Source organism: Crassostrea angulata, chromosome 8 (assembly GCF_025612915.1).
Source record: "Crassostrea angulata isolate pt1a10 chromosome 8, ASM2561291v2, whole genome shotgun sequence".
In the NCBI taxonomy this organism is placed as follows: Eukaryota; Metazoa; Mollusca; class Bivalvia; order Ostreida; family Ostreidae; genus Magallana; species Magallana angulata.
Window position 1 is genome coordinate 4,456,073 of NC_069118.1, and position 72,089 is coordinate 4,528,161.

Consider the following 72,089-nt stretch of genomic DNA (forward strand, 5'->3'; position numbering starts at 1 on the left):
CAGGAAAAAGCATGGCGTATGAGATTAAAACATTTACCTTTTTCAATCGACATTATTCTTTGATGAACATTGGCTCTCCTTACATTCTCTAAAATTAAAGGAAAAAATATTATCATATATGCATTATTATAATTATTATTATATGTATTAGTGTTCATCATACAGAATTGCCATAAATGTGCACTACACACATGTACACTGCGTTCTTACTATGTTTTCGAAGCCATTCCTCGTGCTGGTGCCACAAATAAGAAGGACAAAGTTCTTCCTCCTGTGTGTATATACTCCCAATTTGTTCATTTTCTTCTCTTGTTTGTTGAATACATACCCATCGCTTGAGAATATCAGTGATAACACTGCTGTCACTTTGTTTTAAACAGTCGCCTACTATAATTACTAGGGAATCCTTTTCGTCGGGATCGAAATCAAAACCTAACACTTCTATCAATAAATGATAGTTGGAGGCGTGTACAAGCTTATGAATGACGGTTTCGTTGTTGTTATCTCTTAGAACAATATTTGCATCATTTGACAAGAGCTCATTAACGATGGTGAGATATTCACTTGTTGCATTCGAAGTCAAGTCTGACCTGCAAAGAAATTCAACTGCTTTGTGCAGGGGAGTCTTTCCATATGCATCTTTGGAGTTTACAAAAGCACCGTTTTTTATCAACAATTTTAACAGAACATTCGATGTACAATAATGAAGGGGTGTACACCGATTGCTATCCGCCGCGTTCACTATAGCATTTGCTTTAAGCAAAATAGATGCTGCGTTTAAATTGCCCAATTTGGATGCCAAATGTAAAGGGGTTTTTCCTTCTTTGTCTTTTGAATTCACAGTAGCATTGTGTTCGATCAGAATTTTAATGACAAAAATATGCCCATTTTCTAGGGAGACATGCAAAGGGGTTCGACCTTTTTCATCCGGCACGTTGATATCTGATCCATTCTTTATTAAGGTCAATAGAACACTTCTACCAAAACTTGCGGCAAGAAATGCAGGTGTATGAAGTAGACTATTGCGTTCGTTGACGTTTCCTCCACTTTTTAACAACATATTTGTAGCTGCAAGGCTACCAATTTCTGCAGCTAAATGCAATGGTGTTCTACCACTAGAATCTGGAAAATTAGCGTTTGCCCCATGCGACAAAAGGAAGTCTGCTACATCAAGTTGCTGGCTCTTGATTGTCTCATGCAAAGGGGAACTCTTTTGAAGATCGCATTGATTAACATCAATACTAACCATGGCAGTAAGTAAATCATTTGCAATACTAGCATTACCATATATTCCACAGAAGTGAAGAGGTGTTTTTCCGTCCACATCTGCTTTGTAAGTATAATGACTTTGTTGTAGTATTATATTTACAATTTCGTTACTATCTGATTTACAGCATAATGGAGTACCGTTCTCCCAAAACTGTCGACTATGTTTACATCTGCCCCTGCGTCAAGCAAACACTCCACTACTGAATAATACTTGTTCTCTGCAGCTATGCTTAACGGAGATTTGTTCATGAAATCGCATGCGTTTACATTAACCTTGGCCTTAATCAGTAATCTAACAATTTCTGTATGTCCATTACAGGATGCAGCATACAAGAGAGATATTCCTTTGTTGTCTTTGGAATCCAATTGTTCATTCTGCTGTATGTAAGGTAAAAGTTCGCCTACCAAACCTCTCCTCGCAAAATTCATTGCAGGGGTACAGGAAATATCTGTATAGTTAAACAGATTATAGTAAAAAAAAAATAATTGTGTTTCAATGTTTATTTTAAAATGTGAAACTGGTTGCATTGTTTACATTACCTAATTAAACCTAAAATTCTCACCCCAAATAACCTTTAAAATAAATAAGGTTCGCAGTTTGTTTTAAATATTTTTTTCATATATTTGAGGTAGATTTCCGGTAATATATCACTGTATCACACCTTTTTTATTCAGTTTAGAAAAAATAGAGAGATAAAAATGCAATGTGTTTGATTTTATAGAATCTGATGTAAACTTACAAAAAGTAATTTGGTTGAGTTGCTCAATTACAATGGGGTATATCAGAAAACTTGAAATATGTATGATAATATATGATAAAAAATTACCTTCTGTCCTTTCAAAAGCATCAACGATTTTTAAGATATCTTCATGATTTTTCGCTAGCATTCTTGGTGTAATTCCTTTTGCATTGCATCTATCAATGTTATTTGAAGTTTTCCAGAATATTTCCACAATATCAGTGTGCCCATTTCTGATTGCCAAATGGAGAGGTAAATCGTTTTCACTATCTTGAAGGTTAGTGTCTGCAAAGGCTTTCACCAAAATTTGAGTTACATTTTTCAGACCATTTTCTGAAGCAATACAAAGAGGTGTTTTTGCAGTATTGTTTTTCTTATTGACAAGGGCACCTCTGCTTAACAAATTTTCCACGATTTCGCTATTGTGATATTCATTCGCCATTCCTAGCAATGCTGTATGCAGGGGCGTGTTGCCACGTTTATCGACGCTATGAACATCGGCTCCGTACATCAGTAAGTCATGAACTATTTCATCATATCCCTTCCTGCATGCAACATGTAAAGGAGTTTCTTTGTTGTCCCCAGTAGAATTCACTAATGCTCCAAATTTTAATAAAGTAGTTAGAGCATAACGGTGTCCATATTTAGCCGCTACGTACAAAGGGGAATGATTATTTTTATCACCGAGTTCAACATTGCTTCCTTTATTTAAAAGAGTTGATACTATTTTCCAATGTCCATTGCGAACAGCTAAAATAAGTGGTGTGTCAAGATTTTTATCAATGGCATCTATCTCAGCGCCACAAAGTAATAGCTTCTCGGTAATACGAAGAAAATTTCCTTCTGATGCTATATGTAAGGGAGATTGAAGCTTTTTATTTCGTAAATTAGGATTTCTTCCTTCTTCAAGTAACCGAAGAACTATCTTTGGATTTCCTATTTCCCAAGCCCGAAAAAAAGGGTCAATGATTGATTCTTCCTCCATGGCGTCTACTGATAAAACACGATCTTTAGATGTTTTTACTACATTTTCTTGTTGTTCTGACGATAATATGTCTTCTTTTGGTGCTATTGTTTAAGAAAAGTTATTGAAAATTAATTGACGCCCTAAGAGATTAGTTAATTCAAACTAATTGAGTAAATTTATGCTAAAGATCATATTCTAATATTTTTACTTAAAGTACTTAATTTGAAGAGCATGCCGTCGCGATATTCAAGAATAGCTTTAATCTTTAAGTCTTCAACGTTTCTGAATACTGATGTGTCCTTGCCTCCTATCATTGCCGTAACGACTTTTGAAAATGTCCCTGAAGCCAAAGCCTCCGAAACTTTTGACGACGGGTTGATGTGAAATACCAGACCTTTTAAATCAAGAAAGCAATCTAATTTGGTTATGCCATATATACCTGTAGCAATTCATTTAAAACCAATGTACATATTACATCATTTGAAGATATACTAGTAAATTTCTATGAATTATAATTTTTACCTTGGCCAAATCCTGAGTCATTGACAAAAGTCGTATCCAGAAAAACAGATAATCGCAAAAGCGAAGTTGACACACTGCTGAAAAGCAACTTCGTGGTGTTGTAGATTGCTCCTCCTTCTTCAACGTAGCTCAGATAGGAAAATTTCCCAGTACATTTGAAAATGAAGTATATTGCATTGTCATATTCCGTCCAATTTTGCAATTCAAGTTGAGCTGTTTTCATTTCCTCAGATAGAAGTCGATTTGCAGAGGAGCTGAATGGAATTGGGGATGCAGCCATGCTTAAATCTTCATCCCATTTGACTTGGAGATTAATTTGTTCGTTAACTGCAATTGGTTTTACAAAATACATACATAAACTTCAGAATTCTATTACTGTTTACAGTATTAATCGAGTGAAAATAACAAGGGGTGAACATAGCCTTGCATACAGCAGAGATATATATTTTGTTAGGGAAGCATTCAATTTGTTCTTTGTAATGTATTGTTTTGTGTTTCTGTCCAATTCTCTGTCTTTTAGTCTCTGGTTAACTTACCATCGGTTGAACATTTGTTTTGAATAAGGTGTTTCATCAAATTATTGACGTATATGTCTATATCGCACAGGGTTGAAGCATTTTTCCACGAAATATGCCGAATGATGAACATATCTTGGCATGTTTTGCCTGGAATTAAAATTACATGTGAATCGATTTTGCGTAAGTTTTTGTTACAATTTACAACTGATAGATGGATGGATGGATGAATGGATGGATGGATAGATAGATAGATAGATAGAAAGATAGATAGATAGATAGATAGATAGATAGATAGATAGATAGATAGATAGATAGATAGATAGATATAAAAAGCTTTACCATATGAAAAATTCTCAGGGTAATAAATATATCCTCTAACTTGTATTAACGAGATACTGTAGTTCTGCAATGTAGCTTCGACATCTAGAACTTGAAATAGTTCATTGAATAGTATTTTGAGACAGTCCTTCATTGGATATCCATATGCTTTGTTAAAGCTTACAACCAGGCAACCTTTTTCAAAACTGTCAACCACAATGTCGTTTTCCTTTAGCACAGGATTAGAATTGAGATTAGCGAGGTTGGTTTTCATCGCGTTTTCCGTGATTTTTTTCCATTCTGGTGTATCGTTGGATCTTAAAACCATTCTCAGACTTACTGAAAAAAATTATCATCGGTCGACTGGCATTAGAAATTGGCTTCTTAATATAATGTACCAAATAGGTATTATCAGTTCCCCCATAAAACTCAGTAAATATGATATAATTGTCGACAAGATACATGTAGAATGATAGAAAACGGTTTCTTTATTACATGGTGTGTGTGTGTGTGTGTGTGTGTGTGTGTGTGTGTGTGTGTGTGTGTGTGTGTGTGTAAATTATAATATAAATGTTATACTAATTTACCTTCTCCGGTTGATTGAAGCTCTAATTGTTCTGACTGACGGCGATCATCGAGTTGAATTATCATTTTGTTTTTATTTCCAATTTGTTCAATGAAAAAAGGTGCATCCATTTGTTTTCCAAATTTTATGCTCATTGTATTTCGATTTCCTATTTGCGCTGTCAAAATCTCATTTGGAGTTTCTGTCAAATAAATGAATGACTTTGTTAAGGAGGTTTATTGATATTTTAAAATATTTTTAAGTTATATGTATGCTGAATGTCTACAATAAACGAACATAAATAATTGTCACTCTTTGAGAAAAAAATACTATTTTTGATATTTAAACAAAATTAAAAACAACATAAAAAAACCAACATGAATATTCAATATTCAAATAAATTGCAATTCGTTTTTCATAACTTAAGAACAAATGATACAATCATAGTATTTTCTTTGGAATACAATTCAATTTAATACAATTAAATCCAATTTAGTTTTTTTATTAAAATGATTAATACCTACCTTGAAAGGACTGTGAATTATTTTCTATATTTCACCAATAATAAAAAAACAACAGTTTTCAAAGAAAATTTATGACTTTTTTCTCCTAGGGTTAATTTTATTGAGAAGCAAAATTGAAAAATCTAGTTTTGCCAAACTAACTGAAAATATGACTGGAATGTGAGATACAAGTATACCATTAAAGTACTCAGGAGAGAGGCTTGGCTAATGCTCTTGTTATTTGCATCCTTAATGGTATAACTGTTATACAAATTATGAATAAAACAAGTTCATATTGATAATATAACTGATAGTCGCCATTTTCAATTATCATTTCGTACGGTAACATGGTTCCAAGACTAATTCAAAGACTAATTAACTAGTCAGTTGTGTATAAATTTATTTGACAGACGTATCTTTTTTACATCGAATCAGTCTGCTTAGCAGGGTATAAGTTATCGGAAAACATTCTGATTATCTCTTATATAGTGAAACTTAGGTAAAGGTATAATAAAAAAGAATTAAACAATTTCCTTGCGTATGGGCAATTACTTTATCTCAAAATAATTTACAACTCATCACACTTTCTTTTAAGACTTTTTCTTCCTATTGCTCTAGATTCAATAGAATATATTTGAAACCAAAACTAGAATTTCAATATTTATTCATGTTGGCTGTCTAAATTTCAAAAACAGCACATATTCTGTAAAGTTGAGCTAATCTTCAGTAGTTAAACTTAATTTCATCGAAAGGAGAAACGAGGAAAAGTATTGACTTTGATAAATTTTTTGAAGTACATCCACACGGGGCACAGCTTTATCAGCACTATACATATCAGTTAAAATATATTGTAAAATTATTTAATACCTAATTTAATTAATTTAAAAACATTCTTTAAAACGAACAGGGATATTCTTGTAATGGGAACTCTGCAGTGCCGGAGGTAAAAAAAAAAAAAAAAACAACTATCATTTGTCCTAAAAATACCATTTTGGTTTGATATTTTGTTAAAATGCTTGATTAATCAATTAAGCGTGTTTCTGTTTGTTTGTTTTTTAATTTACCATCTGGTCTAAGTGGCTGAATACTATCTAAGTACGTTTGTCCAATTTGAGGAAATCTTTCAGCCATTCTCACTCCTATTTCCCAAAATTTTTCACATAACTGTTTCATCACATCTGAAGTCATTGTTTCATGGTGGTTATCAACAATATGAGTTTTCCAGATTCGATTTAGTGAAATAATATCGTCATAAAAAGGCTGCATCTCAGTGATTCTCAATTGGAAGTTTTCATGTGTTTCGTGTATGTTTTTATGTCCAGTGCACATATTTCCTTGAATCAAAACTTCACACAACACAGGTATGCTTAAAACAAAACTATTTCGTTTCACTATTTCTTCCTGACAGTGTTCATTGAGTAGTCCAAAGGTTTCACTCTTCTTAATATTCTCTATATCATGATGCCACTGTTCCAAAATATTCCCTAGAAATCTTGCACAGTGAATTTTGAGATGGGTCTTCAAAGTCTCAAAATTATGCATCAATGTGTACATATCACTTTTATTTTTATTCATGATTTTCATCCATTCAAACTCTTTGGTAATGTCATTTGAATGTCTAAAATAAGAAAAAAAAATAAATATATTTTTATCATTAAAGTTGTTATTAAAAGAAAAAGTAGAAAATATATAAGCACTCTGACTGAGATTTATTGTTATTTGATCACTGCTGTTACCTCTAGCTACGCATTTTGTTTATGTTATATAATTATCATTTGAAAAAATATTTACTTTCAGACAAAATATAATGGGAAAACGCTAACTACAATTCTATCTTTCCTTATATACCATCCTTTATTTTCTTTTATGTGCATAAACTCATAAACAGTGACCAAATATTGCTCGTCGACTGGAAAAGTCGTTTCACATTATGAAACCCTATGAACCATCCTTGTGCAGAATGTAAAAATTAAAATCAAACAAATTTCAGAAAACTACCCCTTATTTAACAGAAAATTTAAGCTCAGTTTCACATTACGTAACCTGCAATATTTAAAGATTTCCCGAAACACCATACGTTAAACGTTATCAAATGATGTGCACTTATTTGACTCAGGCACGTAGCATCAGCCCCCCCCCCCCCCCCCACCCACTTTTCTCCCAGCAACAATTTTTTTTAAAAATTTACATATAAGTAATTGAATTATCATGGAGTATGCTACGTGCCTGTGACTCGAAACTAGTACGTAGTATTTTGTGATGTTAAGGTGGAAGGCTACATCGTCAAAACATGTCTGACATCCGTTCGAAACGCCATTTTGTTCCGGATTGATAATATTTTGTCGTGGTACAAAATAGCTATACACCGTTAAATTGAACTCTTCAACGAGGGAGATGATACAGAAACAGTCACCAAAATGCTTATAAGTATGTCAATTTTCTTCCTGTTTAAAGCTTTCAACTAACATTGATTATCAGCTGTTTTGTACGGAAAACGTGGAATTTAAATAATTTACTGTTTCACCGCTATTGGCAATACGTTTTAGTCATGTCATCTGCAACAGACGATCATATATTTGTGACGGATTATCGATATAGGTAAGCAGATATCATATTTTCACTTAAACTATATATATATATATATATATATATATATATATATATATATATATATATATATATATATATATATATATATATATATATATATATGTGTGTACGATGAATATAAAACGAAAGTACCGAAGTACGATCTCTTGAATTAATCCCAATTTCCCAAATGTAAAACATTTGCAGTAAACTACTTGCATGGAAACTTAGACATTAAACTAATGTATTTTGATTTAAAAAGATAAAGCTAGGTACATGTAGCAATAGCAGTGGAAGCCCGTATTTGCAAGCCAGTTGAGGGAAGGACAGAATTTTGAAAAGGAGCATGTTTTTCATTTCCACACGTACATGTGTATCACTATGGACATCTAATGTATGTATAAATATGTGTATGGTTGTTGTTTATAATTGCTATTGTATATAAAAAAGTAAAAGACAATTTCATTACTAATAATTTGTTTTGAATAGTTAAATATATATAATGCGTTTATCAAAAATATAACTTTTCATCTTCAAATATTATCATAAGCACTACAAATCTTATATAATACACATGTACATATTTAGCATAGATTTGTACCTTTTTTTTTTAAATTTTTCTTCGTGAATTTTATTAATTAAAAAATGGTCCCAAGATATTTGAGACCATGTAAAATAAAGAGAGACAACTCTTAACAGGATCTTTCAAACCAAGATTTTTGCAATAATTCAGTATTTTCTTTAATTTTTCAATTTCATTCAATTTCTTTTTTTCATCCTATTAACCAATGAATATTGTTTATATTTTCAGATTTTTGTGGGATTTTGTCCAGCAGTTTGCCTTAAAAGAATATTTTTATATTTAAGTTTCATATTTATGTGGATTCCAATAAAAATCATACAAACTTCATTCATGATGATTTTGTCTTTTATTTCAAACTTAATGACATTTCACTTTCATAAGAATTTTAAAACACAAATTTTAAAAAATATGATAAATAAGGGGTTATCTGGAATCAGACTGATATTTTAAAAATTCTCTAGAAAATAGAGTATTGTATTTTGAGGTCTATTATTGTTGAATATTGTGCCGAGTATTAGTAACAAATGCATGCATCAAAAATCTCCTACACTTATTTGGTGTAGAGATCCACCTTAAACGATTTTTTGGTCGGCAAGCAATATTCAGACGCGGTTTATAGAAGTAAATAAATGCCAACATATCATATATGATTGTGTGTGATCGTGAAAGAGAGTTGTACATGTATTAGCATTTTCCCTATTGCGTTTCGTCTAAAGCTATAATACTTGCAATTCATAATCACGGAAGGGGGTATTCCATGGAATTTGGAGTCAGTGAGCTTGTGTTATAATTACACTATTGGATTTTTTAACACAATTAAGCGCTTGTGAAATTGAGCCAAAAAATGCAATGATTGCAAATGTGTCTGTCAAAGTTGGTCTGCTGGTTACAGATTCATCAGAAGTCTAACGCCTATGTAGTTTAGTCGACAATAGTTTCGCAAATAATAAACGCAATGTACATGTATATATAAAAAATGAAAACAGAACTTGATGTCGATATCACTATTATCTTTGAATTTTGTCAAAATTTCTTTCCAGATACATGTATGACTATATCTTATTCTAACATTATTATTTTAACTCAATCTGTATTTTGTTAAGTCGGTATTGTTGATCTCAAGAAAACTGATCAATAACAATAGGTGATTCATTAATGTAAACCCACAACAATACAGTACGAAATATTTGTATGAATAGAAAAGCATATGAATTTATCTGTTGGTAATAGCGTAAAAAGTATGTAAATGTAATATGTCATAAAATAAACTCAAAAACTTTAGTCCCATATGCGCTTCCGTAGAAAAAAGGAGTCGCTATGCTTTCAGAAAAGCGAATAGTCTCTGTAGAAAAAGACTTTATAATGCCCTTTTTGGATCATAACGGCTTTTTATCGCGTTAATGTGCCTTTCTTAATGGCGTTACAACGAACAACTTTTTAAAAGTGTTTTATCCCTTTATTTGCGTTATTTTGAAAAGGTGTTACAAAGTCTTTCAGAAACTTAAGGCGTCATTAATGGATTTTTCAGCATTTAAACGCTTTTTGAGAAAGCGTCATTACACATGTGTGGGTTATTACGCCCTAAATCTTATTTTCAGTAACATAAATGATACTATTTAATAGGCTTTTGTAATAATTACAGCATTGAGTCATAGAATTTGATAAACATTTAGGCAATGTTAGCATTGACTATCGACATGAATCTTTAAAGCCATTTTCAGAAAAATTCAGTGCATATATCTGTCTTTTATTTAAGACTTGAATTAAACAACGTGTATATTAAAAAAGTTAGGGGGATCGTTAGCTTATACACTGTATTATCTACAAGAGGTCGGGATTGTTTGCAAAATCAAAAGTACATGTATAAGATATCAATACTTACATGTACGTACAAGATGTACACCCGGCTTTTAAGATGCAATACTGTGCATGTTAACCGTCCCGACAACACCAACAGTAAAATGCAGAGGAAATTGTGTTAATGTAACCTGATCATCCGTATCAAACTCAGAGCAATGTAATTATAAAATGGCTTCAAGTTTAAGTGGCCTCTTACGGAGGCGTTATCGTGCCATATTGACACATTTATATTTTCTAAATTCCACACTTATATAAACTTATTTAAATATTTGAATTATTAAATTGTTAAACTGCAATGTGCTATAGCACATGAGTATGTGTAATTATGTGTTAATCATACGATACGGTATATGCTGACTGGGTTTGTATACATGTAAGCGCTTAACAATCGAGCTTTCTGCGTCTGAGATTGTCAGCTGACACGAGCGCATTGCCGCCGCAGCGTTCTATCCCCTATATACTGTCCAAAGATATCCTCGATTCATATTTTGCTTTATTACTAAATATCTGTTAATACCCCAGGGCTCAAACGATGTTCTTTCAAAAGTATGAAACATGTCCAAGATTTCTTTTTTGTAGCGCCCGCCTGTGGTTTATCAGGTTTCAATACTTTGATGCAATTTTCGGGCAAAAAACTTTGAGGTTCGGACAATAAACAAACTAAAACGGTGTGTACAATCGAAATAATACAATATCAGAATATTAGCCTGTTATCTAAGCTTTAAATTGATATTCGCAAAAGTTTCTACAATTCATTCCTGTAACTGCTAATTTAAGTTTAGCAAAAAACCCTTTTTACTCGAAAATTTAAAACATCTTCCATGGCCAATAATTTTGACTTTATAATTTCATTTTGTGTATTTTAAAAGTTCTATAAGAGAGTATAGTGAAAAAAAATGGTCAACGGTACAGTGGTTTTTTTTTTTCAAACACCGGCTTGATTTTCTAAAATAAGTTTAACTCAATCTGTATATATATTACGTCTTACATTAATTATAGCAGTGAATAATTTTCCCAAATAGCTCAGTAGTGTAATAAGTCAATAGTTCTGTGGATCCTTGTTACCCCACTTATTGCTTTACTCTGGAATAAAATTACCTCAATCCCACTGTGTAGATACAGTACCGATCAGACCCAACCTAACAGAAAGTAAACCCCAACTAAACCCTGGGTTCACTTTCTGGGTTTACTCTGGACTTACTATAGTGGACCCAGAGTAAACCCAAAGTAAACCCAGAGTGGAGACAGAGAGTAAACCCGATCAGAAGTATTACCCCAAAAGCAGACGCTACATATATATTCAGAATATACAAGGGGCAGGGATTACAGGCAGTAAGATGGTCAGATAAAATACAGGTCTGCTTCACACTTCGGTTCGTACAGTTGACCCCAAATGCAATTCTTTTGCAAACCCAAAGAAAACCCTGATAGTTTGGTCAATCTGTCAAAATTTCAGCAAAACCTCAAGAAAATTGCTAGAAAGCTAACTACCACTGAAATCAAAGGTGTTTATATATACAAATAACATATTAAAAATATACATTTGTATGATATGCGAACCCAAATTTTAAAAAAGTAAACCCTGAGTAAACCCAGAAAGTAAACACGAGGTTTAGTTGGGGTTTACTCTGGTGTTATGTTGGGTCTGATCGGTACTGTATCACGCCAGAATCAAATATTTTGTTAAAGAATACAGCATATAAATTCAGCATACAGTCATGTGTGCTTTTGATATATTCATTTAATATTTTATCATCTCCACATGCCTTGTTGCACTTCAGCATGTTAATACTTTTAAAAATGTCATCATGTGTGTAAAAGGTAGATTAATTTCAGTGCTAAGATCATTATTGGCTAACATATCAAGCTCTTCTTGTGAAACTACAATGTTATTTTGATATACGAAACGCCATTCATAAAATGTTACAAGATCTTTACACCTTTGTTTCAACATCTGAGTTTAAAAAAATTCAATACTATTCAGAATTTTTGTTCTTCAGTTACAGTTTTTTTTATATCCACTCTGTGCAGTATATTAGCACCTTTTAGTTTTTCTTCTATAATCTTTCTTTTCATACAAATCTTCTGTAAAAATATCTCCTCCAAAATGTTTATAAACCTTTTTTGCTCTTCTAAATTTACGTCGAGCAATTTTGTAGTCTTGTGTCAACCATGGTTTCTTAAAAGCATTTTTTCTTTTTTACTTACATTGGTATAAATTAGTTTCTTACCAAAAACATCTAAAGCACTTCCAACCAAAATATCATAAATCTTATACAATAACCTTCAGTGATATATTTGCATGCCTAATATTTAATAGTCCATTTATTAACATTGAAATTGTTTCTTATCTTCTACATTGTTATGATATGTATCTTTCATTTCAGAATTCCATTATTTGTTTTGTTAGTTTGCTTTGTTTGAGCCTGTTGATGTATTGAATGTTGGTTATCTTGGTCCGTAAGTACTAATTGTATTGCAATAGGATTATGGAAATGCATGGTAATTTTCTCCAATATTGTATATATCTTAAAAAGTCGGTATGGGATATACAATGATCAATATCACTTGTTTTCTTGCATGTAACCTCGCTATCTTGATCATTTCTAGATCTACCATTGAGATCATGTTACAGTGTTTAAAAACTTCAACAAACTTTTTTCCATTGGAATTGACAATATTATCTTTAGATTTCCTTTCAATAGAAAAACCATATTTTTCTGAAGACTGTTTATGTAATTCACCTGAGACCAAATTGAAATTAATCCCACACTCAGTGTTGTTAAGTATTATCGATGTTAAAGTCTCTTATGCATCTACTGTTAAAGTTAAGCCGAGGTATATAAATAGTTACTAGCAAAATATATTTGTTTATACTAATCGATCTGCCTTCTAATCTGATCCACAGTATATGATCACACACGTTATTAACAGTACAAATTGCAAAAGAGTTATATGTAATAATTGTACCTACCGCCTTTCTTCGCGCATGTGTGATTTAACCCTTAGAAAGGGAAGGTCATTTCAAAATATAAATATGTATAAGCAAAAATTTACTTCACAAATATCAGAGAAATAAATAGATTCCTCTTGGTAAATGGTGGCGAATAACTAAGTCATTAAGGGAACAATAAAATAATCACATCCAGAACTTAACAAACATTTTGTAAGCATATATTACACATAAAAACCGCTAATGAACCCATGCTTGTACCTCAGGGCCCAGGGCCCCCTCACAATATATAAAACAATAAACATTACAGCTCAGGATGTTCTTGACCAGCAATCAAACCTTTATATAACCAAGTCTCCAGGTCCAGACGGAATCTCACCTAAGATTTTTCTAAATATTATACATTTAATAAGTCACCCATTTCAATGTTAAATTATTTACCTCTACACCTTAAAAACAACAACTACAATTCTAAATAAATAGTCACTTATTACACCCGTATATAAGAACAAAGGAAACCCTGAGGACTTACATGCACTAAATGCAAAATACTGGAAAAAACTTTTCAAAAACTTGCACAATTATATAAAAGACCGCTATCATTTATTAAAAAACCAAGTGGGATTTCAACATTCTGATTCGATCCATTATTAATCAGCATACTGGAATTTATAAATATTATAATATCTAATTTTGACTAATGAAAAAATAATATGTTCATATATTTTTGTGATATATCAAAAGCGTTTGCTAAGGTCTGGCATTAAGGTATCATCCGTAAATTACAAAAATATGGAATCAGATGAGAAATCCAGGATATACTAAATTATCGTTTTAGTAGAACACAAAAGTTTGTCATAGAGGGTTATTTTTCAGGAATTGAAAGCAGTAGTGCTGGAGCACCTAAGATATCAGTATTAGGACTCTTCCTCTTTCTTAAAATTGAATGTATTAAATTATAAATGTATGTACAATTTAATACATCCATATCCCATTTGATCTTAAATAGGTCATATTTACTGAGGTGTTTGATGAATATGTAATCCGATTCTCTTACTTATAATTTAATTGCACAAGTTACTGATAAATTTGATACATTGTTCAAAAGAATTTCGAGTTTACATATTCCTTAACTCCATACTTTACGGTACATAATTGATTGAATTCTATTTATCCTTTTTAAAGCGTCTTAATAAATTTTAATTCTAATGACTGTTTATACAATGTAACAGAGAGAAATGCGTATAGCATTTTCATTTGGAAGAAAACTTGGGAATGATTGTTTAGTTTTGAACGGGGAATAAATAAGCTTGACCGCTTTTATTCATCGTGTCTCTCTTGCTAATATGATTTTGCATAAAAATCTTTATTCAAATATTCTTATGGCAAATACTATGTCCCATTGTTTTTAATATTTATAAGAAGATTTTTTTCTATTCTTTTGCATTTGTAGTGATCCAAAAATCTCCTCTTCCTGGTCCCACTTTTCCCTAGGGAATCATTGTTTGATCAAATTTTAATTTGCACAGCTTATGCTTTCACACAAGCTTGAGCTTTTTTGTTTGTATGCTTTTCAAGAAGATTTGTAAAGGTTTTTTTCTTTAAGTTCAAAAAAATTTGGCATTTTCACTTTCTAACGAACATCGTGATTCAAGAATTGATAACTACTTAACATTTTTCAGGATCAGAGTTTATACGCAAACTTTTCAAGAGTCTAACTTTTATTACATGTAGTTGAACATTGGCGTGTCCGATGAATCGTTACATTGAAATCCAAGGAGTGATAAATTTCTGATGTAATGTTGCTTTATATCTGTAATTAACATTGCATATAAATCATATTTCCCAAATAAACTGAAAATTAACTGATTACAACGAATTACAGAATACTGGTAAAGTTTTCAATAGCTTGTTGGATTGCTCAATAGGGTATTCAATTTGGTCAGCAAGAGGCAAGTTCAGCAAAGAGACCTCGCGAGCGCTCGGCAAAAATCCCAATACCCGCAACACAAATTTTGGCAAGCGCTCGCTTTGTTAAATAGGCCTCCTAAGGTATCACATTAGGTTTGAATCTGAGTCCTGTGGTTACTCAAGTGAAGATTGTTATTTTACATTCAAGCGATTTAATTGCACAAATAAAATCTTTAGAACACTCTCTTCTATTGTTAGTTATTCTATTCATAGACTTTTGAAAAAGAACGTTCACTTGAACAGCACTGGATTCAATAGAGCATCAATTCTGCTTTGAGTAATTATAATTTTATTTTTCAAAAATGTGATTCAAAAGACATTTCTGAAGAAACAAACAAAAGAGAAAAGTATAACCTAAAACAATAGTGATTATTTCCTACAAAACAATCATTAATTGACATTTTGGTTCCCCGATTCTTGATGCAACATACAATACTTATAGTATTTTTGTACTGTGATTGCTGTATTATAATTAGCTCCAACTTTTATAGAATACTAGTAAAGTGGGAAAAATATTCCAAACAAACAAAAAAGCCAAAAAATGTGCAGATGTTTACTAGTTATAACTCTTTTTGTTGCTGTCATACCCGAGTAATCACATGACCTAGATTTAAAACTAATATGATTTGCTGACCAAATTGAATACCATACTGAGCAAGCTTTTGAATACTATACGATATTCTTTAATTCGCTATAAGAAAAAAAATGGATAATGTACAGGTTTACCATTCTAGCGTTAAAGAAAAGTTCAAATCAGTAAGTTTTTCTTTGCATACATGTATGTAGCAAATTGTTTAATTCTTAAACAAAAGACTTAGAAATACCCCCCCCCCCCACCCCCAGAAACAAAAAAAACAACAACAAAAGAATGGGAAAAAATCATAGGAAAAAAACCCCGAAATTAAACAAAAGAGACCGATAGACATATATTAACGCCTTTTTTTAGTCGACAGCTGTCATAGTGACGCATGCATAGACGTTCTTCAAAACTGTCATGAGTACACGTTGTTTGCTTGTGAACCCCCTACCGACAATGGACGTATCTAAACTGTGCTGCATACTCTGGATTCTGAGATAAATTTTACAGTACTGATCAGACCCAACATAACACCAGAGTAAACCCAAACTAAACCTCGAGTTTACTTTCTGGGTTTACTTTTTTAAAATTTGGGTCCACTCAGCGTTTACTTTGGGTTTGCATAAGAATTGCATTTGGGGTCAACTGTACGAACTGAAGTGGAAGCAGACCTGTATATTATCTTACCATCTTACTGCCTGTAATCCCTGCCCCTTGTATATTCCGAATACACATTCAGGGGTATACATCTGATGGGGTTTACTCTTTGTGTCCACTCAGGGTTTACTTTGGGTTTACTCTGGGGTCCACTATAGTAAACCCAGCGTTAACCCAGAAAGTGAACCCAGGGTTTATTTAGGGTTTACTTTCTGTTATGTTCGGTCTGATCGGTACTTTAACTTATCTTTGTATGAGAGAGAGAGATGGAGAGAGAGTAAGAGACAGAATCAAAGTACTTAAGTACTGACAGGAGTTGATTTTATCGATTATCATTTATTTTAAAATCAGCGATATGTGATTTTGCATGGCAAGTAGTATCAGTAATCGTATTTCTGAGAAATTGTATGGATCCAGGCAAGATTAAAGTCGTATATATTCATACGCTAGACTTCGATGTACTAGTCTCGTTCAACTAAACTCTTGACTGTCTCCGTTTATCTCCGACAAGCAAGAGAGACTCTCTGTTTTGTCGGATATTAACGGAGACAGCCGAGCGTCTGGTTGAACGAGACTAGTACATCGAAGTCTAGCGTATGAATATATACGACTTTAAAAAATATCTAAACTGATTGTACCATTTAAAATCTTACTATTTTCATGGTATTATTTAAATAGGTTTTCTTGAAAAACAATTAATGCTTCATAATGCATTGCATTTGAATTTATCGATTATTTTCTGGAACTAAGTGTTGTCAGCGGTGATGATTTGTGCTTAGGTCCAAACACTGTTTCAATTTCGGTTTGCCAGAGTAAGTGCATAGGATAGTTGATTAAAATCAGCTCCCAAAAAATTAAAGAAAAAGATAGACAGAAAGAGATACACATGGATATTGTAAGAAATCGGACTTAGGAAGTTATTTACAGCAGGTATTTAAGTTCATGATGTAATAATAAATAAGCATGAAACGCTGAGAGAAAGAAATAGAGAAAGAATAACAGAGAGAGAGAGAGTAAGATAGACACAATGAGAGAGAGAAGAGAGGGGGAGAGAGAGTGAGAGAGAGTCTTTGTTTCATAACAATACACATAATGATAATGTCATGCAAATGTTAAGGGGGATGGGCGGCTATATTGTACATTTGAGGATGTGAATGTAAACATTTCTTGAACTGGCTCGTTTCTGCCCGAAACTGGTCAAAAATGTTGCCAAAAGATATTAAATCAATGAATATAAAGTCCAACATTCTATTATGTTTGAAAAATATGCATACAAGAACAGGACAATGCCTTTTCAATCCCTTAGAACAAGTGGCGAACTGCGCAGCTACAGACGTCTTTTGAAGATTTAAAAATCAAAAAATAAACATGAAAGGGGTTCATTGGTGTCCTCTCAACAACCATTTGTTGAGAAAAAGGTCTAAGCTTGCTTATTTAGGTTTTAACTTTTTGTGTACACTGTTCTTTAAATGGGCCTCAAAAACTATCAATTCCAACAAGATATAATTGCCTGTGTCTGTTGAGGCACATTGAAGATATGTTTTCATTGAAATACTTTTCTAATTTAAGATAATCACTTTTTTGGATCACTACACCACTTCCAAAAGGAATGTTCTTTAATTTATTATTATAGAGCTAAAAGAACATTTTAAAAACATGGGACAGGTATAGTGAAGTATATCAAATTCAAGAGGAATTGTTTTGAATTGACATTTATTTTCTTTCATGAAAATATAAGGTCAGTGTCTCCATGAACACAGGAGTTCTAAGTATAGACTGGATTTTTCTTGCTCTTAAATACATCCCATGCTGACTGATAAAAATAGGGTACCCTATTTTGAGGCAAAGTAACAAAATAAATGTGCAAGATTCTGTAAGCCTTATGTCTTACGGATCCACTTGAGGGTCAGCTCAAACTTAGTCATCACCAAATACAGTATTTCTTTCTCAAGCGGTTTTATTAAGCGTGATCGTATAGTCAAAGTTACAACAATTAAAAGCAGTTCAAATCAAAGAGTCTAAGAATCTGTTCGACATCACTTTACATGGGTATATATAACATTTTACTTATGATGGACAGTTCTGACTAGTTCGGCCCATCTACGACGATCATGAGTGAACATTTAGTGTTCAAGATTAAGATTAATATTTTATTTCTAAATAAAGTAACAAAACTGTCAAAACTGCCAATCAAAGAGTACGGATTCAGGATTTGAGTCTCCGAGTCCTGAGTCTCGGAGTCCCCCACCTAGGTATGAGGCATCACTTACTCATAATGCGTCATTCATACACTGCATAAAAAGTTACAAAGGTTGATATATAGAATATACAATACATGACTCAATATAGAGTACCAGAGCTATCGTTGCAGACACAGAATTCATCTAGAAGCCCAATGTGTATACAGTGACTAGATGACGGTGTCGGAATGTTCAGTGACTCGGTGCCCATTGGGTGTTGTTATAAAACGGAAGTGAGGTCGTTTACAAAGGTCAAGGACAAAACAGTGGGGTCGAAAGACTGCAAAGAAGACTTAGAACGTGATACAGCATGTGACCTTCCACCTTCTTAGTACTGAGAAGAGACAGTTAATTGATGTCTCTATTTGATGAATGTTCTATGAACACAATCCAAATCAAAAAGGGAAAATCAAAACTCCTTTTTTTTGACCCCGTTTTTCATATCTGCATCCATATACACCCCTTTTTGCCAAAAATAAGCCTTTACAAGTCAAAGTTATGGAATTTTCCTGAATCATTGACATTTAAATGCATTACACAGGCATTTAAAATGAGTAACGTTCCTCTTATTCTTATAAAAACTTATGAAGCATCAGAGGAACGTTCCTCTTTACCTAAACTAAAATCTCTACACTTCATCTGAGGAACGTTCCTCTTTTCACTTCAACAGAAATCTTCACAAAGAATATGAGGAACGTTCCTCTTTTCACTTCAACAGAAATCTTGACAAGTCATCTGAGGAACGTTCCTTAAAAGGTTTGATTTAAAAATAGGGTGTTTTTTTTAAAAAAGAAAACGCTGCAAATAAATGCGTATTGACTGATAGAAGAAGTAAGGATAAAAGGCAAAAATTTCTGAATGAAACAGCATTCTCATGGATGATTTAGCATCAATATTCCCAAATCACTTAATTTGCAGTAACTCCTACCCCCTTCCCCCTTCCCCGACAAAAAAAAATAAGATGAAGAAAACACCTAACATTTCTCCCCTAAAAGAAAAGCTAATTTTGTGGAGGGATAGGACAAATCATCCAGTCATTCTTTAATTGAGTATTTATGTAGTATTTATTCCTTTTTAAGATATCAGTAATTCTCAGGCATGAATAACTTAATTATCATCAGTGCACTAGCTATAGCTCTATACCCGCTATCCATCTGCGCGTGCAACCAGATAATCTAAAACAATTGTAAAAATTAAAAGGTCTACACCAAAGAAATTAATTGAAGAAATATATGTATAATTTGATAGTTCTAATGTTTTCAGTTTAGAAGTAAAGTGGATATATTACAAGGAGAGGACATACATAGGCTATGTCTGTTGTCCAATCCTATTGAATTTTTTCAATAAAACATGTTTAAATAAATTAGAAGTAAAGTGAAAAAGTCTTAATGATACCCGTTATCTAGTATTTTTGTTCAACTTAAATGTGCATATAATTCATTTCAATATAATATAAACAGTCACCATGTTAAGTTTGTTCCTAAAACATCAATTTACCTGTCTTAAAGTTAAAATTCATAATAAGTAATGAACTTTAAGGAAAAAGTTCTTTCCTAAGATATAACTTTAAGTCTTAATTAATTTTGCTTTGTGAAATGGGCCCCTGTGCACTCATTAGATTAATCCTTTCACATTTGTACAGGTTACAATTGTGTGATAATTCATTTCGGCAGATTAATCATATATTTAATATTTAACTTTTTCTTAAATAGAGCATGTTCCTATTCCATATGACCTAATATCTGTTTATGATTTTCCTATTTACAAAGTCTGATTTGAAAGATTTAAAACTCACATCATGTAAATGGAGTTTATAGTGTTACTGAATTCATTTGTCCCAAGAGGGCCATTTTCCTAGCAATGGTGTTGATAAGCATTTGTAGGGGAAATTGATAATCTGTAAAATGAGAAGTGGCTAGCTGATTACTCTTTTTCAAAAGGGCCTTGTGGGAGTATTAGTCCCAGAAGGACAACTATAGTGTGAGATTAATTTTAAATTAAGAATAACAAACCTTAATCTTCAAGCATCTTTCATCTCGATCAAGCTCTGTCCAAATTAATGCTACCCATCCACCAGACCAGCAAACAATTCAAATGCAGTGATTTCAAACCAAAATCCACAAGGCAAAATATTTTGTCACTGCCAATCATCATCACCTATAACATTACATTGTATTATGATTATATTTTAATTTTGCACATCATTTTCAAAATTTGATGATTACAATAATTTTTTTAAATATCAGATAATCAAGAATTTTGTATCAATTTAATCTAAATGCTTTAGATTTGCAATTACCTTGATTGTAGTAAATAAGCAGAAGAGCAAAAGAAACTCAGTTATGTATTTTAAACGTTTGGATATAATAAAAGTATTTATTACCTTGATGCAAGCATCCTGCGAAGTTTGCAACTGCAATTTCCAAACAATATTTCTGTTCACCTTCATAAAGTACACATGTAGCGTTGATCTTAAATTAAATTTGCGACCACATTTTGCATCTGTTCCTAAAGCAGTGATCTGCTGTTGAAAGCTCTCAAATTTCACACAGTTCCTATTATTAGCACACCCCGAACATCTTATCAGCATCCAGTTAGTGACTGACATCTGATAGAGGACCTTAGCATGTGCATGAATGGCCGGCGGTGACATTAGCAAACCAAATGTAGCAGAGGAATATGGGCTTTAGGTCATGACATTTCTATTGACCATGCATGCTGAGAAGCATGCTGAGAAGTTATTTACAGAATATACTGGAGTATTTTGATATTAGATATTTTCTAGTTGATAAACATGAGGTACTTCAAGAAAGCCAAAAAGTGAGTTGGTTTTTTTTTTTACCTAAAATATCCTACTAATACCAGAGGTAGATTTGTAGATTTATCTAAACTACGAGTACACTATTGAATTATAGCTTGTGTATGTTGTGATTTTATTAGGAAGGGGGTGGGGGTAATTGTTAGCTAGTGTAAGATATAATTTACGTATATATCAATATAATGATTGCATTTCATATGAGAACTGTAATTCAAATTTTACATCCTTTTACTAATGTTTGTTACTATCATCCAGCTCAAAGAATTTGACAAATGCAAATTTCTGGTAACCTGATTGTTTTCTCAAAGCTTAGGTCCTGTCACACCAGATTATAAATGTTTACAATTTTGCGCCCTCTGCACAGGGTATTGCACAATACTTAAAGGAAATAGTTTTAATGTCGTAAAACACAAATGCAGAGTAAAATGTTGTAATAAAGATTTCTGTTGAAGTGAAAAGAGGAACGTTCCTCAGATTCTTTGTGAAGATTTCTGTTGAAGTGAAAAGAGGAACGTTCCTCAGATTCTTTGTGAAGATTTCTGTTGAAGTGAAAAGAGGAACGTTCCTCAGATTCTTTGTGAAGATTTCTGTTGAAGTGAAAAGAGGAACGTTCCTCAGATTCTTTGTGAAGATTTCTGTTGAAGTGAAAAGAGGAACGTTCCTCAGATTCTTTGTGGAGATTTCTGTTGAAGTGAAAAGAGGAACGTTCCTCTGATGCTTCATAAGTTTTTATAAGAATAAGAGGAACGTTACTCATTTTAAATGTCTGTGTAATGCATTTAAATGTCAATGACTCGGGAAAATTCCATCAACTTTGACTTGTAAAGGCTTATTTTTGGCAAAAAGGGGTGTATATGGATGCAGATATGAAAAACAGGGTCAAAAAAAAAGGAATTTTGATTTTCCCTTTTTGATTTGGATTGTGTTTATGATAATGTCTATTTTTTTATTGTAGGTCCAAAATAAAGAAAACAAATTGCACAGCAAAAATATAAAACCAATATATCAATTTTCTGTGCATATGTGTACAGATGTATCATGCATATGTCTTTATATGTATTTCTTGTTGTACATCCCTTTTTTCAATGATATAAGATATATATGGTATAATAACAATAGTAGGATACTATAAACTAAACATTGTTATGCTCATGATTCTCAAAATATTACATAACAAAACGTTGGGTTTTATAAAGTAAAGTGTGCCGTGTGTATTTAATAAATTGCATAGAAATAAAGTTAGTCTTTTTAGCTTGTACTTTTTGAGATTATTTGGAACTTGAATTTGAGTTAAGGGTGTTGTTTACTCAGGGTTTGAGTTCTCGAATTCGAATTGTTAGAAAGTTCAATGTCATGAGTAAAATTTGTTCTAAACACAAAAAGTATCTGTGAAATGAATTATTATTGACATAACATTCGATATTTCTACTATATTATGGAATTATGCCAAAACAAAAATAAACTTTTAGCCAAACAGAGGAAATTCGGACTAAATTTTGCAGATTTTGTTTTCTGCTAAAACATTTTTGGAAGTACTCTAATATTAAAAGTTAAGGTTTTATATTGTAGTCTATATAATTTTGCATATTTTCTGGTAGTTTTACCTCATTTATTCATTATAATAACCGTATGGCATGATTTTAAAAAATATTGAAATATACTTAAAAACGAAAAAAGACACTATATCTCAAAATTTTGATCATTGACCTCATATAAATTATATGTCACCAGAATAAGATCAATATAAGTAGTTTAATACTATAAATGTTTTTGCATTTTCATCATTCAATTTTTTGTAAAAATGGATCAAAAATGGGTAGGAATTTGAAAAGTGATAGAGGAATTTCGGACTGGAATATTTATAAAAATTGTGAAGGAAACTTACTGCTATGTATGTATTTAGTGTCAGTGCCATTCATAAATTGTATTTCATTTTCAAAAGTGTTGAGCAATTTGTATTATTTTCACAATTAAGAAAATCTCAATCATAGTGTAAAATTTTAAGTGATTTTCCTTTAATTTTCCAAAAATATACAATGGCCATTAACTCAAAAAGTAGGTCATTGACGTACTTTTTTGAAAATGAAAAATAACACTACAATAAAAGGTCTATAACACACAATAGTTGGTTTTTCATTATCATCAGTGGAGTTTTTTTTCATTCTGAGTAAACGTCATCCTTAATAAAGTGTTTAATTGCTAGAATTTGTATTTGTTCAATAGCTTGTTAATTTCTTTTTTTTTACTAACCGGTCCAAGTTATCCCAGTTAAAATTATGCTCGGGAAAGTCAAGTAATGTGTTTTTAAAAACTCAGTTTCAACTTTTCTAGAAATTAATTCTTTCATTCTCTCATTTTCATTGCTCGTAGCGTTTATAAGCGTCCATAACTAATAAAATGAAAACGATTACATAGGTTAATAGCTTGTTTATTCTTGATATCTTTGATAGTAGATGGGGTAGATATAAATGTGCAGACACAATTTAAGTTGGTATGAATATACATACATATGTACCTATTTTTTTTTAAGCTCAAAGCGATGGATCTTAGGCAATGTATTCAGTCTATATAGTGTTGATTATTCTTTGTTTTGATGAATATTCACTAGTTGTTTTCGAAGGCTGCCTGTGGCGTAATATGGCGATGCCGTTAGAACTTGATAGAGTAATATATTCAGTAGTGGATTTCTTTATATCTTTTGTTTTTCATCTTACCTCACCAATACGGCAATTCACATATTACTCTGAGTATACTTTCATCGTGAAGTCGATAAACATTGTCATGAAATGAGGCAATCGTCGTCTATAATATCGCAAAGGGTTTGTATTTTTTTTTTAATTTCTCAAGTTTCGCGAGATTACATATATAGTTACGTCTTCTTAACTGACATTACGTGTTGACAACCTATTCAGCAGCCCAGTTGCATACTATATGGACAATGTTATAGCTCATTACGACCACTGTTAATGTTTATATCAATTAAATCAAAACATTTATATTGGTGAACATTAAGATATTGATTTTGTGTAAATATGTGATAAATACACTGTAATTGAAATTATAAACAATGGAACTTCTTAATGTATGAAAACAATACTTAAGACATACTAAGTCACCTCTAGCGGCCGCCTAAGTTTTGGGTAAATAGTCCTAGCTAAGCACTCTTCTAGTTACGGACTTAAGTCTAAGAATGTACATAAGTCCTACTTAAGCACTGTCTTAGACTTAAGTACCCTTTATGTTAAGAGCCCCTGTCCTTCATGATTGTAGAAATAAAGCACCAAACGTTACCATCTATAGTTTTCGACAGTTTAAAAAACAATAGTCGACAGATTTGGTTAAAATCATGACATAATATTGTTATTTCCTGTATGCTGAAAAAATATTTCCTTAAGATTTAAAAAGTATTTTTCCTCAAATTTAAAGAAAATATTAGACATAAACTAAGAAGTAAAAAAGATTTATATAATATATTTCCCCACTATTAATTTTTATTATATATTCTTACCAAAATTACACAAATTTAGACATGGGAAGCGATTTTAATACAGATTTCTGGGAAAATCCCTCTTTACAGTTTCTATAACAATAGTTCTGAAACAATTTAGTAACAAAAATTACAAAGCAATCCACAAAGGCACGAGAGTTTGTTTACTTCAAAGTTTCAAATGTGCTTGAACATCAGTTCCGAGCCTTTTCACCCCTGCCAAAACAACTGGTATCAAAAATTCAAATGACCTCATATTTTTACAAAAGTGAGAATGAAAATCTGGTAATTAGCACATTGTTTTTCATCTCATAAAAAATACAGTCCATGTCGCTTGCGGAAAACCCATAAAAACAAAGGGGAATTCGGGAATTATATTGCCTCAGCCATGTTGTGGGACCTGCAAATTCCTATTATTGGTTGTGTCTTAAATGTTCTTATCATTTACTGGTACTGAGCAACTGTAAGGCGTTATTCCGTCTACATGTATGTAATCTTTGTCAAACTTGGTATTTTTATAAAAAAGTTATACCAATCAATGTTTTCAAAACGAAGGACCATTGTTTACTTGTTCTTCCTAGGCATATATATATTTTTTTAAGTCTACCCATTGAAATTACTGGAGATACATCGAAATTATTACCAAAATAGATGATTTGTAAGATGGACTACAAAAATTTGTGCTTAAAACACAGAGGTTTTATTAACTTGTCATCAAATCACATTAATATATAAAGTCCTCTAATTATATAAAAATGTAAATATGGATTTTATGAATAGTTAGAATTTTTACAATTTAAATGTACATGTATATGTATGCATTAAATCGAATTTGAATACGTAAATCAAAATTTCATGCAAAATTATTTTCAGAAAGAAAAATCTTATAATTTTTAACTACTTCCGACATGCTAGTCGATGATTATTATAAACAGCTATATATACTTTGTTTTACTTCCTTGTCACGTGACCAAAGAGTCTGCACCTTTTCTACCTCATAAACCAAGAACTCCTCTCTGTTGAACAGTTGCTATATACATATAGTCTGTGTATCTCTGTAATCTCAGACGGCTTGATCTTTTCTATTGGTTATGTCTGTTGGACAATATAGCAATCTAATTTGATCAGATTGAACAACATTCTACCATGATGTCCCTGTCCGGACACTCTGTGTATCTCCTCGATGTCCTCACTGTGTGGTTCTGTCTGCTGGCAGTCTCCCAGGCGTATGGTGAGTAAACTTAACGTACAAGTTCATTCTAACAATAATCACGTAAGTATGCATGTTAGTGTACGTGACTGGACTTAGAATGTTTCACGTGTGAAATAATCGGATAGACTTCAACTGTTAACTTGTATAGACAAATGTTTTGTGACGACCAGACCGGTACAAATACCGGCACCAGAAGCGTGTTCAGCAGAAAGAGAGCACTCGTCAAAGTAAAGTGAATTTTGGCGAGCGAGCTCTGTAACAACCGTTAATGATACAACGCCGCTTAATGCTATAAATAGCATTAAGCGTTGCAATTGCAACGCTTAATGCCATAAATTCTTGCATTAATAGTTGACATCTTCAACTGTTAATGATAAATCGCCGCTTAATGATATAATTGTATCATTAAGCGTCACAATTGCACAGCAGCCCTAACGCTTAATGAAACAAGCAAATATCGACATCCTCAACCGCTAATGATACAAACTTTATATCATTAAGCGTTGCAGTCGCACCCTTTAATGATACAAAATTGTAATAAAGAATGTAAAAACATCTTTATCTTTTCCTCAATTGGCTCAACAATTGTACATTAAGTACATTAAGTGGTAGATAGAATATATATATATATATATATATATATATATATATATATATATATATATATATATATATATATATATATATATATACTGTATATATATAGAGAGAGAGGTGAGATGGAGAGAGAGAATCGATATATCAGACACAAATAGATAGATAAATGGATCGATGCAATGGTAGATGGATTGATGAACGGATAGATAAAATGATGAATGGACGGGTGTACAGATAGATAGATAGATAGATAGATAGATAGATAGATAGATAGATAGATAGATAGATAGATAGATAGATATTTAGATAGATAAAAAAACATCAATAAGTATAAAACAACAGAAAATAAACTGAATCAAACTCATTTTAATCAAGAGAAATTAAAAACAGACAAAATGTGAAATATATTCTGAAACAAAAACTTAAAAGATTAAATGTTGTTCAAGTTATTTGATAAACTGGCTTTTAAATAATGTTTAAACATCTTATCATTGCTTTGATATGGCCTAAAAAAATAGCACACGCAGGGCATTAATGAGCATCAGTGTTTATTAAGACTCATGAACTAGCATGATATTGATGAAAAGTTTTATTATATATGACCCCCAAGTTTGTTCTTTGAATATCTTGTTTAAAATATTCGTTACAAAATTGGAAATGTCTACAGCAACTGTCTGGAAGCTGGGTACATGTAAACTTATTTCTTTTTTTTCATATTTTGGTTTTTACTTTACTACCGGTAGTGTCAACATGCTCTGTTTCTGTATTTAATGTCTTGAACCTCAAACCATCGATTGTCAACCTCTCGAAGGTTAAGCCACGCATGGTGCCAAAATGGGGAAGCAATAACTCTTTTTAACTCTAAAACAAGTCCGCTTCCAGAACCTACAAGTCTTATTATTCGACGCACACTTACAAGTGAAGGGACAGAATGCAAAACATTTGGAGAAATGTACACCATTGGACATGGTGTGTCGTCAATGATGGTACGGAATAATGTGTTAACATTCCTAAGACGAAACCTATAACTAGGTTCCCTATCCAAAACAATGTGAAGTATTTTCCACCATATTTCTTTCGGCAATTCGATAGACGCGCCGTGGATATGGCTGTTATTGGTTTCCTTGTTTGATTTCTTGGAAGAAGTACTTGGACACGTTTCATTGTCTGAGACATGGCGCTGATTGTTTACACCAGGGAGCATGTTCTCGTTGCATTTGACAACAGTAGTGGGTGGCCTTTTACATGTTGAGGGTGTTTCTTTTTCCAGTCCGTCAACAGCATTGTCACAGCTTTCATCTGACTCTCTAGGATGGGGACTATTGTATTCATCCGAAACATTTGGTGGACTGTTGGGGTCAAGTAGAAAATCTTTACTGCATTCGTCAACAGTAGAGGGGATACAATTACTGGTTAAATTTTTTTCTTCTTCTATATCACCAACATCATTGTCACAACTCTCATCTGACTCTCTTGGAAAAGGACTTTTGTATTCATCCAAAACAGGCGGTGGACTGTTGGGGTCAAGTAGAAATTCTTTACTGCATTCGTCAACGGAAGAGGGGATACAATTACTGGTTAAAGGTGTTTCTTCTTCTATGTCACCAACATCATTGTCACAACTCTCATCTGACTCTCTTGGAAAAGGACTTTTGTATTCATCCAAAACAGGCGGTGGACTGTTGGGGTCAAGTAGAAATTCTTTACTGCATTCGTCAACGGAAGAGGGGATACAATTACTGGTTAAAGGTGTTTCTTCTTCTATGTGACCAACATCATTGTCACAGCTCTCATCTAACTCTATAGGAGAAGACCTATCCTCGTTAACAGAAATGTTACAGGCTGAAAACGTGTCATTTTCCTTCTGCTGAAAACTGTTTTCGCTCATCAACTCGTCTACACGACCATTCTGTAGTTCGTTTTCATTGTGTGTTTCAATATTTTCTATGATGTACTCTTTTGTTTGAGGATGTATGTCAATGCTGACATAGTGTTCACCCTGACCCTCTGGGAAATATCCAAGACAAAGCACGTTTAACCCTTCATCAAATTTTCCATCATTAGAAATAATTTTGCAATGCATTAAGCCATTTGCAGATATAATCAAAAATTGCAGATTTAGCTCTCGAGCTAATGCCTGCAAAGTAAGATTATCACCATACTCTCCGTTTTGTGACATTTTTTGAATATATTCTGCAAAATCTTGACAGACGAACGATCTATAGAACTCGCCATGCTTCTTTAAATGATCCACAGCACTTGTGCGGAGACTAGAAGCTGTTCTAAAAATGCCAATCATTGATAGTTGATGAACTACTGCCTCAAATTGGCAGTTACCATCTCCCTTAGGATCAAACAAAAATGTGACTGAATCGTTTTCTATTAAATCTAGGCCTTCCAATCTGTCTGTATGAGAGAAAGGAATAAGATATTTCTTTCTGTGTTCATTGTTCATCGTATGCATTTTTCTGAACTTCTCTTTCTGTATTGTCTCACTTGTGATATTTTCAACCCCTACCCATTCTGTTCTAGAAGAACTCGACCTTGGATCTTGAAACTTAACAAGGTATTTATGAGATCTTAGCCTCCTTTCTACTATCCTTCCGGACAAAATATATCTGCGTCTTGGAATCCTTGATTTGCCTGTGGGGAAGCGAATCAGAACCTTTTCTCCAATCTCATACATTGATGGTAGTGACGCTTTCATTCTATATCGTTGCATTCTGTTTACGCATCTTGCCGTCGAGTTTCTCACCCGTTGTTTCAATAATGAAATGTTTGGAGTAGCTTTGTGTTTTTTGTGCTGTCGGCCAAAGTATATTTCAAACGGCGTCTGATAATTGAGAACTTCCATTGCTGTTGTGTTCATAGAATGCACGACTGTTGGCAGATCTGTTACCCAATTTGAACCTTTTGTCGAGATTTTGAGAAATCCAAGTTTTCTTCTTAACGTTCTATGAGACCTTTCGCACTTTCCTTGTGATTCTGGGTGATAAGGGCGACTAGTAATTTTCTTAACTCCCTTTTTTAATAATAGTGAGTCAAAGGATCCTTTAAATTCAGTCCCATTGTCACATTGAAGAACTTTTGGAGTTCCATATTCTAAAAAGACATCATTCATTGTTTTGCATACGAGTTTGCTTGATTTGTTTTGCAAAGGTCGACAAATCAAAAACCGGGAAAATACATCAATGACAGATAGAATGTACTGGTATGTCTGCCCATGGCATTGGACTGGTTCTGATCTCATATTTATGAGATCGATTTGCCATTGGTCACCGATATTTTTTGAAATGATTGATTTAAGTGGGGGATTGTTGGTTAACTTAGCATACTGTCGTGCATATATTTTGCTTTTCGCTAATTCACTTTGGATACGATGTTCACTTATTCCAGTGAACTCTTTTTGAATCCGATGGTTGAGCGCTCTAGCGCCACTGCCTTGAGCATCATTGAATTTGTTTTTAACAATATTTTGCAAATCATCTTTTAATAAGACTCTCTTGCCTCGGAAATGTAAAACGTCCCTCCTAACAGAAAAGTCAGATTTAGCACGATAGAACTGAAGGACAGCTCTTTTCTGTTCTAAGGATCGTTCTTTGACTGCCACATTAAATAATTTGTTTATAAGTGATAGAATGGTATTATATCTTTCTCTTGAAAACGGACGTATAGATCGAGTTTTCTTGTCCATGGCATACTCTGTAAGAGTTCTGTCAAATAAAAAAAAATCAAAGATTATTACACAACCACTAATGCTTGATAGTAATGTTATAGACAAAAACATTAAAGAACTAATATTATGACAAAGGCAATTCCTTGCTTTTTCCTGCCAAACACATTTTAATGACCAATTTTTTTTTTATTTCTAGTAACAGTTATGTGTATTTTATGTCTAACAAAAGGACTTATTGTCTATATGCAATTTTTTTTTTAACATGAAGAAATAAATTACTTTGTGATTGACATATCAAATGAAATAACGTACATGAATGTGAGTGTTAGCTATATTTTTACTACAGTAACTTGATCAAAGGGTCAGATTACATGGAGTTGCCAGACGCGGATCATCAGATAAGAAGTAACCCGTAGCGTCGAGTTTGATTTAATGATTCGCGCCTTGCAACGAGACGTGATCTGATTCTTTGGAACATGATCCCCTATGAAAATAAATTCATTAGATACCTTTCCGCAAGGTAAAATACAAAACAAAACAAACCATCATACTTATTGAAAACAATTTAATTCAAAGTATAAATTGAAAACGGTCTAACAAGCAAAATTGATTTATTTGGTACCACGTCATTAGCTTCAGAGCGGTGGTATAATGTAATACATGTAACTTCGCTTCGCTTCTTGTTTGATCTGCTGATTCACCCCTTGCTATTCCACATGATCCGAACCATTAGATCAAGTTATGATCATATATACTGTAAACCAAATTTTATTCGTGTCTGCTTTATTTCGCGATTAACTTTAGATAAACTGGTTTGCGACGACTAATGTTCGCTACCAAGCCTTATCAAGAACCCGTTGTTATACATGTAACAACCATACAACAACAACTGGTTTTTAGCGAGAAATATTCGCGACGACGAGGCTCTTATTACTTCGCGAAAATTTCTCGCACGCAAATAAATGTTGGTTAACAGCATATGCAAAACCGGAAATATAAATCTTTTGCTTTTTAAGCCGTTAGCGAATACGCTAGACGCTTTGTTCCAACTAACATTTGTGGTTACTAAGGCATGGAATGTATCATCTATGTTAGAAACCTTAAAGTAGCCCGAGTATCGCACTACGTCATAATATTGTTTCGACATTTACATAGCGTTTTAGATTCCCGGTATTGATTTTGCTTTACATCGCTCTTGTAAACAAAGGCAATAATAAGCAATTAGAACGGTAATATATATATTCTATGAGAGATAGAAATGATTCATGTTGAGAAACTCGATTCTGTTAAAGTAAAATGAAAAACGAAGTTTCTGATTAACCAGGGTCTCAGTTATGCTTATATCTTAGAACTTTGTTATGATGCCCCCCCCCCCCGAATTTTTTTTTCTTTTACTAAAACCGGTTTAAATTTAGAGACAGAAGCTATTTCGAATTTAATCCATCGTCAATTAATTAATGTTTAAATGAAATCTAAAATTGTTGACAGATCTAAGCAGAATACTGTATAAAATTGTGATTTTTACGGATTTTTTTTTCGTCAGGGTCTACTTGGTTTAGAGCTTACATGTATAGCATGAAAAGTAATCTGTCAACATATGATTTATTCTAGTAAATCTTGTTTCTAAGATGTCAATCTATAGACAAAAATTTAAGTTTAAGTCCATAAAATAGTAAAAAAAATGACCAAACACGATGCATGCATCTCATTTTTTAATTTATTTTTTTTTGATACATCAGGTCCATAAGGCATACTTAAATTTACTTACAACAATTTGCGCAAAATTATTGATGAGATATGGATTACATAAATGTTTATACTCTATTTTGTATGTCCAGTTCTAATTTTCCTAAAATTTGTAATTATTTAAAAACGGACGTCTGGCAAATTTCATTATTGTCAATAATTGTTGCAAGGGGAGAGGTGATAGAAAACAAACTAGCATGTAAACATACATATTGTCCTATGTATATGTATTGCTAGAATGTATGTCTATCATTTAAAACTAATCTTTTAATGATTGATCCCATTAAGTGCCAAGGATAGGACTACCTTAAATAAATGGATGGTAATGACCCGCATTAGTGGATTATTTATTGGAATACTTGTTGCAATGATCAATTATTCTAAAGCAAGTATAAAATACGAAACATATATATCAATGTTATTATCCAGCTTCCTATCTACCTGCGGTTTTGATAGAAAGTTCACATAGGAAATGAGACGCAATATTCTGAGACGTTCAATTTCCTATGAATGCACTTTGCTAATTCATGCGCCATGAGCACAAACGTCACCACGTGTTTTGAGTATATTTATTTCGGTAAGAATAACATTTAATGAAAAGTTCAACCTTATATAACCAATTGGATATGTACTTTTGAAAAATTATCAACATCGAATTATATCTACTCCTTAATTAAAAAGAGTTTTCTCTACAAAGTTTCTGGCACTATATTATAGCCGCGGAAGCGTACTTAATAACATGCTAATATGGCTATTTCATGTATGTTTCGTATCCCTGACTGAGAGCGTATATAATGGCTTTACAGCGACGATAAACATATATTTCATACAAAAAAAAACCAGTATGAATATAAATATAAGCATTGGATGCTTATTTTTGGATGTCGTCGGTCCTATGACACACCAATGCGGTGCAGACAAATTATCATACCGCGCTAGCGCGCGGTATTCAATTTGTCTGCACCGCATTGGTGTGTCATAGGACCGACGACATCCAAAAATAAGCATTCAATGCTTAAAAATACAATCGTAAGAGCATTTATTTTTTCATAAAATATCAATCTTGATTCCAGTGGGTTTTTTAAGCGAGTTCTGTGTGTTTGTGTTTGTGGAGAGAGAGAGAGAGAGAGAGAGAGAGAGAGAGAGAGAGAGAGAGAGAGAGAGAGAGAGAGAGAATCAAATTGATTCATCAATCAATATAATAAAAGCTCATTACTGTTAACACGTTTACGGTTCTCTACATAATCTAATGAAATTACTAATAGTGAAGAAAACAAGTTTTACGATGGAATATGCCTTGCGAATACCATCCCGCTTTCATGAATATATATGCGGTTTATCTGTTTCTATACATTTGTTCATTTATACTTGTCTTTAAAGAACAATAAATAAATGAATATATTGTTACCTGCAGGTTTTATACGATGTCCAAATCTTGTACTAGAAGGTATCTTTGAAAGTGTAAATGGCGTTCTCTGGCGTTTGGAAGTGTTGGTGTTGCGCACTGCATAGTCAATTTGTTCCGGTCATTATTCGATGTCAAAAAAGGGGGTCATTGTTTAGAACACAGTTCTATATATAAGTAATACATTTTTAGTTGTAAAAAGAAAAATTAGTTCGATTTTGTTTTGCGATTTTGAACAGCGTAATACGATCGATTCATCATTGCGGTGTGTGTGCGTGTGTGCGTGCGGGAGGGAGGGGGGTGACACATGCTCAATGATTTGATTGTTTCAATATTTCTAAAATTAAAAAAGAAGATTTGATATGTTTTGCTTTGTATAGTATAAACATTGTACTAAACTAAAATTACCTAATTAAATTAAAGTTGCTTTTTTTATCGTTGTAACGTATAATGTCTAATATGCATGACAGAAATCCGAATTAAATATTACGGGGAGGGGGTCAATTTTGTTTTTAATCTTTGAACGGCATGTGTGAAGAACAATTCTTACGAAAATTTCAAAACATAATCTACACTGCTTACATTTACATATACGAGGATTGTCCAAACAAAATCGAGGACACATGTAATTTTATTCAAAATAACGGCACTATTATCAGGAAAGCATTATACTATTATGATAAAGAGTATATTAATGTATATGTATGAAAATCAGAGCAATGTATATTTTTGTATTAGAGTTATCATTTTATATACATTGCCTATACAGTCTGCATGTTGAGTTATAACGACGTCCTTAAAAAGTCGTAGTCCTGGGTTTACCCGAGAGTGATTTACCGCATTCACAGTCTGACCAGAAGGTACAATCGAACGCTCCATAAAAATTGCTTGTTTCAATTGTAGATAAATTAACTCGAAATATTCTATGTTTTTTCCTGTTTCCAGCATCATTTCTTTTTGTTTCTATTTGTGTTTTACTAAAAACAAATAGTGAAACGGACATTCCATACTTCAAAGAAAGTCACTATCCGTTTGAATCCTCACTGAAGCCGCGTTCCTACCCCCCCCCCCCCCCCCTCCCAAGCACACACATATCTTACTCATTGATTGAGCAATTTTCTATAACTCTAAATTGTCCAGATTTCTTTTTTATTCGTACCATAAATCTGCCATTTATATGTACAAATTTAATTAGACTTGCAGATTTAATATTAACCACATCTATTGAACGATCTGCTTGGCTTGGTGACTCCACGGAAACCTAGTACATAATGGTAAAGGGGTCCGAGCAACCGATGCACCTGTAAAACCGGGTTTTTTTCTTATTTGTCTCAACTTGTATATTTGTTCCATTATATCCATTGTAGCAAAAATTTTAATAACTTCATAAAATGCATGGATATCATAAAAAAAATTCTTTTTATTTTATTTCGTTTTTAAAGTTTGAAGGATAAATCACATTTTTATAATGAAAAAAAAATAGTTAGACTGCGTTGATGTAGCCCCCCCCCCCTCCCCTCTCACAAAAATAAATAGATAAATAAATAAGACTAAGAGATACCATTCAATACCCCTTCTTTATAACACATGATCTATAAATTAGTTCGTAAGATTAGAGATAATAGATAAGTCCATTAGTTATATTACAAGAAAAGCTTTCCATTCGGCTCCCTTTAAGCAGCGGGCCTCCCATGGGCAATCACGCAAAAATCACGCAGATGTTTTAAATAAGTTCATTATCAATGTTTTTTGTATTCGCTAATTTACCTGTGTATATAGGCAATCATGTGAAATTGTAAATATATTCTCGCTTTTTATATTTGACACAATATAGCATCTGATTTTTTTCAATGTACATCGTATGAATATGATCTAACAATTTGTAAAAATATTGTAAAAAAAAAAAAGCTGTTAAAAGATTAATTTCACGCTATGAATTGTGAGCAAAGTGTATTTCAGCTAAAACTGATGTTACAGGCATGTAGCACCGTTTTTAAAAGTGGGGGGGGGGGGGTGATAAAAAAATTAATAATTCACCTTGAAATATTAGATCTGCCTTGTTTAAGCAAATATTCATCCCATTGCTTTATGAACACAATAATATTTCAATCATTTTTACAATTTTGTATCATTAAAGGGTGCGACTGCAACGCTTAATGATATAAAGTTTGTATCATTAGCGGTTGAGGATGTCGATATTTGCTTGTTTCATTAAGCGTTAGGGCTGCTGTGCATTTGTGACGCTTAATGATACAATTATATCATTAAGCGGCGATTTATCATTAACAGTTGAAGATGTCAACTGTTAATGCAAGAATTTATGGCATTAAGCGTTGCAATTGCAACGCTTAATGCTATTTATATCATTAAGCGGCGTTGTATCATTAACGGTTGTTACAGAGCTCAAGCGCTCGCTCTGTTCAACACGCCTCAGCAAAGTTGATAGAGCACCTGACTAGAGGGATACTTTTGGTAAATGGCGCCGATCTTTAAAAAGAGTATGAAAGATCCCATTAAATTATTTCAAAGTTTGCCTTCAACTCTATTTTCATATACAGGTATATCAATAGATACAACTGATTGTTTTAATTAAAGATCATTTAAATCTCGCTTATCTGGCCATGGATCATACAGTGGGGTTTTTTATCGTGCCGGTGCCTACTTGTATCTCGACACGATAGTTAATTTTAGTATTTTAACGACGGACAACTGTATGTTCTAGAGTCTTTTTAAAATTGTTTTTTAGAGGGTAATGGTTGTTTTGTTTTTTCTTTGCCTACTTGCTTGTGTGGTTTTGTTTTACTTAACAACCGCACAGAAAGCAAACGGTCAGGTCAGACCAGTAACAAGGAGTAGTAAATCGACCAACAAAAATGTTCAGCATATATAAAGGGTTAACATTTAAATATGTAAACGAAAAGATCAATCTAAACAGATAAAAATATGTATGCATGTATAGTTCATTATATAACTGAGTAAACCGCTCATCGCACAATGAGTTAATATACATGTACATCCCAAAAATTAATTTAGAAGTACAAATTTGTTCATTTTCATGCCGTATTGCGATTCACTCTAAATATTGAGTTTCTATAATCGCATGACAGTACAGTCATGATATACGAGGGTTGTTCGGAAATTATTGAGACAACTCGAATATTTTCTTTTCTAATTGACGAATTTTGGTGAAAATTGGTATAGTCACTGAAGAAACGCCAACAAATAATAAAACAAAGTAATATAAAAAGAATATTTAATATTTTGTTTACAACGATATATAAACAAGTCGGTGGTCGGGGTACCCGGCGCAGCCATGAACTTGGAGATTTAACAACTTTAACATCTATTTTATAAGTGTCCGTAGAATTACAGTTAATGATTAAAGAAATCAAATCAAATTTGTTCATTTTGCTATTCTTTGCGACTAACTTTTAATTAAGTTTCACTGATGTTCGAGTTGAAATATGAATATGGTACACACATATTTACCAAACAATAGAAATCTGAGAACGACTTTACATTGAATTTTGACGTCATGGCGGCGCATTAAATACCATCAAACTGGTGGAAATATCAGTAGAAGACCTTTTAAGGCCACGCAATTGCTTAAAATAACTATACGATGACAAGACAAGGTATAGAGCTTCAGTTCATCATATTTTTTTTCACTGATTGTTTAACTAGAATTAGGCCTTAGGGATTAATTATCAAGTACTTTTGACACACTAACCGTTGTCAACAATTTTGAAATATATATAAAAAATGACTACAGGAGACATTCACAGTAATTAGACTTTCGGGTAAAAATAACTCGACCCCCCCCCCCCAAAAAAAAAACAAGAATGAGAGAAAATGTAAATGATGACATCTTGAAATGAAAACAAAAAAGAATGATTATTATTTCCGTTTATTTATAAGGTGTTTAAAACACGGGAGCAATAAGAAGCGATAAAATGACGTTGCAAAAAGTTTGCGGTTGCGCCGGGTCACTGGACGAAGGCCCGTTGGTCAGCTTACTATGAATGATCTTTTCATGCCATGGACAGGAAACTTTTCACATTGATAATCTCTATCCTGATTTACGCTTAGGTAAAATTTCAAGAGTTTATCTTTTTTATTAAAAGAATAAGAGAAAATGTGTCAATAATTTCCGAACAACCCTCGTACATGCATGGCGGCATATTTATCATAAATAATACTGTATTTCCCGATGTCGTAATTTATTTCTTATGTACAATTATATATACTTTACCATTGCACAATGAGTTGATATACATCACGAGGATCACACTCTGAGTACACTGTGTGTTTATCTTCACAGTTAATGTCGCCCTCAACAAACCAGCGTACCACCTGTACCCTGCACCAGGAGTCGACAGATTTGACGCCAGTAACGCTGTAGACGGACGTAAGTCAGACCTGAGTGGACCTGGAGGTCAATGTGCTGTATCATATACTGCAAAAAACGCCACCTGGTGGGTGAACCTGACCAGCATCTACAGCATCCATCACATCAACATCTACTTCGGGACGGATAATGATCTACGGAGTATAGTCACATATTCTTCTACTATATTAACCCTTTGATTACATTTCTTTAAAAACTCAAATTATATTTATATCCACTGACTACTATATTTAAGAATTACCCTTTTGTGTTTGTAAAAGTTCGTTTCCCGATTTGACTATACTAGTTAAACAGTTATTTTGCTTGTTTATTTGTTCATTTCTTTACACTGTCGTGCATTGTTTAAACACTGTAGCTCGTTAAACAATCTTTGTTTAAATATCAATGATTTGTCATATTTTCATCGCTTTCATTTACAAATATATTTGATTATGATTTTCAGGCCCCGGCCATGAAATGGCCTGGGACACATAGTGTTACCCTGTTCCGTCATTCCGTCGTTTTGTCATTCCATCATCATTCACTTTCCGATCATATATATATATATATATATATATATATATATATATATATATATATATATATATATATATATATATATATATATATATATATATATATATATATATATATATATATATATATATATATATATATATATATATATATATATATATAAAACAGTTTCGGTAGGGCAATATAACCGTTTCCTGTGAAATATAATTTATTTTCCGGGAGGGCAATATAACTATTTCCGGTGTAATTCAGCAATGTTCAGGGCATAGTATTAAAATTATCTCATTTGTGACATAACGAGAAAAATGTTATGTTATATCCCTATTTACTTGCTAAGAGGACAATAACAAGTTTATTGTCCCCCAAGACAGCAACTATTTCACGAGGCGAAAAAAATAGGTATGAGAAGGCGATAGTAAGACATAAGGTATTGATGCACATATAAAGGACTAAATACATGCAAACGTGTTGTTTATTTCACTGCTTATCGTTTAAAAGTACTCATGCACAATTATTCCAAAATAATTTTGTTCTTTTTTTTTTCTTTTTTCTTTTTTTTTTTGGGGGGGGGGGGGTCTACAGGGCGTGTTTAATCCTCTTCTTTTAAAATAACGACTCCTCAGAGAAGTAATGATGTTGCCTAGATAAGCAAGCTTCTTTATCAGCTCATCTTTGATAGTGATTACTTTGTAGATTTTCGTTTTGTATTGACAAAGTTCATCCTTGGATTTTCGGTGTACGTCTCCAATACAACAGACAGACTACAGGGAACACTGTGTTACAAAGACGACAACTCTACAGTAGAAACCATGCCTGCTGTCTTCACCACCACCTGTCCTGTACATGGACAGTACGTCATCTACTACAACGAAAGACGATCAGGAGTTACCTACCCTGATGGCTACTATTACTTTGTTAGCATTGCCCTCTGTGAAGTGGAGGTGTATGGTGAGTGTTCCTTATTTCTAGAACTCAACCTGGAATCATAATGCTATGGAAGTTGATTTATTATTATAATTAAGGTCTTCCGTTTCCAACGGAAGACCTTATAGTTTTCGTACTGTTTCTTCTTATTATTAAGGTCTTCCGTTTCCAACGGAAGACCTGATTGTATTCGTACTGTTTCTTATTATTATTTTTTTCCACAAATTTTGTGCAGGCGATTTCTCAGAAACTGTTCGGCAGATTTTGACAATTTTTTCACAGATGATTGCCAGAGGTCATAATTCTAGACGTATTTTGAAATTTTGAAATCGTCACTTCCGGTACCGAGTTACGGCCGATTTTCTATTTTTTTACGACCTATTTTGTGCAGAGCTGTTCTCAGAAACTATAAGAGATATGAATAAGAAATTTTTAGGATAGGTAAACTATGGTTTGACATTACTTGGAGCTCGCTTGGGTGCGAAAATTGGGTAGGAGTTTTTAAAATTTTCCCCCGATTTATTGTCTACAAGATTTCTAAAAAGTAGCTCGATAGATATTCTTTAAACTTGCAGGGATAATAAAAAATGATAATATCTGGAAGTTTTCTATATTTTTTTTTCAAAATTTGTTTCCAGTCGTCCATTTCCTGTCCTGCGACAAAAACTTGTGACATCGAGATCTAAAAAAATGATAAGAACTTCAGACATTGTAGGATTATAGACCTATATTTGTAGATGTCTTTAAACTATTTTGTTTTGTTCGTCATAACTTCCGGTCGTCACCGGAAGCACTTCAATTTTTTTTTTACAAATTTAATTAATTTTAACATATAATTGAAATATAAGTATAAATTATTACATATAACATCTATCCGATGTTAAATAAACAAAAACATTCTACTTCTAGTGAGATCTCATATATTCTTTTTTAAACAAATGGTTTACTCGCGAAATCTTAAAAAGTGCAAGTGATTATGGCACCAAACTCACATTGATGACAGACATTTGATGGAAAATGCGTTTAACCGTTTCCATTTTGTCAATCGTCACTTCCGGTTCTCACTAGAAGGCTTTAAACAGATCAAGTCGTTTGAAATTTTCAACTGTTTTTGTTTGACAATTTTAGTTAAATTCGTAAACAATAAAGTACAGTTATCCAGTGTTTAAGAAATAATAACTTTTATTTTCACTGAGCACTTCCGTTTGTCAGTTTCTTGTCCCTAGACAAAAAATCTTGACTCCAAGAGATCTCAAAAATCGGTGATGACTTGAACAACTTTGTGGGATGATAGTCTAAAGTATGTGTACGTGTTTACATTATTTTGTTTCATTCGTCTCAACTTCTGGTCGTCACCGGAAGTGCTTAACAAATTATTTCCCTTATTTTATTTATTTTACAAGGAATGATTATATCAGTATAAAATCTTATCTATGTTAACTATACATTGTCATATAAGCAAACCTATTCTACTTAAGTGAGATAAATCAAATACCTTAGGTAGCTTTCCTTTTTACAAATTTGATACCCGCGAGATTTTAGTTACAGTAAGTGAAACACGAACCTTTTTTGAATGATAGAGAATTGATTGAAGATGTGTTAAATGGGTTTTATTTTGTCAACCGTCACTTCCAGTACTCACCGGAAGGGTTCAAACAATTCATGTTTTGAACAACAGGTTTAACAGACTTTCTTGGGTGTTTCATCTAGCCTGAAAAACAGTGATGTACACTAGGCAAATTTACAAAAATACCAGCTTTTATTTCCATCAATGACTTCCGTTCGTCCGTTTCCGGTCCCGAGACAAAAAACCTAGTCTCAAAAAGATTTCAGATTTGGTAGAGAGTATTGATGTTTCTTCGTATTATAAAAAAAATCGGACGGAAGACCTACTTGTTACTCGTAACGAGATCTAGTTAAGGTCTTCCGTTTCCAACGGAAGACCTTATAGTTTTCGTACTGTTTCTTATCATTATTTTTTAAGGTCTTCCGTTTCCAACGGAAGACCTTATAGTTTTCGTACGATTTCTTATTATTATTATTTTTTTCCACAAATTTTGTGCACGCGAAAACTATTCGACCGATTTCGACCATTTTTACACAGAAGATGACACTTGATGTAAACTTAATACATTTTTGAGATTTTTCCTGTCGTTACTTCCGGTACCGCTTTATCGGCAATTTTGTACTTTTTTACGACCTATTTTGTGCAGAGCTGATCTCAGAAACTATCAAAGATATGACTATGAAATTTTCAGCATAGGTAGTCTATAGTTTGAAGTTGTGCACTAATATTTTGTTTTACGCCAGTGGCGCTATTTCTTGGAGCTCGCCTAGGCACGAAAATTGGGTACGAATTTTCATTCAAAATTTTCATACGTTTTGATTTGTATCTTTTTAGCAGTTGATAATTTGTTAAGACATATATAACAAAAGCGGTAGATAATCATAAGTTCTTTCCAACGAAATCAAGAAAAAGGGACTGGCTCCTTTCTTTAGGGGCCAAGGCACTCGTCAACTCTATAACGAATAACTTAAAAATGATAAAGATTTTGTAATGCATTATAGAAGCAAAGTTGTTGATAGTATCAATATTTATCATAAAAAATTATTGCCACGCCCATTTTTTACTTAATTAGGGATTTTTAGGGGCCAAAGTACTTAAACTTTGACGCAATATATCTAGAGAAGGAGACATATTTTGTTAGACATTGTAGAAGAGAAAATGTTTGCACTGATGATTCTAATCGATTCCATTAATCAAAAGACCAAAGTATGTCCCCATTAAGGATCTAGAGTGCTAGCCCCTAAAATATTCAATCATTTGTACCTCAAAAATGAATAACAATTTTAGATGGGTGTAAGACACAAAATGCTAGTATTCGTGAGACCTTTTGAATAAACTAGAAAACAAGAGAATGGCCCCTGAAATTAGGGACCAATACACTCGTAAATGTCTTTTAAATATTTCTTTAAAACGATAAAGAGTCTGTTATTCATTATAAAACAAAGTAGTTTATTGTTACAATATCAGTTTGTGAAACTCATTGCAACACCCATTGATGACGTAATTAGGGATTTTATGGGAATAAAATCTTAAATCTTTAATCTGCTGTATGTGAAAAAGCAAAAGACTTTGTTACGCTTTTAAAGGATATTGACAATCGTATACATTATCAGGGAGTGGTTGAGGGAGGGGGGGATTCTGATATTCCATTGATATTTTAATCGTATCGTTTAAAAATTGAACGGAAGACCTACTCGTTACTCGTAACGAGATCGTATCTAGTTTTTTCCACAAATTTTGTGCAGACGATTTCTCGAAAACTATTCGACCGATTTTGACAATTTTTTCACAGATGATTAGACTTGATATGAACTTAATACATTTTTGATAATTTTCTTGTCATCACTTCCGGTACCGATTTATTAGCCATTTATTAGCCATTTATTACGACCTATTTTGTGCACACTAAAACTCTGAAACTATCAGAGACATGAATATGAAATTATCAGGATAGGTAGACCATAGTCTGAAGTTGAGCCTATTGTTTTTGTTTTACGCCAGTGGCGCCATTCTCAGGAGCTCACTTTGGCTCGAAAATTGGGTACGAATTTTGTTTCCCATTTTTTGTCTACAAAATTTCTCAGAGATGGGTCGACAGATTTTCTTGAAATTTGCATGATCGATTGAACATAACTTTATCCTCAGGAATTGATTTCATTTTTTCCAAAGTTCATTTCCTGTCTTCCGTTTCCTGTCCTGCGTCAAATATCTTGTGACATTGAGGTCTCAAAAATGATTAGGACTTGGGCATTCAGACTTTGTAGAATTATAGATCTATAGCTGTAGATGTCTTCAAACTATTTTGTTTTGTTCGTCATAACTTCCGGTCGTCACCGGAAGCACTCTAAAAAAAATTTTTGCATTAATTTTATTTCATATAAAATTAAAGTATAAGTATTAATCCTTACTTATGTCATATTTCCAATGTTAAATGAATAAAAAAAATTCTACTTCCGGTGAGATATCTCAAATATCTCAGATAGCCTTTTTTAGATAACTGTTTTACCCACAATTAAGATGTCAGAAAGTCAAGCGATCAACACATCAGACTAAGAAAGATAGAAAATGTGTTAAACCACTTTCATTTTGTCGACCGTCACTTCCGGTCCTCATCGGAAGGGTTCAAAGAAATCAAGCTGTTTGAAAGTTTAACTATTTTTCTGACAATTTTAGTAAAATTGATAAACAATACAGTTGTCTTATGTTCATGAAATTCTAACTTTTATTTTCACTGAGAATTTCCGTTTTGTCCACTTCCTTGTCAAGAGACAAAAAAAAAATGACTCCACGAGACCTCAAATACGGTGACGACTTGAACAACCAAACTTTGTTGGATAATAGCTTAAAATATGTATCTGTGTTTACCTTATTTTGATTGATTCGTCGTCACTTCCGGTCGTCACTGGAAGCATTTAAAAATTATTTTTCCCCTTATTTTGTATATTTTACATGGAATGAATATATCAGTACACGATCTGATATATTTTAACTATACAATGTCAAATAAGCAATCTAATTCTACTTCCGGTGAGTTATATCAAATATCGAATATCAAATTTCACTACACCCGACCCTTACATTACGCCCGACCTTTAACCTTTTTAGGCTTCCCCCGACCCATCACATTATTACACTACGCCCAACCCTTAACGCTATTACACTACGCCCAACCTTTAACCCTATTAAAATATGCCCGACGCTGAACCTTATTGAACTACGCCAGACCATTAACCCTATAAAACTACACTTGATCCTTAACCCTGCCCTATTACACTGCACCTGTCCCTTAACCTTATTGCACTACATCCGGACTCGTCATCGTACTACACTACCCTGGCATTCAACCCTATAACACTACACCCCGACCTTTTATCCTATTACACTAGGCCCGACTCTAAAACCTATTACACCATGCCAAACCTTTAACCCTAATACACTACACCCAACCCTTTAATTATATTACACTACCCCCGACATTTAACTCTATCACACTACTCTCCACACTTAACCTTATTACACCATGCCCAACCCTTAACCTTAATACACTACACCCGACACTAAACCCTATTACACTACGCCCGACCCTGCCCTTTGACACTACGCCCGACCCTTAACCTTACTGCACTACATCCGACCCTTAATCCTATTACACTATTCCCGTCCCTTTAGCTGTATTCAATACACCCAACACTAAACCCTTTTACACTGGGCCACCAACTTAACCTTATTATACTACACCCGACCCTTTATATTACACTACATCAACCTTTTATCTGTATTACACTGCGCCCCACACTAATCCCCATTACACTTCATCCCACACCTAACCTTATTATACTACTATAGTCTATTTATAAACTATATTGGAAATAATTGATAACTTCATATTTTTTAATGTTTTAACAAGACTGCAATTTGTTAGAAATGCTGGCAAGTTTTTTCTTTTCATAGGATGTCCTAGTGGGTTTTACGGGACTAACTGTTCTAACGCCTGTCCGGATACCAATTGTTACTGCCACATAGAGACGGGCACCTGTCAGGGCTGCAAACCGGGGTTCCAAGGTTACTTGTGTACATTAGGTAATTGATGTGCTATTGTAAATATTCAATCATTCATCCCTCTAATACATGTACTAGTATACTTTATATGCGTTATACATGAATATAAAAAACCCATTCAAAATGCTTAGATATTATTTTCGTTAATATGATTATTTCACTGCCAATAAAAACTTGTTTATTTATCTAACATACATGTACGATGTTTAATATTGACACTTCTATAAAGAAGGTAAGATATACATATTTTGTAATTATTCATGTATTTATACCCCCTACAAACTATGATTGATGGGTGTATAGGAATCACCTTGTCTGTCTGTCCACCCATCCGTCCGTCTGCACGTCCGTCCGTCCGTCTATTCGTCCGACTGTCAATTCATCCGTTTGTCTGTCCGTCTGCCTGTGCAAACTTGCCAGTCCATATCTTTCTTATTGAGAAACATTGGACGTTCTTACTTCACACAAAGATTGCTTATCCCCTGAAGGTATGTCATGATTTCACCCAAGGTCATTTGGGCAGGTTCAAGGTCACTGGAAGGAAAAGTGCAAGGTTCGTGTCTGAATTATATCTCCCTTATTAAAAAACATTGGAAGTTTCTACTTCACACAAAGATTGCTTATGATTTGAGATCGTGTCATGAAGTTGACCCAAGGTCAGATCAAGGTCATTGTTTTAAAATGCATAATTCCTGTCTAAGCCATATATTATAATGAAAAATATTAAAAAGCTAAAAGCTGACTGAAAAATAATTTAGGTAATTTTGGTAATTTGGTCAAGTAAGATTACAATAAGAAAAATGGTGTATCTATTACTTTCAAATAGAGAAATACTGAGCTAAAATATTTTCTTTGGGGGGTGGGGGTATCATTTGTGATCTTGCTCACAGTACCTCTTCTTCAGCTTTTTATGCAGTCGCAACCAAGGAAAGTATTGTAAGGTGTTACAATCTGATGTTAAAATATTTCTTTAAGAAAATCAAAAAGTGATTAATTTCTCACCAATGAAATACTCGAACAGTTGTATCTGTCTTCCAGACATTACGTATTCATATTTTTTCCCACACATTTTATTAAAATTTCGTTAAAGGGTAATTCAAATAAACAATGTTTGCATGTGTATCTAAATGCTAACGTAATAAAACAACAAAAAAGTTAAGTCTAATTTTTGATTCAAAATTTGAGATTGTGACAGTGTATAGAATGACTTGGGCATCAGTGAAAGTTGTGGACTTTGCTCCAGCAATATCCCTCTTCTCTTTCTCTCTTTTGCCCACTCCGTTTTGTATTAATTTGCATCAAACAAATTTGTACAAACGGCACATATCATATGTTTGTTGAAAAAATCCCCAAAACAATTTAACTAATGATTCACTTATTAGCTTGTGACAGTGGCTGGTATGGCTTGGGCTGCAGTGAGAGTTGTGGACAATGCCGTGACGTCAACAAATGCATCAACACCAATGGGACATGCCTGACTGGATGTAGCGCTGGTTATACGGGACACAGGTGTCACACATGTGCGTATATGATGTATTGACTTCATTACTATGCAATTCGACGCGACATATTCAATGATCGACCATCTTCACAACAACTGATGGAAAAATTATTATGATAGTTTCTTTTTTAATTTAGTTTTTAATGTTAAATCAATGATATCACATAGCAAAAATACAACACCCCCCCCCCCCCCAACACACACATATACACAACTGCATGAATGTGAACCACTACACCTTGAAGACCAAGAACGACATGGCTATGTCATTTATTCTTGATACTTGTACTGATTCTGATGGTAATTCTGCATTAGTGTTATTCTTCTTCTAGACGTTTTTAAACTTTTTAACTTTTTTGTTTGTCATCCGATTTCATTCAAATTTTCAGGGTGTATTATATTGTAAATAAGATTTAGTTTTTAAATCACAAAAAGATGAAAAAATCGTAGCTTCCGGGTTCGAGTTATTGACCTTTTTAAAATATTTTAGGGGCGTTCGTTTCTGTACCAAATAATCCAAAGTTAGAAATCTTTAAAATTGACACTTTGAATGTTGTCCTCTGAATTTTTTATTTTAATTTTTTCCAATTTTACAACTTGAATTATTCGAAATCTATGTTTTAAAAATTGCTTATTTTTACTCATGTTTTTGCTTTCTAACTTTTAAGTTTTAAATCTTTTTAAATGCAATAAGAACAAAAGTTGTGCATAAATTAAAGGGCTTTTATTTAAGACCAGAAAAAAGGGACTGGTACCTTAAATAAGGGATCCAGACGCCTGGAAAGTCTTTGCTGTATAACTAAAAAACGATACATGCTACCATAATGATGTCGCTGGAAAACTTGTCCTTCATTATCTTAGCAATCTAATTGTAATATAGTATTGTTGGATATTGCGTAATATGAGAGTTAAAAGCTTCACATGAAGACATGCATACCCGCTTTCAATTTGCTTATAGGGAATAGCTTCCTGTGCGTAATTGTGTTTTAAAGCCGCAGTCAATACTTTTCTTGTCTAAATATATCCCCAACTTATCACAGACATACCTTTATCTCTTTTACGGGAGGTCTAACTCTTCAATACTCTGCAGTCTGGGGTTACATTAATATAAAGAAAATAGGCATGAACTAATTTAAAGAGTTCAAATTGATTTTCTAAAGCCCTGATTGGTCAGTAGTTAAAGTAGTGTGAAAATGACTTCCTATCAATAATTTTCAGACCCTGACAACTGTTAGGAGACGGGAGATGGTTTTATTAAGACTGATTGACAATCCTTTCTTGACTTGAAGCTGTAACGGAAGACCTCCTCATTGCTTGCAACGAGCTCTGCTCTAGTCTTATACATACTTCATGCATACTTCAATTTGTTGGTTACAGGGCTTCATTCTATGTTTAGAGTTATACAGTTCTTTTCTTTCTTCATTAAAATTTTAGCCTGTCAGTACGGATTCTTTGGACCAGATTGTGCTGACAGATGTAACGACACCTGTGATGGTTGTAACAGATTTAATGGTTCTTGTGATTCTGGGTGTAACCCCGGATGGAATGGGTCCGAATGCCAATATGGTAAAGAAGATTTTGTATGTTGTATGTATACCATGTAATGATGATCGGCCGCTACCAGACAGTCATTTATATAATATGAAAGTAAAAAGTAGCTGTGTGTTATATACATAGAGAGAGAGAGAGAGAGAGAGAGAGAGAGAGAGAGAGAGAGAGAGAGAGAGAGAGACTAGTGTGACCATCGGCGATTTCCGATGCTTTGACTCGAGTTAAAACAAATAAATTTTAAAAATTGTTTGAACATTTTTTATTGAAATTAATCCAATTGACCAGTTTGACAACGAAAACGACTACTTAGTCATTAGCGTGCATAATCATTTTTTAAAGTAATATTTATAAGATATGCGACCAAGCGTTTAGATGGATATTTTACTTTATTATACTTTTGGAACGTGTGTCCTGCCGAGCGGTAACTATTATGTTTATGTGGACACGTACACGGTTACACCCGGGATTCTGCAGAACACCTTATTTCTTACCATTTACTCAAAGACCTGAAAGAAACAAACCAAATCCATATATTTAGGACGATTACTTTAATAAATTTACTTAATCAAGATATTTACGACGACTGGCATATTAATCAAATATAAATTTCCCAGTGATTTACCTAAGCCCATATATAATCAACCACAAGTCCCCTTATTTATCTGAAACCAATGTACCTAACCAGTGGTCCTAACTGAGCTACCCTCTAACCAATGCCTCCAGACGATTGTCTTTAGAAAGGGTCCAGGCTACTGACCCAAGGTATATAACCAGTTGATATTCCCAGCTCACTTTGACATGCTGTACAGGCTTATTCAGCCTTTATTGCCAAGTGTCAAAGCTACGGTGGTTAATCAACTGGAGCAACCTATACTATAAGGCTTATTCAGCTTTATGTAGCCTTTTCTTTCTTACAGTACAGGGTTTATTCAGCCTTATTGTAGCAGTCTCTCAGAAGATCGGCTTATTCAGCTCCTCTAGAGACTTCTCAACATGGCTGCAGATATCACAACAACTGATTCTGCCGACTGCCGTTGTTTATGTAGCATCGACACAGTCCATCTTTATGCCCAAGGGGAAAAAGGTTATCACCATGGCAAATCCCTGAACCCCACTATTTTCTATTATTGGTATAATCCGATTTGTCACACTTTCATGTTAAATACTGAAATCTGACTGGTTTAGACGCAGTTGATAATCCGTTCTATTACACTCAGTGTTAGCAACACACTTAGCAACGGGTTACACTATATAAATAGTGCCTGTTTAGGAGGGTAACAGTTGAAATTGACACCCCGAGGAAACCATTGTCAACCGACGCGAAGCGGATGTTGACAATGGTTTTTGAGGGGTGTCAATTTCAACTGTTATCCTCACAAATAGGCACTATTTATTTTATTATACAGAATGTCTTAATTTAAGAGAATTTTTATATTGCTTTTATATAGAAATGACGTGAATTTTACGGCAAACCGTAGGTGCATAATTAACGCGCATGTAACAATTCGTTGTGTTACCCGTTGCTAAGTGTGTTGCTAAGGCTGAGGGTAATAGGACGGATTATCAACTGCGACTAAACCAATCAGATTTCAGTATTTAACATGAAAGTATAATAAAACGAATTGTTACATGCGCGTAAATTATGCGCGAACGGTTCACCGTACAATCACGTCATTTCTATATAAAAGCAGTAAAAGTTCTCTAAAATAAAGACATTCAGTATAATAAAAAAAAATAGTGCCTGTTTGGGAGAGTAACTGTTGAAATCGACACACCTCAAAAAAATTATTGTCAACCTCCGCTTCGCGTCGGTTGACAATGGTTTCCTCAAAATCTTCGCGTCGGTTGACAATGGTTTCCTCGGGGTGTCAATTTCAACTGTTACCTTCCCAAACAGGCACTATTTATATAATATAACATTTTTGTCATTTACCAGCTTGTGATAAAGGATCATTTGGTAATAACTGCAGTGAAACATGCGGACACTGTCGTGACGTAGACCTGTGTTCCAATACCAACGGGACCTGTTTAACTGGGTGTGATGTTGGTTATCAGGGAGATTTGTGTAAAACTAGTATGTATAACTGTCGAATAGAGCATGTCATTACCTTTATTTCTCACCCCAAAACTAAGAAAATGTGTTAGATATAACTTCTAATACTTTGCAAAACTAATTATATTTGGCAAAACACATTTTTAATTCCCATGAAAATATGTCCATGCTAACTTAATTTGGATAAGTATGGTTAAGTAAATATGTTTTATATTCCTGCCGTGTGCGCTTAATTCTTGTGAAGAAACAAGTTGTTCAGGGTCCCGTAAATTACTTTTATTCCAACAAATACTGTACATTTCTATCATCAAACTTATATATGCATTTCATCAAACTTATAGAATGTGACAAGGGATCCTTTGGAATTGACTGCAATGAAACGTGTGGACACTGTCGTGAGGTAAACCTATGCTCTCATACCAACGGAGCATGCTTAACCGGATGTAGTGCTGGCTTTCGAGGAAACTTGTGTAAAACACGTGCGTATAATAATGCATAAATATTTTACTTATGTCTATCAAAGTACTCACGAAACTGCCTAATGAATAAATTATTACTCAATTAATGTTCATCTTTTAATCACTTTGCAGCTTGCCTGCGCGGATTTTATGGAGAAAATTGCACTAGTGAATGTGTCGACACATGTAATGGTTGTAATAATGTCATTGGCCTGTGTGAGTATGGATGCTACCCAGGATGGACTGGAGCCTTCTGTCAAATAGGTCATCTTAATTTTAGTCATGTCCGCATAAGTATTTTTTATCCGTCGGTCATTTTCAATTACATAACATTACCGAAACTCTTTGCACAGTAAACTTCAGAAGGAAGATGCTCGGAAGGTAAAATTGAGTGAAGATTGAATCAAATTGAATGAGTTTTCGTTAAATCAAAGTCTGGCTCGTGCATTATGTATCAACCCTGACTTCTATTTAGGCTAGTACATGCACAACACAACACTATAAATGTCATTATTATGCTACCTGTTGTATGACGTTTCAGTGTTGTGTTCACAGGATGAATGACCATCTTTACTTCCTCCTTAAAGATAGCTTAAAGGTGTTTAAAGGTAGCTTAAAGACGATCTTTAAGCCACCTTTAAGCTATATGCGTTGCTGAAAGGTGGCTTAAAGAAAGCGTAAAGATGGCTTAAAGGCAGCTTAAAGACTATCTTTAAGCCACCTTTAAGGACAACTTATAGGTCCTTAATGTCCAAACTTCTTTAAGCCACCTTTAAGCTACCTTTAAGCCACCTTTAAGCCATTAAAAAAATTTTAATTCAATATTGTGCTCAATTTACCAACAAAATTTATTAACTTTATGAAAGAAAAGGTATTAAAACGGTTTTTGTTCTAGAAAAAAAAAAACACCCACGGCGAGAATTGAACCCGGGACTCTTAGCTTACTAGCATCACCACACTTCCTCTGCGCCACGGCATCTTCCATATTTGTGAGCGTTTTTATATCCTATATCTCAGTGGATATTGAATCAATGTATTGAATGTGTTTACTTAAAAAGATTATATCTAATTTATAAATTACATGCATGCATGTATTTAGAATGAAATACGGAACTTGGTCTTCAGTGAACAAAAATATATTATACCTAAATGGAAACCGTTAGGCTCACTAATAGGCTTTCTTATTTAATAAATTTAAACCGAGTAGATATACGTTCATCTAATTTATAGCTATTAAAATGTAAGAAAGAAAATGAAATCATTTCTTTTATTAAATGCATTGATACTATTAGGGTATTTGTTCAATTTCCCGCAATTTCCCGGTTTTCATGATCGGTGCCGTTCCAATATGTTTAAATATTTACATGTAATTGTATACATGATTTTTAAACTATCAATTCTATAACAAACACTATTACCAATTACCGGTGACATATTTACTGCATGTGGCAATTGCAAATGATGTATACATATACTTGTACATACAATTGTATGATGTGCCAGGCCGGTATGTGACATATTTACCCTTTTACATATATTTAGATTATCAACCCCTATTTATGATCACTGGTACATTAATTAATTAGCCTCAAGATTTTACTCTTACATACATGTATCGTTAATTTGTAGACGTAACATTTTTGAAACCCAGAGCTAGGAAGTAATACTTTGAAAATGAGTTACAAATGTAAATTAACTTTTATTCACTAGACTTATCGTATACTCGTACATACTAAGATTCAACGCCTTTAGAAACCCTGACGTGCACCTGGGCACACGACACACCTGTTGTGTATATCTTGTATATTCTGTGTTAGTTCCAGGGGTTTTCTTCAGTTGGACAAACAATAGACTATAATTTTATATACACAAACATGCACCTGGGCACACGACACAACTGTTGTGTATATTTTGTATATTCTGTGTTAGTTCCAGGGGTTTTCTTGGACAAACAATAGACTCTAATTAGATATACACAAACGAACAAAACTATGTCTAGACAAACAAAGCAGTAATATCCTGCCCGATATAACAAAGGCAGTTGAGAGTCTTTCATCTTTAATATGTATCTAGCAGATCTAGAGTTAGACCAAGAAATAATGAAATACAAACCTTAAACCGATTATCAAATTAAATCATGCATTTTTGGTTCATTATCTCTATTTTGTTTAATTACCGGATGAACTGAGAGAGAGAGAGAGAGACACAGAGAGAGAGAGAGAGAGAGAGAGAGAGAGATAGGGAGAGGGAGAGAGAGAGAGAGAGAGAGAGATTATTTTCACCGATTAATTTATGATAGGATTAGTTTTATGCACAGATTAAGATACAGAGACTGCGCTCACCCCTAAAATAATTTTGAAACCCAAAAAAAGTTATAAAGAATTTTATAACGGCAATCTGTGTCCATCGGAGCGGTGTTGATGATAGCGAACTGTGTTTAATAGAGCGACAATTAAAACCGCCTGGAACAACCCCCCCCCCCTTCCTTAGAAATTATATTTTCACTCGGATGACCCCTCCCATCTCTATAAAAGAGCTTTTGCATTTAATATATGGTTTTTTTGTTCAGCTTGATCAAACTTGACTTAAAAGGAACTTAAAGATGGTTTAAAGACAACTTAAAGGGAGCGTAAATGCCACTTAAAGATGCTTAAATGTGGCTTAAAGATGGCTTAAAGGTGACTTAAAGAAGTTTGGACATTAAGGACCTATAAGCTCAGCTTAAAGGTTACTTAAATTGGCTTAAAGATTGTATATCCTTTAGGCCACCTTTACGCCACCTTTAAGCCACCTTTAAGGACTTGCTTAAAGATTGTTTTTCGCCGCCCTGTGGTTGTCCCTAAAATAATTATCGGAAAAAGGAAACGTTTACTCATTCAAATTAATCAGTTAATTTGATTGATTACTTATCAACAAGTGGCTGTACAATCACAAAAATCAACAAAAGTTTGTTATTTTTGAGTAATGAGACACGATTAACCTTACCGAGAAAACTAGAGGTGTTCAGCAGACGAAATCTCATTGAATTTTTTTATTGTACATTTTGTATGAAATGTCATTTAAAAAAGCGATTTTCTTGACTCCTCGTGTACAATTTCTATTTAAAATGGTTAATCAATTTGTTCAAAAGTTTTTTAAAAACTTTAACTTTAAAAATCCCGTCAATAATGAGGAGATTTTAGAAAAATAATAGATTTAATTGCTTGATGTCAATTGTAAGTATCTACGTTTAAGTATAGAAAAAACTGCCAGTTATATCATCGGCAGCTGTAGCGAAACGGTAGCGTGTAGGGCTATTGGACGAAACGATTTTAAGGTCGTGAGTTTGGCCCTTTTCACAAACAATCTTATGATTTAGATAAAAATTTCACAACCATGTAAGTTTTTGTTTAAAAGATATATTCATTTTTTTTCTAAAATATTATCCACAATATTGTAAAAAATAGAAGTAAAATAAGAGTTTTTCTGATATTTTACAGTGTAGATACTTTCTGAAGAAAAGGAAAATATTGTCTTTAGTCGTAAGGGCCACAGCTGTCGGCGCTTGTAACATTTTCGTTGAAAACATTTACCGTGCTCTATTCAAGCATAGTATGTTAACGCTAAATAAGCCCTTTGTATGCTACGCGAAAATAGTTGAGTAGTTAATATTTCGCCAATGAGAATTTAAGTCTAATGTTCTTTTCGTGAATTTTTTTGTGTGTGTGTTTAACGTAGAGTTTCCGTGAAGTTGCGGTTAATGTGGTGTTAAGCTCGGTAAGATTCCTTTCGGCTTTATTCTAAACTACCACCCAACTTTCACGAACATATCTTGTATGTGATATGTATTTTTGACTCTAAGTTGTAATGTAAACGTTTTTTTTTTTTTTAAATCCATATGGTGAATTCGGGGTTAAGCTCAATTGGCTACACTCGCTCAAGTATACGCAAAATAATACTCCCAAGCAAAACAAAAGTTTAACAAGTTGTATTCAAGTAGGTAAAATAAAGGTACATGGTATTCCAATGAAGTCGGATTTTCGGAGTTTGAAGATACATTTGTAACAACTTAATAAAGTGCGGTGCACGGACTGTCCGATATGAATATGTACACAAAATCGACAGTGACGTGTGGGAAACCAGCACAGTTAAGGTGGGGCCACAATGGGGGATGGGGTTCAATTTGATTTAGACATAATTAGCCAGAAAAGCTGAAACTTATGTTGAAGCATTCTCTGGTAATGTATATTCAAAGTTGTTAAAATCATGACCCCCTGGGGGTAGGATGGGGCCATAATGGTCGATTTTTTTTACATAGGAATATTTAGAGTAAATCATTTAAAAAATCTTTTTCTCATGCAGAAACTAATCAGTCCAGAAAGCTGAAACTCGGATGAAAGCATCCTGAGGGAGTTTAAATTCAAAGTTGTGAAAACCATGACCCCCGGGGTAGGATGGGGCCAAATGGGGGTACAATTTTTAACTTGGGAATTTATAGAGTAAATTAATCTTCTTTACTGAAACTAATCAGGCAGGAAAGATGACACTTAAATTGAAACATCCTTAAGTAGTTTAGATTTAAAGTTGTGAAAAACATGACCCCTGGGGATAGGGTATAGTCAAAAATCGATTTTTTACATAGGATTCTCGTTCACATAAACTGAAATATTGTAATATAGGATTTTACTTACCTGCAAGCATTTTGACTTTTTGCTGATTCTTAAAATTTGTTTAGAATTAGGTGCCTGGACGATTCCTGGGTCTCCTGTTGGTTTTTATCCCATATAAAAAATGATTGTTTAGAATATTTTAGGTATTTTGGAGAACTGCAATGCTCAATATGTGATATGATTATAAAATTATCCTTTTTGAAAAGGGACTTGAATATAAACACAGGACTACCCAGCTGGGAAATGGATATATATATATATATATATATATATATATATATATATATATATATATATATTATACTACATTGTCCAAAACTTTTGTATTATGGCAATATGCTGTAGTCGGACTTAAGTTTAACGAATATAGTGCCTGGAAATAAGGATGTGCAATAAAACGAAGTTTAGAATTTAAAATGAAGAATTGTTTACCTCATCTTTATTTTTAAAATAGCAAAAATATATTTGTAATGAATATTTAAAAACTGTAAAATATTGAACAGTTCGTTTTGTAAAACAATTCGCAAAAATGAATTGAATAAAGCTTTATTTTGATGACTAAGTCGATTCGGGGTACAATATGACAAGTTTGCTATCTATCTTCGTACTCAACATCGTGTATTTAACATGCTATCAACTGTGAACTTTTATTTCTGTTAGACTGCCCGTATGGATTGTTCGGACAAGATTGTACTGGTGTTTGTAACGACAACTGTACGGGCTGCAACAATATAAATGGTCTGTGTGACAGAGGATGTCGTCCAGGCTGGAAGGGAGACTACTGTGATATTGGTAGGTTACCTTAAAGAAAAAGCGCTTCCGTTGCTGATAACTGTAACAAAATTACATATTCATAAAATTGAAATATTGAATGACGTTTTCATGTATTGTATCATAAATGATTCCAAATTTATTGATGTTTAGATGCCATAAAGTTTTCCAGAAAAGGTTTGATAAAACTACCAGTGTTCTGGTTGAAAAAGTTTTTGACATTTTTGTTAATGAATTATACGTTTTCAGTTGACACATGACAGTCATAACGGTGAAAATTTCACTAATACACTCATTTATACACAGAGCTTTCTGTACATCTTTGTAAGAACACTTTTTAAAAGCAGGTTCATAATGATATCTACACTAAAGTCTTGTCTATTAACACGTTATTACACGTAACAACATAAACCAAATTTCATAACTGCATTACAGCTTTACAAATTATGTTTGTTTATTTACACATTATAACAAAAGGGATATAACAAAAATAATAAACCCCTTGAAAAAATTCATCAAATTTTACTGATGTAAAGGTGTTGTTCGACTGATGTTGGACTTCTGCTGATGAGAGTGTTTTGGTAAACATTTACATTTGAACTGTTAAAAAAAATAAATCAACCTGATTGAAACAGCTGTGAATAACATTAAAAAAAACTGCCCTCCCCCTCCATCCCCCCGATAAAAAAAATGTTTGGTAAGTTAAACACAGAGCAGAGCAAAGTATTTTTTTATATTACTATTTATATTACTAATCAGAACGTATATCTAGCTTATCTAATTCGAACAAGAAAAAAAGGATATATGCTGCGACGCCATATTGAAATAGCATGATCGTCGTCGAAACCTAAGGTTCACGCTTCTTGTATAAATACTATCGCGTGTGTTTCGAGTTCATCCGGTAGGTATAAAAGAAACACAGGGCATTGTTTTCCCGAGTGGTAAGTAGTGAATATTCTGTTTACAATTATTTTTTATTTGTTTTGAGTAATGATAACAGCAACATAATAGATTTGTTAATATTATGATATTGAAAAAGATCTTTCGTGTCTGAACCGAAAAGTGGATTTTGACATGTTTTTATATACTGTTAACTAATTACTATTAACCAATCTTTAGGATTCTTTTGAAAATATTAATAATTCATGAGTCATGATATAGAGTAATTATTTGAATTATCATCACACTACCTTGAATACATTCTTTGGTATATTTTCTAGTATCATTTCATATTTTGTTATTGTTTTTTCTACTTGATTCACACTGTTGTCTATCATTTAGTTATCAACTTACTATGAAGTATATATTGATTAGGTGTAAATTGTTGTTAACAGCTTGAATTTAGCAGCAAAACTAAAAATATTTTTTTTATACCTTTATACATGTATTAACATGAGTTATTTACAGAAATTGATGCCGCATTTACGATGAAAATATTCTATTAAATAAATGAGGTTGGCAACTGAAATAAAAGAATTATCAATCATCCGAAAACCATGTAGTAAAATGGTGGGGACTTCATCTATTTTTTTTTCTTTTTTTATATGATTTTTCATCTATTTTATTTGTGACCCATGTCACATGCCATTTTTTTTAAATATGGGGCCCCGAACAGAAATGATAACTTTTCTGAATTATTGCTAAAATTGGCATGGAAATTGGTTACATAAGGAAATCAAACAAATATTTATGTCCGTCTGTCCCCTGTCCGCCTGTCCGTCCGTCTGTAAACTTTTTACATTTTGAACTTCCTCACTAAAACCGCTCGGCCAATTTCAACCAACTTTGGCACAAAGCATCCTTATGGAAAGGCGAATATAACTTTGAAATGAAAGACCAATCTTTATTCAAAATGGAGAAAACCTCGAAACTGTAGAAAAGGGGGGTGCATTTTTAAAAATCTTTTTCTTAAGAACTACTGAGTCAAATTCAACGTAATTTAGCGTAAATATTCCTTATGGAAAAGAAAATATAAATTGCAAAAAGGAAATGCGTGTTTCGATCAGATTATAACTTCGGGTTCGGTTTTCCATACTTCTAAAACGGGACGGTGTAAAATAGTTTATTTGTTTAAAGCAGCCATGTTGAATGTTAACGGGTCGAGCTGACAAATGTTGTGCAACAGTTCGCGTGCAAGGGGAATCTTTGAAACATGCAAGATACATTGGTGCCGATTTTATGAAGTAAATTGAGGTTAAATATTTAAATGCGTTGACAGTTTTCACATTTGATGGTTGTGTTATGTTTGCTTGTTTTTTTTTTTCGTTCATTTTCATATTATTTATGCTTTGTAACGTGGGTAACTATCGCCTGAATTTTGTAATTTTTACGTATCAAATTAAACATAGATTCGGTAAGAGAGTTGACTGCAAAATCTGATGTGTTAACAAAGTACAAAAATACAATTCATTCTATTGGTAAATCGGTATGATCTTTTGCGTAATGGTTGTTTAATGCAATGTGTTTTGTTGAGATGCTCAGCATTTTCTGGAGTTTAAACAGAGTTTGATATCGCTAACGGAAATTTATATATATATATATATATATATATAATTCGTTTTGAAGAATAAATTGTGCTCTTTGTTTAAGTGCATGTCTCTTCTGTTTAATTGTTTACAAGTTCTATTTACTAACCATATTTAAGTGTTAAGCTTCAAATTATAAGCGAGATACAGAGCTTTGTACACATATATGCGGCCATTTTTTGTTTACATTTTAGATAGTGAATAGGAAATACCAAGTTAAAAATCTAGAAAATTAAAATTGTAAGCTCTGTATCTTGCTTATAATTCTATGATTGAATTTCCATAGTTCTGACACATTTTGTTACGGGGATAAAGGCATTATCGCTATTCCTAAGAAAATATTACAGTGTAAAATCATCCCTGTTTGTAGCCATTTGTTGTTTTTTAATAAAGATGAAAATAATGGGTGGGTCATCGTAAAATACAGTGATATGCCTGTCAATACATCTTTACTACTATATTAAAATAATGGACTCGAAGTTTTGGGCTTTAATACCGAGAAATCGAAAGAGTACTGTCTTTTGTTTTATATATTTTAAACATCATTCATACTTGAAAATTACCAATTTGTTTTTATTTTTTCTCTGTAAAGCTTCCTTATTAATAATCAACGAGTGCATGTAATATGAAAAATCCCGAGAGTTCCGAATGTGTGTAAATTAGAAGCGAGTAAAAAAGGTTGGTAAAAAAAGTGTTGAAATTCTTCATTAATATAAATCAATTTTTTAGATGATAAGTATTAACAGCCTTAAATGGTTTGTTATGAATAATTTGTCTGTTGTTTTCAATGCAGCGTTATCAATATTCTCCAAAATCGTTTCGAAGCGATTCTGCAATTCTTTGCTACATTGCGGGTATATGGGAGGCATTTTACCTGTGATGGAGGCCTGTTCCGAGGCACAATTAGATTAGTCTAACTAAGCAGAGTGTAGTTAAATTAATAGCAATATTGTAAGTTTAATTGGTATGTAAATGTCAACAATACGGTGTGTCGATGCATCTATTTCGTAAATGTCCGATATCATTTGCAAAGTCAACACGTGCACGCACGGGTCAAAGTCTAGTTCACTACAATGTCACGTGAAACATTTTTCATTCGAGTGTATTCATTAATCAAGGCAGAACGAAAATATAGGGAATTGGAAGTTAACAGTACTGCAGCATATCCCTACCAAAAGTTTAGTTTTATATAGCTTTTCTTATTTTTGGTAAAAATGATAATATACAAAGGTACAATATCAAACATTAAGTGTTTACAAAAAATGAGTGAAAACTTTGAATAATTTAAAATCTTTATTTTTGCTATTCTACCGAGGGTCCATATGGTATAATATCATTTGGACACCCAAATAAAGTCATTTTTGCTCAGGTGAGCGATGTAACCCCATGGGTCTCTTGTTTAGATGATGACCATGTGAAAAGTATTATGGTTATACTATAGAGTCTTCAAAACATTGTCTATGTACTAGTATTTTTTTCCCACATTACGACAAAGAGCACACGGCGGATGTGATTGGTCAGCAGAGAATGCTCACTCCTCCATTGCACCTGATCCTACCTCTAATTTTTAGTAGAGGCCCGTGTTTGCTCTGCTCCTGTTTGTATTTGTCCTGCGAACTTTTGGTTTTAGATACTGGTTATTATTAGGAGATCGAGAAATAAAATTAAAGGTAAACTCTGAATTTCATTCTCAATATAAAATTGTTGATCATAGGATTAAAGAATATATTTCGTTGACTTTGGCTTAGGCCTAAAAAAAAAGTTGTGTGTTTATGGTAACCATACCTACCTACAAAAATGCCCCGATCATATCATTTTTAGATGTCTGATTTTATCCGATTGTGAATTTTATAGTATTTCTATTAAAAAATCCGTTTCTAAATATGACACAAAGAAACATTCTTAGGATTCATGCAGAAAAAAATATGATTAGATTTAAAAAAAATCCCTACCTACCTAACCTTATTTTTATATCAGTGTTACCCTAAACACACAAAAAAAATTATAGGCCTTATGCGCATTCTTTATTTCTTTTAAGCTGGTATCTTGTGATTGTCTGGATTCAACAGATAGATGATACTAATATTGGTATTGATCCCTTCAGCTACCAAAGAACATATTGTTGTGAATATCAAATACCAATGACATGCAGAGACATGTTGATATGCGTCGCTAGAACTGGCATTTCTTGCCTTCTACCGAAGAAATGCCGTTTAAAAAAAGAAGTCACATTTTTTGAAAAATACATTTCTTTTATACAGTGCAATAATGGATTCAAAAATTATGCTTTTTTATTGTAATGAAGTGTTTTTTCTCTTCGAATTTATTGCTCTTTAAACTTTTGTATTCTTGTTCTTGATTTTATACGATGGCTTTGAATTAGAAAAGATATTCTTTAAACGACGTGCAAAAGTAAATGAGAAAAAAATAAACGTTTATTTTTGTTCCAAATTTGAAAACATTTGAACATGACAATACTTGTCATGTTTTGAATACAAAATCTGTAATTCAAAGCGTTTATTGTACTTTAAATCTGAATACATATTATTCAATAGATTTACCTTGATTGTCCAAAGAAAATGAATATATTTTGTAACTGATTAGGCCTTACATATCTTTAGCATTCTTTTCGTCCTTCTTCATTTTGGGTGAAAAGAAGATATGGGAAGTAATATGATAAAAAAAAACTTTAGTAGGCTTAATGGTCGAAACATTAACCAATAGAACCACCAAAATTTTCAGATATGATTGACATAGCTAAAAACTGAGGACTTAGTAAAGAAAACATCCATATTCGATACCAATCAACTTTTTGAATTTTTCTATATTTTTAGAGCATATAAATACAGTCTAAAAATGGCAACGATCATCAAACCCTCTTTAAAAAGTGCAGCTTTTTACATTAAACGCAGCCACTATCGTATATTTTAAAAGATTTATGAGTGAACCTCGATGAAGTTTCTTTCATTGTGCACTTAACTTTTTAAAACGTTATCCTATGTTGGTCGATGTTTTTGTTGAGCATGTGTGAAAAAGAGGCAATCATTTGTTGCTCATAACAAAAAGAAATATGCCACTATATAAGATTGGTTCTGTATGTGAATGTCACAATGTATACTTGAATTTGTTCATACACAGCCAAACAAGTGTTTTTATTCTTAGCGCATTCAGAATTTCTAAAAACTATATTAATGTGATAGTGGGTTGTCCCAAAGATAAACAAGTCCACTTAAGGTTTCTTCATTTATTTGGATGATAAAGGGATTAAAGGATTAAACCTTGAAATATAATTAATAGATATCAGCATAAAAATGATCAATGTTCACAATAAGTTTCAGCATAAAAATAAACAATCATACTCAAATATATACTCATGAAAAATGATTTCTTTCGTTTGAGGGACGAATTAGACAGAAATCAATTTCTACTTGGTATAATAATGAATTAATTATCCGGATATATACGGTTTTCATTCGAATACCTGTTTGTGTCACTTGGTTCTTAAGAACCGGTTTATTAGCAAGGCTATATAAAGAATTGCTCAGGTGTTAAATACCAGTTTAGGACGACACGTACAGCGGAAAGTTTAAAATTCGGCATGCAGAACGAGGAGATGTCGGGCGGGGCTCAGGCAGACATACTACACGCCATTCTCAACAAAATGAATGAACAGAAAATGGACATGGAGAATACTATGGCAATGCAACTTGATAATTTTAAAAGAGAATTACAGGGAGCAACTTCCTCCGTATCGTCTGAAGTGAAGAAGTTAAAGTCAGAACAAGCGATAGTCTGGAAACATCCAGGTAACAAAGATCACTTTGAACATAACGAGAAGATTATTGATACGTTGACGCAGGCTTCGTGGGCCTTGAATAACAATAAATATGATTATTGCAAGGAACTTATTCATGAATCAGTTGAACTTTGTAATAAGCGTAACAAACTTATCAAAATGGCTGATGCATCACCTTGTGGGTGGAGTGCAGTGAACAATTATGTAACCAATTCATTGGCTGATGATTCGGATGACGAAAAACGAATGTTTAAAGCGGAAAATAAAGCCATGAAAGAAAAGAATGAAAAGGAGAAGCAAAAAGAAAAACTGATATCTAAGAGTAGCTATTCCAATGTTAGGAGCAGTGCTCCTTATTTTCCTTTTCTAGCTAGACAGCCTTTTCGTGGCCCAACGCCCTTTGGCTTCCCCATCATGCCAGCTGCATCCAGATTTCCCACTGGCTGTTTCCACTGTGGAAAACCTAATCACCAAAGAAAAGAATGCCCAGAGCTCAAGTCCGCTAAATAGAGATGCTAAACAGTCTAAAGAATCATTTTTGATAAAAGATAAGTATCATGATGGAAAAAGTTGTGTTGATGAGTTTAACGAATGCTGTGAATATACAGAAGGCGGCAAAGTCTCTGTTAGAGGGCGATTAAAATCAAATATTGAATTTTGGAAATGCATTGATGCTTGTCATTATATCATAGATACTATTCAGGATGGTTATAAAATACCTTTTTGTTCTTTACCACAGCAGAGCTTTTCGCATAATAATAAATCTGCTTTACAGGAAGATGTTTTCGTGCAGGGAGCAATAATGGAGCTATTAGAAAATGGTTTGATATCCGAACAAAATACAGAGTTTTTGGTTACTAATCCTCTTTCTGTTTCAGTGAACTCCAGTGGGAAAAGAAGGCTTATATTAGATTTAAGGGAAGTAAATAAGCATGTATGGAAACAGTCTGTGAAATATGACGATATAAGAACCGCTCTTATGTATACAAATAAAAATAGCTGGTGTTTTAAATCTGACATCACAAGTGCATATCACCATATAGATATTTTTCCTGACCATAGAAAATATTTAGGATTTTCATGAAAATTTGGTGGTCAAGATCAATATTTCTGTTTTAATGTTTTGCCATTTTGTCTCGCATCTGCGCCATATATTTTTACTAAACTCACACGACCCTTAGTTAAGAAATGGCGTAGAGAAGGTAAAACTGTACTTATGTATTTAGATGATGGGTTTGGCTGCCAAAGTAAGTATGACGAAGCATGCAAAATATCAAAAGAGGTACAGTATGATTTAGTTTGTTCAGGGTTTGTGCCTAAATTGGAAAAGTCCATGTGGATCCCTTGTCAAGTTATCGAGTTTCTTGGTGTTGTTTTGGATTGTAACATGGGGAAAATGTACATTCCTGAAAAGCGTGTATTTAAGATTAAAAAAACAATTTTCAAAATTGAGCATTATATGAACCAGAATTGCAGAATAAAGGTAAGACGACTAGCAAGTTTAGTTGGACAAATCATATCTATGTCTGTTGTTATCGGAAGTGTAGCTCAGTTAATGACCAAATGTCTTAGTGTTGACATTGTGTCTGCTCCAACATGGAACAGCATGATTTTAATTTCTGAGGAAAGTAAAAAACAGATAAGTTTCTGGAAATCGTCTTTAGATATGTTGAATAGAAGGGATATGAAAGTTAAACCAAGTTCTAATCTGGTAGTGTACACCGATGCAAGTGATACTGGTTATGGCGGTTATTGCGTACGGACAGGTAAAACTGTTTCTCATGGTTTATGGGAAGAATCTGAGAGAATTATGAGTTCCACATGGAGAGAATTGGTGGATAGAGTTCTTCGGTCATTTGTACAATTTCTCAAAGGTGAGAATATAAAATGATTTACAGACAACGCAAATATTGTTTCCATTGTTCAAAAAGGGAGTATGAAAAATAACTTACAAGATCTTGCAATGAACATTTTTCAAATTTGTTTAGAATATAAGATTTGTATTGAAATTGAATGGACACCAAGAAAACTCAATGAGCAAGCAGATTATTTGAGCAGAATTGTCGACTTTGATGATTGGGGTATCGTAAAAACTGTTTTTGATGACCTATCACAGGAATGGGGTCCGTATGATATTGATTTATTTGCTTGCGATTACAATGCAAAGGTAGATAAATTTTGTTCCAGGTATTGGAATCCTTTTACGTATGCAGTTGATGCATTTACTCTTAATTGGACAGGTTGGAATGCATGGATACCGCCATTTTATATTATTCCAAGAGTTTTGAAGAATTTGAATGAATGCAAAGGATATGGAACATTAGTAGTTCCGCTATGGGAATCATCAGGCTTTTGGCCAATTTTAATTTTTGAAGTTTACAGGTCACATATTGTAGATTGGAAGGATCTTCCAGTAGCAAAGGAGTTTTACACACGTGGTAAACTCGGGTCTGGTATTTTTGGTAAAGAAGATTTAAAGTTTAGAATGCTTGCATTTGTCTTTGATTTTAGAGTTTGATTTCAAAATTGTTTTCGGCTGTTTTAAATTCTTCAAAATAAACAAATCTATTGATTTATTGGGAATTATTTTCTATGAACTTGTATGAGAAATATCAGGCAATTTGCGCTATGTTGTAATAAAGATAAATATTTTATCGCTATGGATTTTACTGAAGTTTCTTTCACCACGTTTGTGGTTTGCCATTTGGCAAATTTGGTTTTTTATCAAAATGGTATTTTCATTTCTGACGAAAATGTGCTGAATATCTTAAATAAGCTGATATGCAGATATAAATATATGTATTTTTATACATATCCGGTAGATAATTTCAAAGCGAAAAAATATATTTATTGGTGTTCCTTTACAATTTTTGTTTTTTCAGGTATTTGAAAGAGATTTGATTCAGTTGCCTTCAAAGTTGCGTGGAAAGGTGTATGCACTTCCTGGGATTATGCAAGCGTCAAGAGCGGATTCAACTATACACAAATATTGTAACAGTTTCCTGAGATTTAAGAAGTGGGCAAAAGAACAAGGAATCGAGGAAAGTGAATTATTTCCTTCAAAACCTTTACATGTATCTATTTATTTAGCATGCTTGATTCAACGGGCAAACTCTCCATCCCCTATTGTTTACGCATTCTATGGAATCAAATGGGATCATAATCTTGTGGGATTCAATTCTCCGACTGACAATCAGTTTGTTAAAAACATTAGCGCATATTAAAGCGCAGTCTCAGAATATGCGCATTTATCTCAGTTTACTTTCCATGCTCATTCCGGATTTATCCGGGTTGCGCATGCTGAGTTCCAAAATAGTTTTTTACTAAGTGCTTTTCTATATTACGTCATATCCTTCTTTTCAATCTTCACGTCATACAAACTGGTAGGTTAAAATTTTCTCTGTTGAATTATCAATATTTGCCTAACTATTTCTTAAAAATAACATTCAAAAGTTTTACATCTCTTTGTATACGCTAACTTTACACTATTATTCGTTGTTGGGATTTGCAGATGGCAGTTATTTTTATCGGATTGTAGTCTTTCACCAGACTTATTTTACTGTGACCTGTACACACGCCATATTCATTGGTACAACGTGGGCTATCGGGCCACGCTTCTTTTTGATTACGTGTCATTAGTTTATTTACTTTTTTTTTCTAGTTGCTTAGTTAGACATTTTTTTTTTCATTTTAAATAATTTAACAATTGTTTCTATATTTTTATGGTAATACCCAACGCTAATTATGCCGAAGACTAAGTCAAGGCCAGCAAGGCCAGCCCCCACGGAGCGGACGTCCAGGCGACCTCGACTCCACGCCGCGGCTAGGGATGAGCCCCAGTCAGTAGTGCAGGCGGCAACCCCACAGGCACGTTCAAGCCCAGTTGAACAGTCAGCGCTACAGGCGCCCACAACCAGCGTTTGCACAATACCGGTCACTGAGCCACCTGTGCCCACAGGTAATTTAACTCTTGTTCCTCTTGACTCCAACCACACCATCCTGCCCTTACCTGTAGGGTCTACTCAATTTTCGTTGGGATACTATGTTGACCCTAGCACTAGGGATAAGATCATATCTGGTAAATACATTAACTTGGGGACATTGCTCGTTAGGGACCCAAACCAATCTCATGTTTCCTCCACTCTTGCAATAGATGCAACCGGCCAATTAATTGCCCAACCTAAATCTCACCACAAAATTCAAAACATTGATCGTTGGACAGATGCATTCATTATCTTCATGAGCATTTACACAGCAGCACATCCTGAAAAAATACAACAGTTCTTAAAGTACATGCATGACATTAGGCTAGGAAGCCAGAGATCACAGGGCTGGCTCACATATGACGATCAGTACCGCCTTAGGGCTTCCATTAACCAAAACACAGATTGGGGTGTAGTTGATCCTGAGTTATGGATGATTTACATGACACCCACTGCACCCCAGACCCACACATACAACCAGACTCACACCTCAAACAAAAGGGTAAACAGCGACAAATGCTTTGACTACAACTTCAAAGGTGCATGCACCAGACCAAACTGCCAGTATGTACACAGATGCCTTAGGTGCAATAATGCACACTCCTCTAACACCTGCTCTTTGGCTACGCCTACACAAGCAACCAAAGTTAACAGGCCATTTCGCTTCAACACAACAAACCAAGGTCACCCCCCCTACCAATACAACAACAACCCCTCAGCCAAATTCCCTCGACACCCCAAACAATAATACCCTTTGGTCCCTGGGAAGCACCCCAATCCTTATTAAGTCCATTTCACAGTATTTACAACATTACCCAGATAGGCATGCCGCAAAAACTTTAGATACTGGTTTTAAGGAAGGATTTAAATTGTTGTATGCAGGACCTAGACTTCCTATTTTTTCTCACAACTTAGTATCAGCCAATCAATACCCAGATATTTTGCAAACAAAAATCTCTAAGGAGGTGGATGAGGGACGCATGGCTGGCCCCTTCCTACAACCACCAATGCCCAACATTCATGTCTCACCAATCGGTTTAGTTCCCAAAAGCGACGGCGGTTGGAGAATGATAACACATTTATCTTACCCACCGTCGTCCAGCATAAATACATACATAGACCCTAAAGATACAACAGTAACCTACACTTCCTTCGACACAGTCGTAAATACCATTAGCAAATTGGGAAGGGGGGCCTTGTTGGCAAAAGAGGATATAAAAAGTGCTTTTAGGCTAATACCCGTATACCCTGGAGACTTTGAACTGCTAGGACTTTTCTTTAGGGGTGCTTACTATTTCGATAAAATGTTGCCCTTTGGCTGCTCAATTTCGTGCAAAATTTTTGAAACATTTTCTACATTCATCGAATGGTTGGTCAGAAGGCAATCTGGTTTAGAAACCACCCACCATTACCTAGATGATTTTATTTTTGCCGGTCGGTCTGATACTAACCATTGTCGTATGCTAGTCGACACCTTTCATAGCCTATGTACAGATATGGGGATTCCACTTAATAAGGACAAAGCACAGGGGCCTACAACATCCCTTGTGTTCTTGGGTCTGGTCATAGATACAATTCAAATGCAAATTCGCATACCACCACCAAAGATTCAAGAAATGTTGTCAATTCTCACACATCATATTCAGAAAAGAACAATTACCATCAATTCACTGCAAAGCATTGTAGGTAAACTTAATTTCTTTGCCAGGGCTATACCAGGTAGTCGAGCATTCAACAGACGTTTTTATAATGCTATGATTGGTAAGGTTCAACCCTATCACCATGTTAACATTACCTCTGCAATGAAATTAGACATGCAAATGTGGCTCGACCTCCTGACCAATTTCAATGGGGTTGTATATTTCCCGGATTCCGAATGGAGTTCTCAAGAAACACTTAACCTTTTTACAGATAGCTCTGGGACAGCTTCATTAGGATGCGGTTCATATTTTCAAGGGCAGTGGGCCTATCTCCAGTGGCCATCGTCATGGGCAAACAAACCAATCATTCATGACATTACATTTTTAGAATTAGTCCCCATTGTTTTGGCATTCACCATTTGGGCTAAAGCACTCCGAAACAAAAAAATAATCCTACATATAGACAACCTAGCTCTTGTACACATCATTAACAAACAATCATCCTCATCTGATAGAGTCATGTTTCTCATTAGGCCACTCATGCTTGTCACTATAAAAAACAACATTCAGTTCAAAGCCCAGCATATTCCTGGCAATCAAAATGGTATAGCAGATGCAATATCTCGTCAACAGTGGGGCAGATTCAGGGAACTGGCTCCAGCAGCAGACCAGCTACCCCAACCCATACCAACATCCTTCCACAACGTGCTCTTGAAGATGAAATGAACCGCCTTCTCATGTCATCACTAGCCAGTAACACTACCAAAGCTTACGCTGTGGGTCTGCAAGCTTTCGACCAGTTTAGATTAAATCAACAGTTGTCCATCCTTTGGCCACCACCTTCAAATCACTATTTAATGTTCATAGCTCACCTGTCCATACAAGGCTGCAAACAAACCACTGCTAGGGCCTATACATCTGCAATTGCATTTAAATGTAAAGTATTAGGGAATGGTGACCCTACAAAACATTTCCTTGTTGGTAAAGTGTTAGAAGGCATGAAAAGGCAAAATAACAACAGGGTTGTGCGCATGCCCATAACCCTAGAGATTTTGAATCAAATCCTTCATAAGTTGCCTGTGGTATGCCAGGATACCTATGAAACTTCACTGTTTGCTGCTGCGTTTACCTTAGCATATTATGCATTATTAAGGGTGGGGGAATTAGCATTATCTAAGGGTAACTCACCCGATAGAATCATCCAGGTTCAGCATATTTCAATTCAACACTCTATTATCAATCTCCTTATTAAATACTCCAAGACGGATCAACTAGGCAAAGGAACCCACTTGCGCATCAATGCCACTGACACCCAATTTTGTCCGGTCAAAATTATGAACAAATATTTACAAGTTCGGCCAAATGTTACAGGCCCCCTGTTTTGCCACTACTCCGGCCAACCACTAACCCGCTATCAGTTCTCATCAGTACTGGCAAAAGCCCTACAAGTTTTGGGAATCAACAGCAAGTATTACAAATCTCATTCATTCAGGATAGGGGCAGCTACCATGCTGGCACAGCAGGGCCTATCAGAACAAGCCATACAAGCCTCTGGGCGATGGCATTCACAAGCCTATAGGTCTTACATTAGGTAATGCATATTCAGCATTCCCCTTCACTCAACTAACCACCGGCAGTTGGCGATTAATTATCATGTTCCCTCCCTTAAGATCTTCATTTTAATTCCCTATTTGTATCTGTCATTATTTTAACAAAATATTTGCATTCCTTAACCAATTTAATCCAAGTGGTTGCAGATCCAGTTAATGTGTGGATTTTGGGATCTTCCATTATCAAACATGCTACAGTAGCAGCCTCACAAAGAATCGGAGGAACCAACCTATCCATTCCAAATGCCAACATATGGTGGCAGGGGTACAGTGGCATGAAACTTTTGGACCTTGTCCCTAAACTCAAGTACCTCAAAGGCCTCAAATTGCAAAGTCCTCCTCACATTATTGTCGTTCATTGCGGAGCCAATAATGTTGGCAAAACTCGTCTTGACCGCTGTTGACCATGGTACATGACATTCTGTCTCAATGTAAAACATTATTCCCAAAAACCAAATTTGTGTGGTCCTCTACCCTCCCCAGGATAACATGGCGCTATTCAACAAACACAAAAGCCATGAACCAAACCCGAACCCGAGTTGACCGCCAAGCCATTAAAACCATGGTGAGCCTGGGAGGGGCCTACATCAAGCATCCTCAAATTAAAATCAGTCATACCCAACTTTTTCATAGTGACGGTACCCACCTATCCAAGTTGGGGAACGACCTTTTTCTCAACAATTTACAAGGGGCTATCGAACAAATAATGGGGGTCAAAACCAAGTAAAACCATCCCATCCTCATTGGCATTGGTCGGCGGTATCTATTTGAGGTGGGGACGTGACGCCGTCACCAATATGTAGGACCTTTGGTGGCGGATGCATGTTCATGCATGTGGCGCTTTCGTCAAACCCCACCTCAAATGGAACAGTGTTTTCTAAACCGTGTATCATTTTTGTGGCGCAAATAGCGCTTTTCATCATTGCAACTTTGATACATGCAAATTATTATGTTTAATTATACAATTGTGTATTAAATGGGATATTGACCCATTTAACCTTATTGCACTTTAATGCAGCTTTGATTGAACTTTGAACTCTGATTGAACTTTGAACTCTGATTGAACTTTGACCATATTGCATTTTGAGTGGCGTTGTGCATTTGTGACCTACCCAGTGCACAATTCAGCCCATTTTGGGGTCGCCACACTTGATTGTTTGTTGTTGGGGAGACGACCCTGCGGCTGCTCCCAAATTTTGTTCCTTATGTCACCGCGACCAAATAAGCCAATTACATTAAAATAAATCCCACCCAAATTTTTACTTTGTGTCTTATATCTGTGATAATAGCGCATATTAAAGCGCAGTCTCAGAATATGCGCATTTATCTCAGTTTACTTTCCATGCTCATTCCGGATTTATACGGGTTGCGCATGCTGAGTTCCAAAATAGTTTTTTACTAAGTGCTTTTCTATATTACGTCATATCCTTCTTTTCAATCTTCACGTCATACAAACTGGTAGGTTAAAATTTTCTCTGTTGAATTATCATTATTTGCCTAACTATTTCTTAAAAACCCACCCTCCCTCCCCTTTTGTTTTTTTTTTATAAATTTGTATAATGTTATAATTGTTTTGTTGAAATCAGATACTGCTGTCTCTTTGTGTTAAATTTTCAGATGAAATCCCAAATCTGGACTTGCAGCCCTTCAAAGTCGCGGTGAACATGTTGAAGACCTGGAGGTGAATTTGAACCGGCGCTTTCGTCAAACCCCACCTCAAATGGAACAGTGTTTTCTAAACCGTGTATCATTTTTGTGGCGCAAATAGCGCTTTTCATCATTGCAACTTTGATACATGCAAATTATTATGTTTAATTATACAATTGTGTATTAAATGGGATATTGACCCATTTAACCATATTGCACTTTAATGCAGCTTTGATTGAACTTTGAACTCTGATTGAACTTTGAACTCTGATTGAACTTTGACCATATTGCATTTTGAGTGGCGTTGTGCATTTGTGACCTACCCAGTGCACAATTCAGCCCATTTTGGGGTCGCCACACTTGATTGTTTGTTGTTGGGGAGACGACCCTGCGGCCGCTCCCAAATTTTGTTCCTTATGTCACCGCGACCAAATAAGCCAATTACATTAAAATAAATCCCACCCAAATTTTTACTTTGTGTCTTATATCTGTGATAATATGGAAGGTGGGAAACGTATAGTGGCAAAACCTGTTCAAAAGAAAGAACCAATAACTGTTGAAAATTTACGTTGTATGTATTTGAAACTGTTTGAATGTAATGATCTTTATAATCAAAGAATCATTTGTATCGTCTTGTTGGCATTCGCTGGATTTTTA

At 33.9% G+C, this 72,089-nt stretch overlaps 2 protein-coding genes, 1 long non-coding RNA gene and 1 pseudogene across 3 annotated transcripts; 3 read left to right on the top strand and 1 right to left on the bottom strand.

Annotated features, from left to right (window-relative positions):
- LOC128161562 (ankyrin-3-like) overlaps nt 1–10,582 on the bottom strand; it is a 12,479-nt pseudogene extending 1,897 nt beyond the window's left edge.
- On the top strand, nt 7,801–8,901 carry LOC128161563 (uncharacterized). Its single transcript, XR_008240387.1, has 3 exons — nt 7,801–8,000; nt 8,254–8,385; nt 8,803–8,901. It is a non-coding gene; the product is annotated as an uncharacterized LOC128161563 (long non-coding RNA).
- Nucleotides 10,583–26,154: 15,572 nt separating the features above from the next.
- LOC128157976 (multiple epidermal growth factor-like domains protein 10) lies at nt 26,155–56,687 on the top strand. The gene is made up of 11 exons (XM_052820647.1): nt 26,155–26,368; nt 38,096–38,323; nt 39,392–39,646; nt 45,141–45,269; nt 46,631–46,768; nt 48,184–48,315; nt 50,237–50,374; nt 50,695–50,832; nt 50,944–51,075; nt 56,121–56,252; nt 56,385–56,687. Exons 1-11 carry the CDS (start codon nt 26,284–26,286, stop codon nt 56,489–56,491), a joined length of 1,614 nt encoding a protein of 537 aa, XP_052676607.1. The 5' UTR covers nt 26,155–26,283; the 3' UTR covers nt 56,492–56,687.
- A 9,060-nt stretch (nt 56,688–65,747) lies between these two features.
- LOC128160551 (uncharacterized) lies at nt 65,748–70,176 on the top strand. Its single transcript, XM_052823888.1, has 2 exons — nt 65,748–66,510; nt 68,809–70,176. Exons 1-2 carry the CDS (start codon nt 66,297–66,299, stop codon nt 69,768–69,770), a joined length of 1,176 nt encoding a protein of 391 aa, XP_052679848.1. The 5' UTR covers nt 65,748–66,296; the 3' UTR covers nt 69,771–70,176.
- Nucleotides 70,177–72,089: the final 1,913 nt, after the last annotated feature.

Coding starts and splice junctions, on each gene's coding strand:
- LOC128157976 (XM_052820647.1), top strand. CDS start 26,284: ATGATGTCCCTGTCCGGACACTCTGTGTATCTCCTCGATGTCCTCACT. Junction 51,076..56,120: donor TGGAGCCTTCTGTCAAATAG/GTCATCTTAATT, acceptor TATTTCTGTTAG/ACTGCCCGTATGGATTGTTC. Junction 56,253..56,384: donor GGGAGACTACTGTGATATTG/GTAGGTTACCTT, acceptor ATTGATGTTTAG/ATGCCATAAAGTTTTCCAGA.
- LOC128160551 (XM_052823888.1), top strand. CDS start 66,297: ATGCCGAAGACTAAGTCAAGGCCAGCAAGGCCAGCCCCCACGGAGCGG. Junction 66,511..68,808: donor TGAGCCACCTGTGCCCACAG/GTAATTTAACTC, acceptor TCTCGTCAACAG/TGGGGCAGATTCAGGGAACT.